This window comes from Medicago truncatula, chromosome 3, assembly GCF_003473485.1.
Source record: "Medicago truncatula cultivar Jemalong A17 chromosome 3, MtrunA17r5.0-ANR, whole genome shotgun sequence".
In the NCBI taxonomy this organism is placed as follows: domain Eukaryota; kingdom Viridiplantae; phylum Streptophyta; class Magnoliopsida; order Fabales; family Fabaceae; genus Medicago; species Medicago truncatula.
The window spans coordinates 24,012,266-24,077,663 of NC_053044.1; the positions used below are offsets into that span (position 1 = coordinate 24,012,266).

The window sequence follows — 65,398 nt, forward strand, 5'->3', positions numbered from 1 at the left end:
GAATGTAATATCTTGCCTTGAAACAAACACACCATTAATTTTTCATAAAATAAATTGAGGCTTTTCAAAGACTACTATCATAATCTACAATTTACAATTTAAAAAAAAAAAATGTCATTTTTATTATAAAAAATTTAGGTGAGTTAGACTATGGAGGACACATCAAGATCAAGATATGTTTCATGACTCAATGAGCACTTACAAAGTTACTCCCTATTAAAGATATCGTCACACTAATAGTGGGGTTTGAATCCACGCCCTTGAGGTTGAGTCAACTCGTTATTAGCCGAGCCAACCTTGATTAGGAATGTTATTATTAGTATTAATAGCAAAAATAGTGATTCAAAACATGATATCATATAATGATATCATTTAAATAACTTTTTTTTTTTTCATCTGACTCAATAAATGAGACATTTAATAGAAACATTTTAATTTAAATGGCCATATTAATGACTCTTAATTTATTTTATCATGATTATACTTAATAACATAAAAAAAATCACAAAAAAGGAAAATATTAAATTATTCAAATTGAAGTATTCGAAATTTAATGATATTTTATTTTTGAAAATTTACCAATAGTTTTTTTAAGTACATGAAATATTCCTTTTTAAAAATTGGATGTGAAACAATGATAAAAAACTTAAAATATTTTTGTTTTTAGTTTATTTAAAAAAATAAAATATTCAATAGTTTTTTCTAAGTAACCTCGATTATTTAAATTTTGACAGTACATCATTTTTTATTTGCAATATAATTAAAAAAAAAAATTATTTCGTTTAATTTAAGGCTACAATTAAGGATCTTATTTAAAGAACTTTTTTTTTGTCTGATCTATTAAACGACAAAGTCTAATATTTATAGAATTAACCTCAATTCAAATGACACATAAAATTAATTATTTTAAATTATATAAATATAAAATTTCAAAATTTAATGACAAATATTTTTTTTAAAATTTGTCGAAAACTTTTTTGTAAATTAAATATTCTCTTAAAAGAATTAAATATAAAACATTAATAGTAATGGTTAAAAGATTCAAATAATTCAGTTTTTTTATACGGATAGAAACATGAACTATTAGAATTTTAAATGTCATCGATTTATTTGTTATAATATACTTCATTATTTGTTTGATTCCATATTTTTTTGGTTTCATTGTTTCCTTTAATTAGGGGTTAAAATTAACACTATCATTTTTTTCTTTTTCCGTCTGATCCATCAATCAAGACATTTTCATTCTAAATAATTACATGAATCATTTTAATTTATATGACATTAATTACTCTTAAATTGCTTTATCATTATTATCCTTAATAAAAAAAAACTAATATTTGAGAGTTATATTAATTATTAATTATACAAATACTTGAAACTTTCGTGTTAGTATAATTCATTTTGCCTTGTTAAAAATACCAAATACATGAAATTTAGAAAGACAAAAAAAAAAAAAGACATGACATTGAGACAAAAGATTAATTTTTTTTTTTTTTATTGAAATGGTGCATGAAATTGCTTGCAAATGGAAGCTATTTTTGGAATTGATTGAAGCTTTTGATACATTCATTCTATTGAAGAAACTATGATAAGTGAAAAACAGTCATAGTAAAACAGGACGATGTTAATATGTCTTCTTATTAGAAAAGGTTTGTCCAACTTAGATGATGTGAACCAATTGTATGCAACCTTTACGGTGATGTTTAACATGTCCGAAGATGTGTTTAAAAGCATCAATTAAGATTCATCAAATAAGATTTCATGTGTAATATACCCATTGTGCAAGACAAATATTCATAAAATAAATATAGATAAAGGCTAAATCAATTTATTGAGATTAGCTTTTCGACATATCTATTCATTAAAAATTAACCTAAGGTATTTAAACTCTAACATATTGATCCTATATCAAATACAAAACATTGCCTTGACTAAAAATTATATTGTTGATGTTGAACATCGTGAAGTCGTAGAACGTAGACACATGCTCTCCAATGAAACCCTGAGAAAGTAGCATTAACAATAAACAATTAGATACAAATAAAAAAGAAAATCAACCTCATAATCTACAACCAAGTGATTAATCTTATATGCTTTTAAAACACATAAAATACTTGTTTTTACAAAAAAAAATTATGGGGGGAAGAGACACATGAAAATAATGAAAACAAAGTGTTAAAATCATTGCATAAAATACTTGTTAACATCATATCTTCATTCAAATCCTAAAGGCATTGGTCATATTACTGGACATTATGATGAACTGTTTTGTTTGTTTTTAGAAGTCATTTGTTCAATTTTTATATTAAATTTAAGTTTTGGATACTGTTTGCTTTTCTGCAATATTTTTTTATTCAATCTCTAATATTTCAATTTCCTTCACCTTCGGTATTCAGCGGGATTTAACCTTAGAAAAACTCTGATGTCTTATATACTGAGTTTACAAAATACGTGTTTATTGTACGTTTTTAAATGTTTTGGAGAGTATATTTTGGTAAATCAATTACCCAAATATATCTAGCTCGTTCAACAAATGCACAAAATTACCAGCAACTCGCATGATTCCTGATGGACAAAACAAACTTTTGTTTTTACCAGTATCATTTCCCTTAATCTCATTTTTTTTTTATATTCTTTCCTTTTCTAATTTACTTCTCACTTCTCATCAAAGAAAAAAAATATTAACTTCCCTCCATTAAATTATCACCAACCCTTTTTTGTGACCATATTATGCCTCTGTTTGACCTTATTTAGCTATGTCACATAATTACGGATGTCGACAGTCACACACTTGAGAGGGGGGGGGGGGGGGGGAGGGGGGGGGGGGGAGGGGGGGGGGGGGCGAGAGAGAGAGAGAGAGAGAGATTTCATTCATTTTTAGATGTAAGGCGAGAGACAATAACCATGTGTAAAGACATGATTCGAAGGATAAATATCTACATAGACATTTATATGACTTCTATTTATGGTTATTGCAAAATAAAATGTTAATCAAAATTGCATACCATATGATTTAAATGTTATATTAAGATCATTTGGCACCATATTCATCCTAGAAACAACTAATGACGTTAACACCTAGCATTTTATTCATCATATCATTCATTACAACCTCCTTAAGAAAGGAGAAAATACTACTAAATTTAATAGGCCGACAAACAATGCATGCTAAACTGCTTGAATGAACACTTTTGCTTATAATTAGAGATAGATGGTAGTTGTTTAAAAATTGTTTTGATATAAATCAGAAAACTAAATTGTAGTAGCGAGTAATGATCTTTTGGAAGTAATAGTGATAAAAAAATTAAAACAAAATTGAAATTAACTAATATACCAATCATAACATAACATCGAGTACTACATTTGAAAATGGCCATATGAAAGAACCCATACTTATTATTAATTTTTTTGTGATAAAAATTATGTAAAGGTGTCCCATGCATATAATGAGACACTTATGAAAAAAAAAACTCTCAAACCTTAATCGTAAATAAAAGTATATTATAGAAAATTGATATTTTGGTCCAAAATTAGAATGAAACACATCTTTTCACTTTTACCTACTTTTTCTAATAAATTTACCTAAAATGATGCATTTTTGTAGGGTTTGAATGAAATAAATAAATTTAAACAAAACTTGTTTTTAAAGTTCATGACAACATATATATTTTTTATTTACTTGGAGTTGCAAGGATCTTTGCTAGAGTCTCTATGTGTTTGTGTTTATGCAATCGTTGGTTTTATTAATATATCATTTTTTTTTCTCTGTTTCGGTGATATCTCATGATCAGATAGAGGCATATCAATATTGCTTAGGTAGGTTTGACAAAGAAAGATGTCATGTGTACTATAATAATTGTGTTTCAATTTTTTTTTAAACAATGGAATATGCTTTTAGTGTGATGAAAATATTATTTGTCAGTAATTTTTCAGCTCAACTGACAATGTCGATATATAAGATGTATGTCACTAAAAGGAAAATGGAAAAAATACATATCAATTAAAATGAAAAATATAACGACCAGATTTTTTTTGTTACAATATTAACTACCTTTTTAAATGCATACATAATTATAACAACACAAAAATTAATAGAAACTAATGTGCCTATAATGATTTTTTTAAGAGGATGTGTAAAATGTTTTTTCAAGGGAGGCGTAAAATATTTTGTTAGCAACATTTTAATGTTTCCGAATATGAATATTTTATATGCTGTGTTGATATTATTTATACCTTGAACTAAAATTATTTGATTATTTTTTAGTTTCTTATCTTTTTTTAATAAAACTTTATGTTAATTGAGCTTCGGGCGAGAGGATGCCTCAAGGCTTAATGAGCAATGTACTTACAAATCATCTACTAAATAGGTCCTTATGTGCATCAGGAGTTGAATCCGTGGGTGAAAAAATGACCATAACCATAAAATGAGCAATTAAAATGAAAAATATAACGACCAGATTTTTTTTGTTACAATATTAACTACCTTTTTAAATGCATACATAATTATAACAACACAAAAATTAATAGAAACTAATGTGCCTATAATGATTTTTTTAAGAGGATGTGTAAAATGTTTTTTCAAGGGAGGCGTAAAATATTTTGTTAGCAACATTTTAATGTTTCCGAATATGAATATTTTATATGCTGTGTTGATATTATTTATACCTTGAACTAAAATTATTTGATTATTTTTTAGTTTCTTATCTTTTTTTAATAAAACTTTATGTTAATTGAGCTTCGGGCGAGAGGATGCCTCAAGGCTTAATGAGCAATGTACTTACAAATCATCTACTAAATAGGTCCTTATGTGCATCAGGAGTTGAATCCGTGGGTGAAAAAATGACCATTTCCATTTAGTACCAAATTTAAAAGGTATCAATAAGAATTAATTGCATTTATTTTTGGTCATATTGTATCGCCGTTGTTAGGAATTTCGCTAAGGACAATTTTAGAAATGGAAACTGTGTGACATTTGTTTTGGGGAAATCAGATATCCTCCGTGCGCGTAACCGTGGAGACTAATCTTTCGAATCTTGTGGGACCTAAATGTGTGACAAAAGTTAACATTGTTGCTTGTCCAAGGACCTGATTAAGCTAGAAGAGACTCGTGTGATCTCATCTACACGCTCTTGGATGATTGTGTGACATTTTCGTTTACTTTTTTTTTTGATTGAAATCATTTATGTTTACTTTAACAATATTAAAATGAATCAATTACATTATATTTCATTTAAGTTCCATTAAAGCAATTAAGATCAAACCAATATATATATTTTTTTTGGTAGAGATCAAACCAATATTAAAATGGATCATTATATCGTGTTTTGTTTTGTAATATTTGGCCAAGTGGTTCTATGAGGAAAATTGATGCTTACTCCAAGGAATATATGCTAATATATATATGTCAGACATACTTTGGCAATTGACGGTTAATAGTTTGTAATTTTTTTTTTTTGTATAAAAAAGAAGTTTCTATTTTTTTGTATAATTATTGCTTGGAGTATAATTATTCCCAATTAAATTATAAAAATGTAAAATGAATAAATGTTTTTAGGAGAAATAAATTAATATTATATTATTGACGAAATCAATCTCATTTTGATAGCATCCACCGAATCACATTCGTTGTATATTGGCAAATAAAATCACTCTATGAATGATATGTCTAAGAAATGAATTGATTATATACAAAATGATTACAAACGTATATACACATCAAAACATGAATAAATTAAACAAAAGATCATAGATATGAAAATAATTGATCTTAGTGTTACAATGGCAACCAAAAGGAAATGACACAATAAATCAAAATCTTTTATGAAATAAGTACAAATGGGAAGCAGACACAAACAAAACAAAATCTTACAAAAATATTCAAACAGGACTAACCAACAATCTAAAGGCAAAATTTCAATAGAATATGAAACCGAACATAACATATATTATAGATGAAAAAAAACCAAACAAATGGACATTCTCCACAAAAAAAAAAAATTACATTATCTAATTTTCTCTTGGGTAGATCTATGATGTCCATGTCATAAACAGTTAGAACTTGAAATTATCATAGGGTGAATATATGAATTTGGACAAAATACATGGATATCCACAACATTTAGTGGATTGATATCATAAATTGAATCAATTTTTGAAATTAGAGTGATGAAAAAAAATATGCTAAGAAGAAAAGTGTTTCAATAAAATATAAGAGAGATTTCAGAGAAGAATTTTAAAATTGAATTCTGAATGACGTGAAAATGTTGAGACTCACAAACAATATTTATAGAAAAAAAGAAGCAAGTAAATTGCATCAATTTTTCCCTTAATTTAGTAATGAAATTAAATAGCAAAAACAATTTGAATAAAAAAACATGAAATGCATTGAACTAGCATTGAAACCCGTGCCAAGCACGGGCTAGACTTTCGTCAAATTTAATATATTGGGTGAAGATATGGTATCATGCACATCTGTGTGGTCGCTTTGTGTTCAATGAGTCAATCAACACCAGTGTTGGCTCTCCCGTACGGTCCAACGACAATATCATAGGCCGATTCAACTTTGTGGGGGAAACGATTGTTGTTCTTGGTGGTAGATTACAGATGCAGAAAGTCTCATACTTGAGATAAAGAGGTCAATGTGTCAAGTGTTATTTAAAGTTCCACATTGGATTCAATAGTAAATGTTGAACAATATATAAGTGATATGACTCATATATTAATGACTTAAGGTTTAAGATGGAGATGTGGTTTCAAACTCACTTGTGTGGTTTCTTTTAATCTAACGTGATGATCAAACTCAATATAGGATCCTCCGAAACTCACAACATTATGATGTACTGTTTTTTTAGTTTTTGGAAGTTATTTGTTTAACTTTGGCTTAATTACAGTTTTGGTCATCATATTTTCACTCACTCATATAATTTGTCCCTCCATTTCAAAATCACTACGTTTTGGTCCCTATTTTAGATTTTATAAACTTAAAGATGGTGATATATCATGTTTAAATTAAAACTTAATGAAAGTTTTCAAATAATTATGTTGGTATTGATCATTTTACATCATTGAATTGTATGTCATGTTATTTAAAATATGTCCATCATTGTTTTTCAGTCTTAAAATAAGATAAAGATCAAAACTGAGTGATCTTAAAATGAACGGACCAATTTCACGATTTACTAAAAATAAGGGACTAAAACTGCAAGCTTACCATCATCTCAGCAATCATCTATATTCTCAATGCTATCTGGTCTTGCAAGAACTCTTTTAGATTCAAAGGTGAAAAACCAAATATGAAATCAACAATAACGCAGATTATAGCAAATGTATCTATAGCTGGCAACCTTACCAAGTTAGCTATTGGTTCTATAATTAGAGATTTCACTGTGTTAAAGGCTTTCAAAGTGAATACACATTATCCTAATGCACCTAAGATCACTGAAGTCATATGGAGCCCCCCAATATTGCACTGGATCAAGTGCAGCACTGATGGAGCAGCTCTTGGTACCACCGGTCAAGCAGCTTGTGCAGGTATTTTCAGAAACCGAAATGGAGAAAGCCTTGGCTGTTTTGCAGTTAATTTAGGGATTGAAAATGCTTTTTATGCTGAGCTCATGGGAGTGATTTTTGTTGTTGAATGTGCTATTAAGAAAAGATGGAGTCATCTCTGAATTGAAAGCGATTCAAAATTGGCTAACTTGGCAGTCAAGTCACCTAATATAGTTCCTTGGTAGATAAAGAATAGATGGCTAAACTGTTTGCATTTGATGACTGGTTTGACCTGTATGATCACACACATGTATAGCGAAGGAAATCATTGTACTGATAAGCTAGCCAGCATAGGGTTAATCGTTGATGGTTTCACTTGGTGGTCTTCACCCCCTGTTAATATTAGAGCAGACCTTGTCAATAATAGACTTGGTCTCCCCTATTATAGGTTCTCTAAGTTTACTTTGAGGACTTGGTTTGGTCCCCTCACCTTTTTGTACCTGACTTTTGATTTCAATATATTTTGAATGAGGCCGTGATAGGCTCATCAGTTAAAAAAAATAATAATCTTTTGGTTAATGGTGGGAAATGCTAATAGAAAATTGAAGATGTGTTATGTTGGGTTGATAAATACATGTTTATTACATATTTAAAATTACGTGGCGTTTTTTAATTGAATCTAATTTTTTTGGTAAAATGATTATCCAAAAATCTTCAACTCCTTCAACAAACTCACAAATTTATCAACAACTCACAATCTTTCTTATACTTTCACAAACAAAACACACAATACTTGTTTTTTTTCCTTTAGCTTCTCTCATATTCAAATTTCTTTTTCGTATCTTTGTTTTTCCTTCTATTTTTTTCCCCCCTTCCCATGTACGAAAGGAACATAAACCACTTGTAATGAAACCATCACCAACAAACTTTTTTAAACATATTGTATCTTCCTTTAATCTTATTTGACTATATCACGTAATTATGAACAGGAGAGTTGCAAATTTGAATAAGAGGTGTTAATGTGTCAAGTATGAGTTAAAAATTTATATTGGATGGAATGATAAATTTTTAACAACATATAAGTGAGATGGAAGGATATCAATTTCACTTGTGTAATTTCTCTTGGTCTAATGTGGCGATAAAACTCAAGATAGGATCCCTTGGAAGTCCCAAAGTTATGATGAATTATTTGTTAGCTTGTGGGTCTCATTTATTTAATTTTTGTATGTTAAATTTTAGTTATTGGAGATCGTTCATTTTTTTTAATCTTATTTTCATTTTCACTTTTGGTCTTTGGTAGAACTTCACAACGGAAAAATGCATTTGTGTTTTGCTAAGTTGACAAAATACATGCTTATTTAAAATTTTAAATTTGAGTCTAATTTTTGGTATATTAATTACTCCAAATTCTTCAAGAAATCCATAAAATTACCAGCAACGAACAATATTTCATATACTCTCACGGTCAAAGAACACACTCCTTATTTTTTTTTCCTAACCATTTCTCTCAAGTTAAAATTTCTTTTTCTGGTTTAGTTTCTTTATTCACATGAATGAGAGGAATATAAACATCTCTTCATAAAATCACCGCAAGTCTTTTTTTTTTTTTTACAATGTTGTGACTAAGTATAACTTTATTTGGTTATGTTACCAGATTGCAGATGTAGAGAGTCTCATATTTAAGAGATAAGTTAATTTGTCATATATGAGTGAGTATCTGGTAAGAATAATATAAGTGAGAAGACTCATACATAATGCTTTAAGGTTTTAACTGAATGTGGTGTTCGTCTCACTTTTATGGTTTCTATTAATGTAATGTGATTTTTCAACTCAGTTTGTGTTCCCCTGAAAGTCACAACATTATGATAAACTATTTTATTTGTTTTAGATGCCCGTTGTTTAAAAATTTTATCTATTTTTTTACTCAATCTTTATTATTTTATAGATTATAAAATTATAGACGCGTAATACTGAGTTGACAAATTAAATGTTGAATGCTAGCAACGTTCACTTTTGCACACTCTCTTTAGCACTCACTATTTTATTGGATGAAATCAATGTATGTCCCACCACTTTATGCGAGTTCTATTTCCAAAGTGTAGATCCGCAATGATTTAAACCAATAAGAAAGTGAGTATTAGAGAGAGTGTTCAAAAGAGAGTGGTGCTAGCACTACTCTATTAGACATTTTAAGCGTAGATGTGGTGTTAGTCTCACTTGTGTGATTGCTATTATCATAACGTGATATTTCGACCAATTCTAGGCTTCCTTTGTAGACTCAACATTTTGATGAACTATTTTGTCGGTTTTTGGATGTTATTTGCAATTTTTTGAAGATTTAATTAGCTAAAAGGTCTATATAAATATCAAGAATTTCTTTGTACCAAAAAAAAAAATTGAAGAATTTCATTTTTAATTCCTACAAAAATAAATCGCACATGTTGGCCTTTGTAAAATTATTCTGTCAGCATTTTTAGTCACTATAAAATTTTCCGTCAACAATTTGGGCCATAAAATGTTCAAAGGAAAATGTTACAATGATTAAAAATGTGACTTATTTCTATGGACTAAAAACAAAAAAAATTATCTTATTTATATGGAATATTTATTTAATTAACCTTTTTTCTGTAAAACTTTGTTGTCGGATGTCATTATCTTTCATTGTATTTTTGTATTCAACCTCCATTATTTTAAATTCCTTCACTTCTAGTCTTTGGGGGATGTGACAATGGAAAATCCAGATGAGTTATGATGAGTTTACAAAATACATGTTTATTAGACATTTTAAAATGATGTGATATTTTTTTAATGAAGTCATACTCTTTGGTAATACTAACCCAAAAATATTCAACTTCTTCAACAAAATCATATAATTACCGGTAACTCAAACTATTATATACTATCACCGATAAAACACAATACATATTTTTCTCTTATTATTTCTCTCATTCATCAAATCCATAAAATTAACATCAACTTCTAAAAAATGTGTTTGATCAAACAATTGCAATTAGCAAGAACAATTAAATCAATAGCTTCTTTCAATAAAAAAATCAAGATAAGAGATGATTCGGGTATAAGGAATATGTCATTTTTTTTTCTCCCCGATGACAATGATTAGCAAGAGCAATTAAATCAATAACTTCTTTTAGTAGACAATTATTAGCAAGAACAATTAAATCAAAAACTTCTTTTAGTAAAAAGATCAAGGTGAAAGATGATCCGGGTATAAGGAATTTGTAATTTCTTGTACCTGATGCCAATTTAGGTAGGCTAGTAAGATTTAAAAAAAAAAAATATATATTTGTCATGATTAATTTAAAATAAAAACCCATTTTATAATTTTTTTTTTCTATTTTTAAACTCTAAGAGTTTAGTCTAGCAGTAAAAGGACAAACTTTGGATTTATAGATTATAGATTTTGAGCCTTGTTAGTATCCCTGAAGATAAGTAGATATAAATATATTTGTGAGTTCTCTTCCATATCTAAGATATTCCCCACCTTGTACAGAACCGATATTCCCTCACCATACAATTTTTTACCGAAAAAATTCATTGTGATTTTTGTATTTTAATAACGGCATTAAATGTCAAATCTCGAGAATCATTATGATCAAATGATCATTAAATAGTTACCCTGCGTACATCTTTCTGTATAGAATTAGGCATATATGTATTAAATAGCTTTTTTGTACCTAAAAAAAATAAAAATCAAGACAAACTTTATATAAAATTAGTAAAATTCATTGGATCATTGCTCAAATTTACTTATGGCCATCATTCAATTCTCTTTCAAAATATTTATACCTATTTCGATAATCATATGATTTTCCCATGTTTTTGAATAATCATTTTTCTCTTAGAATATGTCAAAAGTGAATAAAAATTTGAGGCTTTTCAACGACTACTATAGAAATTTTAAATTTAAACAAAACCTTTTTTAAAATCAAACGTAATGCACATGTTTGAACTTTATTTTGCATAATGGACATGATATATATTACGAATATAGTGTACACGAAACCGAAAAATTGCACTACTATTAAATCAAGACTGCATTTTTGTCCATCATTTAAAGTTTATTTATCATTGTACCCATGATTCGTCATTTTTATTGAAATTTCGTGTGGAACACATTCGTAAAGTTTAACATCTCTCTTTGCGTAAACCACTCGTATCAGATCACATTTTGAATTAATTTTTTAAAATCAAACTAAACCGCATACATGTAAATTAGTCTTTATTTATTTATTTTTTTACAAAAATTAATCTTTATTTACTTTTCATTAGTATAATATATTGAATTTATCTATCATTCCTTAGATTTTAATTTTGTTAATACTACTTATACTTATTAGTTTTTTTTTTAGCATTTCATATGTTTCAAACCTAATTAGAAGAACATCCTATAAATATGATTTATTTCTTCATCGAACTCACACAGTTTCCTTAAAAAGGAAACACATTTTCTTGTTTTAATTTTTTTTAATAACAATACAATTATTATTATTTATTTAGTTGGGATGAAGAGGAAGATGAATATGATGAAAAACTAATTGTTTATATATAGCGAAAAAATCTTACATTAATTATGTCATATGACATTTAAGGACGAATGAAGTAATCTATAGTTATTAATTGATATTCAAGTTAAAGGTTAAAATGTAGAGTTTCTACAAAAAGTTACTCATGGACTTGATATATTTATCTTCTTAAAAATATTTGTATATATCCATCAACACCATGCCTAATCAAAATGATGGTTTGTCACTTTTTAACATCACGGACAAACCAAAACCTAACAATGCGCGAACTAACAAATTTACATAATAATATTAGAAATAAAAAAAAGTTGTATTAAGAGCAATGGAAATTAATTAGAGGATTATGTAAAAAAATGGCAAATCATAATGACAGTATAATTGCAAATTAATTACTATAATAATTTGATAATTGAAGTGTGCTTTGTAAAATAAATGAAATTTTAATGATTAGAAAAGCCATTAGCCATTAATATAATTGTAGGAAAACTCTTAATCGTGTATAATAATTGATAGATAAATTGAAATATTGATAGAAAAATGGTGTTTTTTTACATTGAAAACGGTTGTTTGAATTTGAATATTAATTTTGTTATTTTTCATCACTTTCTATTTTAATTTTATGTATGATTTCAAATAATTAAATTGATCATTTTTTTCCTTTTAAAAAAAATGATCATTTTTGTTAAATGTATGGAGTAGAATAAGAATTATTTAAATGACGGGATTGAATTTGAAACTTTAGAAAGTATGTTCACCATTTCATACCCACAAATTAAGCAACTTTGAAAAAACATTAAACATATATGAGTAGAAGAAGAATGATTCACGACATGAATGATTTATAAAATATAATAGAAAATATATCATGTATTTTTTTAATCATTTCCACTTCAAAGTCATCCATTCAACCAATTTTGTGAAAATATGAATCTTTTTTTTTTCTTGTCTATCGACTGATTATAAAGTTAAAAAAAGAAAAGAAAAATAGAATATAATTGACAAAAGAAAATATAAAAGATCAAAATATTAAAAGTAAAACAGCAACATAAGAAATGTTAACCAAAGAATAATAAATAGATAGAAAAAGTTGAAATTGAGAGATTAAAATAAAAGAAAAGGGGGGATGAAATTGGTTAGATTTAAACTTGGTAATAGAAATCCTTCATACATATTCTAATTGATACGTGATGCATTTCTTCTTTTCTCTTAATTGACTTCCATATTAAAACTAAAGATCTAGTAAAAAACAAAGAACATATAATCACGAAAAGAAAATTTAAAAGAGAATATGAATAAGAAAACAACAACATAAGAAATCACAATAAAAAATAACCTAAGAATAAGAAATGTTAAACAAACAACAAAACATTAAAAAAAATAAGAAATAAAAAAATAAAAGAAATGAGGACGGGGTTGAAATCAATGAGTTTTTGTGGGAGGAAGAGATAGATGAAAATAATGAAAAACAAATTGTCTATATATAGAAAAAAAAATCATATCATGATTCATTTTGATTGGCTCATGAAAAACAAATGAGTCATGATCCTCTTTTTATTGGTTGATATAAAATAAATGTGTCATAATCCATTTTGATTGGATGATATGAAAACATTAAATGGGATGGAGAATATAAGCTTGCCACGTGTACTTTAAAAAAAAAAAAATAGTGCAAATATATATAATAAAGATCAGAACAACATTAAATGTTCCTAAAAATTCTAGGATGACACGTGTACTTTTAAAAAAAAAAATAGCGCAAATATATATAATAAAGATAAAGATTACCTCTCTATATATTTACCATCTAGCCACTTCATGCTCCTTTTCTATTCTCACACTGAAACCACCCATGAGAATGTCCATGAACATCAAGATCCTTTGTTTTTGTTTATTTTTCTTGCAAATATGATTATTTATGTGATTTTCTCTTTTGATTCACTATCTTAATTTTGAAGAACAATTATGATTCATAACACAGTCATCACACCATTTTATCAAGATTTGCCTGAGATAATTTTCATGTCTAAGCGCTCTTTTCTAAGGGCCATTTTCAATCTTCATTGTTTTTTATTTTGGTTTACAAGTTTATTTTCTTCATGAAACAGAAAGTTTTAAATTTTTACAAGGAACACAATTCTTATTTACAATGGGGATGTTGAACAAAGAATTGAAACATAGAAACAAAAGCATTGCTCAATCTAATTTATTTCTTTTACAGTAAAATGAATTAAAGAACCCATTTGCATCAAATATACAAATAAATAAAGAAAAATCAAGAGGCATAATGTAATGAAACCCATGTAGGAAACGTCAGCACATGATCACATAAAATATAAATGTGTGACAAAAGGAGGAGGGAAGGAATATGTGACGATGGGTATGGAGGTTTGGGAGAGAGGGGAAGTTTTTTTTTAATAAGCTAGAAGAGAAGTTGAAAAAAGATGTGTGATCTAGTGTGTACAATGTATAATTAGATCCATACACTCAATTAATCAAGTGGCTCCTAATTGTAATTCAAAGTGGTCCACCGGAGAGGGACTTGGTAGTGCCCTGACCTTAGAATCCACCTAAAAATTATTTTTTGGAATGTGTGTATTTTATTTAATCTCTCACTTTTTAATAAATTGAATGCATAAAAGTCTAGAGAATATTTCTTCTTTTGGGTTCTTAACATGTGCTCTAAGGGCACATAAGTTAACACTACCCTAATATATTTTGTTGTTTTAAATAAAATTTATTTTGTATTTAAAATTGATTTTCTTTTTAAAAAATCAAAATGATAAAAATAATCAAAGGACTATCCTCCCGGCATAAGGTGTAACAAAGAAGAAAGCCAAAATTTACAACAGTATTTCAACGACATATAGCACTAATTAGCCAATACCCGCACATAAGAATGAGTTTTGGCACCAATTCTAAAAGCTATAATGAAAGACTAACGGATGAGTTTTAAACCACCAAAAAGAAAGTAACTTACTTTTCCAGGAGCTGCACGGGGTAGTTCTCTTTACCACAGAAAATCCTGTCATTTCTTTCCTTCCAAATCAAACAAAACCAAATGCATTAGAGAGCACCTAGATTTAGCGCCACCAGAAATAGTAACAAACTGATAAAAATGATCAACAATATTATAATGATTGCAAAGTAAAACAAAGCCAGTTTCGCACCATATGCCATAGCTGACCAAATAAGGGGCAAGACAGAAAAAGATGGTTCTCTCCTGATAACCGCAACCAGCCACGCACAACTGAGCTTCAGATGAGATAATGTCTCTACGATACAAATTTGATTTAGTAGGCAAACGAAATCGAAACAACCTCCAAGTAAACACAATAATCTTCAATGGAATTTCCTTCCTCCATAAAAGAGCCTCGGGGACATGTACACTAGGAAGCGGCCTCGTAGTGAGAAGTCGGTACGCCCCACTAATCGTGTACCCAACAACCGGGTCTAGAATCCACCTCCACACATCGATGTTGTCAACCTCCAACATAACAGACAACAACAAATTCCTACACTCTACTAACATCTCCTCCCAAGCCCGCAAACTCCACCGCCACTTCCAAGCCTCACCCCCAGCCTCCCACCCCTTAGTAAACATTTCTGCCACCGTACACAATTTATCCTCGCATAAATCGTATAACCGACGAAAACGAACGCTAAGGGGTACATCACCGACCCACTTATCCACCAAAAAAAAAGCGTGTTAGCACCATTACCTACATTGAGTTGTATGTTATTGGGAAACAACCTATGTAGCGCACCATCACCATCCCTGATGCCAACAATATCTTTCCACCACACCGAACCCTCATGCCCCCCAGCCAACAAACGCCCTCTCTCTAAGCCGAACGAGCGGCCAAGAGTCTAAAACAAAGCCCTCTGTGTCCACCAACATCCTCCAACACCATTTCTCCAACAAAGCCACATTAATCTTTTTAATACTCCTTACCCTAAACCACCAACCTCCTTATCCACACAAATGGACTCTCAATTAATCCAAGATATTTTTCTATTTTCCTCACTCCCACCCAAAAAAACGAAGTAAAAGAGAATCAATAGAAGCAATAATACCTGAGGGAGCTTTGAAGAAGGAAAAAGCATAGACAGGAAGCGAGGTCAGTGCAGACTTAAGGAGAACAAGACGACCACCAAAAGAAAGATGTATGCTTTTCCAACTAGACATGAGGGACTTGATTTGATCGACAACAGGATCCCAAAAGTTGATTTTATTTAAAACTAAGATTTAGTTTTTTATTTTGTAATTGATTTTAACATATAAATTTATACTGGATTCACTTATTTTTATATGAATGTATTTAAACACAAATCATGTTATCTTCAAATCATGTATTAATGTTAATGAAGGGAAGTTTCTGTAATTGATTTTTGTAATTGGAAGGTGGCGATGGAAGTTTCTTCCATTTTATTTTATTTAGGAAAAATTATGTAGATGATTTGCGTGCTCTGATCTGTAACATTATGGTCGAAGGTTTCGTCGTTTTTGGTTTATATTTTCTTGGAGTTGATTTTTGGAATTACGATTTATTTTATTATGGTGTTGAGACCTTAACTTATTTTATTTGGAGTTGATGAACTATTTTACTTATGATTTTTGTTTATGAAATAGTGAAAAGTTGAGCATGTGTAACACCTTTTTAATTAATTATATTTGTTATTTTATAATTAAAATTTGAGATCTTGTAGTGTTATAGGCCCCGTTTATAGCGGGACAAACAAACCCTCTATGCCAAGGAAGAGATTCCTAAGTGGCCTTCTATTTTGAAGAGTTAAGATTTCACAAGATCTTTCCATTCATGCAAGAGAATTTCCATTTGATTTTCAATATTAAAAAAAAAAAATCAATTATCAAAACAAAAAATAAAATAAAAATTGACTAAATAAGGAAGGGCTGCGCGAACGCAAGCCCCGCTGCAACAAATTATGATGTAGGCTCCACCACTTGGGTAGACCTTAGGCTAGCACCTTTCCTAAGTGCAATGGAGGTCACTTGCCTAGGCCATGAACATTCTTGATCACCCATTGACCCCATCCAGGTAAGTATGTTATTTAGTGCCACAGACTTTTCTTTTATATCTCATACTTCAAATTATTCATTCAAAACTTAACGATGTGGGACTAATGCAAATCTATACTAAAATTGTTTTGTAAACGTTCTTGCTAACAGCATTATAATGGCCTCAACATCACATTATGAATCTTTATTTTGGTAAACAATGCTCCACTTTACAATCAATTCTTCACTGGTTTGACTAATTTATCAAACACATGAAACATATGATCCTTTATTTATTTTCAACCAATAGTTAATGTTACTGATTATAGGGTGTCATGGCTCCAAATCATATTCATAAGAGATATAGAGAGTAACTGCAATACTCATAAAGCTTCATATTAAGAAACAAATTGAATTTGATTGAAAAAGATGATGAAAATGAATAAATGATCATATATTCATTTACAATCATCTGATTCTATATTTCTGTTGATTAACATATATCTTCTGCTACACTTTTCTCTTGGTAATTCTTATCCTTCTTCTAATTTGTTTTTGTTTGATAACAAGTAACCAACAAACTCAATAAAATGAAAAATGTAAAGGGACTAAGTGATTTGGCAATTGATACATGAAGTAGCTCTTTCATATTAACAGGAGATGTGTATTGTGACGGTCCATTATAAAGTCTATCGACAATTATGCGAGTTACTGCCTCAGTAGGATGGACTGAATCCCAAAAGATATGGTCTTGTCTATTGGTACAAATGTTTGCACTTGGTAGACATGGAACTTCAGCATTCAGTTCACCAATTCCACAACATGCAGCTTTCACATCTACAAATCCTGAAAAAATGGATATAAGAAGATAAGAATTTTTTTAAACATATGATATAAAGAGATACATGAGAATGTGATAATACCATGAGAAGTTGGATTCTGAATGAGGTCTTGGATGGCAGCATAAGTGTCGAAGTATGAGTAACTTAAGTTCTTGCTCTCTAATTGCCATTTCTTTAACATGGAGTGAAGGTTTTCATTATAATTAACAGACAATAAGTTGGCTTCTGAAAAGCATTCTGTTTTGTTCTTAAGCCTCAATGTAGGACAACATCCGATTGCAGCCACGCCAGCAATCTCGAATCTCCTTGCACCTTTTTTGTATAATCTCTGCCAAAAAGTTACCATAGCGAATTGAAAATGGATGCAAATAAAATCAAAATTTGATCCTTCTTAGCATAGTTCTAAATATGCGGACACAATATAAAGATTTTAGAGATTTCGGCTACAACATTGCAGCTCAATTACGGTAGCATTTACTTTCATTTTGCCGCAATATCAAAGTTTGCAGTGTTGATGCAATCACGACCGCAACCACAATTTAGAACCGTGCTCTTATACATATAGAACTATAGTAAATGTTATACTACCATTGTGCTTACCTGTAGTTGCACTTTTAGTGAAGAAGCCATGGATTTGACAAACTGTTGTGGGGTGTTTTTCTTTTGAAGATCCTTTGAATTGAAGTAATCAAAGATATCATTGTTGCCAATCACAACAAAGAAGATGGATTCTGAGAGGTGTTTCTGAAGTGTTGATACTTCTATTTGTTTTGTCGATTCTTCATACATTTGTGAATAGTAGTCCACTTGCTCTGTTAAATGTATTGATCGCATCTACAAAAAAATGTCACCAGTTGGGAGAAATTTTTCCATTCTTTAATCACTTTGAGTTTAAGGGATAACTACTATTACTGCATTTGGCTCTTTTTGCTTTGTATGATTGTATCTTTTATCTTTTTTTTGTCATGAACTTTCATTTTTGCCTCAAAAGTGGAGCTCGTGTATTTAGCCCTACTTCATTGTCCATAAGTAGAGCTGTCAATTTTGGTCAATTAAATGACCTAGTTCGATGGGGCGGTGTGTTTCACAGCCCATATATAATTGGGTCATTTTAACCCGCTGGGTTAATCTGAACGCAACTATTGTGCATTTTTTTGGAAAATTGAAATAATATCTTTGTTAAAAGCTCGGACATGACTCAGTCTAGGCCAATCTAGGTTGTTTTTTCAGTTTGGTCCACTTGACTGCGGCGGGTCAGCCTAAGGCCTCACTTTTTGGTGGGAACCACTTGTGTGACATTGTGGTGGGAATGTCAGATGACATTGCCCAACCAGAATGTGACACATAGTTTTTTTTTGGTTTCTTCTTTCTCTTTCACAAGACTTTTTTATTTTATTTTAAGATGAAAAAGCCACATGTTACATTGTAGTTGGGCAATGTCATGTGACATTCCCACCACAATGTCACTCACATGAGTGGTTCCCCTTTTTGGCCATGTTGAAATAGACCACAAAATTGCATTTTGGACCCCATGTTTATTTTACAAACACAAAAGCAAAGTTGGTGAAAGAAAAGAAAAGAAAGAATTAGAACTGCACTTACATAATTTGGATCTATGCCTTTAAATATTCCAGCACCACCAGAGGCAAAGTTAACACCACTCAAGAAGGATACATTCTTGTTTTTTACCTTAGAAGATGCTAGAGAGAGGTATGGTGGTGAAGTTGCAAGGCCTACTTTTTCAGCTGTAACAATCATTCATTTAATGCAAATATTACGAAAATATCACTTATATTATCATTATTAATATTTACTTCTGGTCCATGATGTACTGCACAATCTTTTCTAAAGTGTCACTCAATCTTTCCTTTCTCACATAACATAAAGCTAAAGCATATGTTTTACCAAAATGAACTTTTCTAAAGTGAGTGCACGCATGAGAACATATATGTCAGATTCCAATAGTGATGTCCACTTTCATGGTTTGTGGGAATCATCCAATAAACATGAGTTTTCTTCCATTGAGAAAAACATGGCAGAAAACAAGGTATATATATGCCAAAAGTGTTGCTAAATAAATTGTCCAAGGAAGATATTTAATAAAACAGTAAATTTTATCCAATTCTAACGAGTGGTTCAATTTCCCTAGCTTCCTAACTTAGCATTCAGTAGCAGCAAACAAAAATGTGAGAACATATGGAAACAACAACTTATGACATGTCCGTAAGTAATTTCGACTTGTATCGATAAGCTATCCAAGATAGTTTATGAAAACAGTTCGTTAAAGAACTAATTTACACACAAACACTTGTATGATAAGTGTTTATGCTTTAAGCAATTAATTAAGTTGTGTGTTGAATAAGAAAAGTGCTAACAATGATATTAAAGAAAGAGTTACCAATCAAATCAGCAGCATTCTTGCCATTGCAAAATCTCCCAGCAGGTTTCTTAGTTGGAAAATCAATACCATAGTAAGGAAAAATAGCTTTTGCAAAGGTATCATTCAAGTAATTATTGTTTCCAACATCAACAAGTGAGTCACCAAACACATAAACAGCAGGAACCTTTTGAGCTTCTAAGAATCCTAAACTTAAGATGAAGAAAGAGATAAAGAGAAATGAAGTTCTCAATCTCATCATACCTAAGTTGTCTGTTTTGTAATGAGTATACTATGATTTGATTTGTGTTTTTTTTTTTGTCTTTGTAGTGTGTAGTAGTGGTTGAAAAGAGTCGGTTAGAGATTTAATTGAATTTATGTGAAAGATAGGTGGGGAAAAGAATTTTGCTTGCTAAGTAGTTAAAGATAGTGGAGCCAAGGGTACTCTCTAGATATTATTATCAACCCACATGATTTATTGTGATGCTATATGTGTATACTGTCACTGTCAATAGAGAAAGCGGTTGAGAGATATGTGTGTGAGCCATGAAACACACTTGATTCAACAATGATTTAATGATTCGTAGACACCAATAATAATTTAAGTAATTAAAAAAGATGGTATGTAATCGTAAATTTGAGTGTCGAACATGCCTTCAAAATAAAGTATTGGTGCTACATAGGCTGTGAGTCAGTAAGTTAAGTTCAGATCTTGTTGATCAATGTAGTCAAGTTAACAGGAAGTAGACACATAATTATGTTGAGGCTAAAATATGTTTCTAGTCCCTACAAATATAGCGAGTTTGGGTTTTGATCTCACGTAAAATTGTAAGTATGAGTGTCAAACATTCGAACATGCTTTCAATTTAAAATATCGGTGCTACATAGGTTGCGAGTCGGTAAGCTAAGTTATGATCATGTTGATTGATGTAGTAAAGTTAAGGGGAAGTAGACACATAATTATGATGAAGTGCATTGTACATTTTTGGTTTAATTGAATGAATAGGAGAGGCAACGGTGGTGTAAAGCAATTTGAACACAAAAGCTTTGTAATTATTATGTGGCAAACGGTGTATAGATGTAAGCTTTGTAATTATTATGCACTTACCAACCCATTTGGCAAGTGCATTTAAAAGGGAAAAGATATTTCTTGTTGATTATTTATTTCTTTTGCCACGTGTCTGTTGTTCATTCACGTAAAGCAGAGGATATATTTGTGTATGTTGCACGGATAGGGAAATTAAATTGATTGAATTTGTATTGTTAAATTGAGTGGAGTATAAAAAAGTTGAGTTGATTTTATGTTGAAAAGCATAATTTGAAATGGGTATGTTCCGGAATATATAAAATCCATCTGACAAGGAGTTTCACTTGGAGCAACTTGATGTATGTTTGATTCACGGTTAATTTGACAAAATAACAGCAACACAGTAACATTAATTTTTAAGAAATTACGGTGGCACTGTGTTTTTATCGAAGATACGAAATGTAGTTTTTACTAAAATCACAATAGTACACCATAATTATGACAAACTCACCGTCGATTCAAACATTACAAGAAGTTAAGATTAATCTGCTGCAGAAAATTTTAATTTCAATTGGTCCTTTAGAAATTTCTTAAAGCTATCTTCATTGTTTCCTTTATATGGCAAAACCTTCAATGTGGAACACAGAACAAAGGTTTTAAATGGATAAAGTTGCTTAAGAATCTCAGGGTCCCTATCATAATCCTGCAAAGAGGAAAGATAAATTAAGCGGTTATGAATAGGGAAGATACATACTTATATATGGAAAATTTCGTTTATCAACAACACAAATGTGGAAGCAAGTCTAATTACCTTTTCAGTTATTACAACAGATGGTTTGGAACCAAACTTTCTCTCAAGTTCTTTAAGTTTGGCTCTGATCATACTAATGTCCTGGATTAATTGAATATACTATATTATCAGTTTAGTCAATGTAAAACTAAACCACATATTCAAAATTAATAAAAACACAAGGCACAAATATGCAGCACTCAATATGATCTTGGAATCGGTCAACAAATTATTTAGTTCAGGAAAGATAAATGTACCTTGGAATGGAATATGTGATGATCACTGAAATCTATTCGATCAACATAAAGCACTCCCATCTGCACTTTCGAGATGATACATATTAGAATCAAATAATTTCACTTCTATCAGTATCCTTCCAATTCAAAGAATTTTATGATTTAAAACAAAATGGTAGATAGTCTTTAACATGTGAAAATTAGATAGTCATTTAATATGTTTGTATTTAGAATGATATCCAATGATTATAAAAATATATAATCTATTTAGTTCATGGGAGGTGATTAGGAAGGAATACCTCTTGAATCCGCTTCACAAAAGGATCTGCAGAACCAATAGCAGAAACACATAAAATAGCAGCTTCGTGAAGAGCCGTCAATGGTATTTTAGAATTGATGTTTCCCAACTCAAATAAGTAAGTTGGATCCATTTTTGTGAAGAAAATAGGAACAGACTTTTTAATTTTCTGGACCATTGACTCAATATCCTCGACAACATGATCAGAAACCTGAGAATCTCCAAAATCACAATTTTCAAAATGATGTTATGTTTTATAAATTTGCATACAGGCATGCCACCTATATATAAGTAAATACTGACTGATGAAGAAAACTTGCCACAAAAAAAAAATTACAAATTGTTTTCTTTAAAGCGGAACAATGAATACCATATTAACATACCAAGTCGGCATGATGGATTACAACTACATCTGCTCGTCTGAGTGCAGTCAAAGGCTCTCTTAAAGGTCCAAGTGGCAGTAGTTTACCGTTACCCCAAAGAGTTAATCCGTTGACCATCACAATATCCAAATCTCGCCATAAACTCCAATGCTACCTTGCATATGAATGGTTTGATTTAGAGTACATGCCATGTCAAAGAATATTTAAAAAAAAAAAAACTAGATTCCATGCACTTAAGTCACCAGTAGTAGCTCTAACAAAATGATAATGAACATAACTAATTGACCAATGATCATATCAAAATCGTAGGCACTAGCTGTTTTCCAAGATCGTAACTGTTGGATATGGTTCATGGTTTACTAATGAAGACATAAAGTGGGCAGGCCACTAGAGTGAGGCGATATTGTTGGGCTGCAATTGGAGGGGTGTGGGGAGTGAATCCCCCCGTGCTACAATTCAGGGGTGACGTTGTAAATTGGATCGTACTATTTAAATACAAGTTGTACTCTATAAATTCAAAAATCTCAGTGATAAAAGAAAGATACTGCAGGTGTTCTGCAGTCGGAAATGTAGGCACAATTATCCGAACTCCATGATCAAATATCATGTGTTCTTTGTTTGCTTATTTTATTTTCGTATCTGTTTTCTCTTAAACTGAGGTTGCTGTTCTAACAGTAACTAAAAAGTAAATCGTGAAACAGTACATTAATACAGGGAAAAACAAATAAGGATAGTGTGGGGGAGAGTTTGTTACCTGCATTGCATCATCAAGAACTACAACCCCAATTTTTTCTGAGTCAAGATAATTCTGGGCCTTCTGATCATGGTTTTGCTTCTCATACAATGAACTGTTGCGAATATCAATGTAGCCATATTTTTGGATCAAACTACTTGCAACAGCAGCTCGATTTGCGCCAACACCAAACTTAGTTGGTGTTCCAAGTAAATGCCTCTGAAGCATGTTAACTTCATCACCACCACCATAACCCTGCCAAAGGAGGATAGAAATGAATCAGGCTAAGCAACTTGCTGAGTAAAACGTTGAAAACATAAATTGAGTACTTCAGTTAGAATTTGACATGGAGGGTCAATATCTTCAATAACTTGGGGGCTGGGGCATTCAAAATCAAGAAAATGAACCATAACCAAAGGTTATATGCTACAGGTACCATCGACTAATTAGCCTTGATAGCATTCACTATTTAGACAATAATCATACCAAGTGATCATTTATACATTTGTAAGAACAACTAACAATATATTCAAATCAATGAACTGTTTATCACTTAGCAAGCAATTCATTTCAGATTTTCCACCCTTAAGTATTAGCATTTTTGTATAACCCTATCCCCGAAAACTGCAATAAAACAAAAAAGAGTACAAGCATATCTTAACAGTAAGTTTGGTACCTTTTGATTGAGCAAGAGACTCTCTCCATTTCTTAAAAGAAAGGGACATCTCCATTATTATGATTTTAGTGTATAAAGAAACAATTATATAAAAGTCCAATTATACAAAATACAGAAAAATGTTTATATACCCAAATTTTTAGTAATGGAGCTCACATTTTCTTTTGAAAAATGGAGAGGATCTGTACTCTTTTGGAAACATGTCTTTATATATTTTATACATCCCGAAACCATAGTAATGGATCTCTCCATTTCTTTTGAAAAATGGAAAGAACCTATACTCCTTCTGACCAACACTCACAAATAAAGGAACTTCACAGCATTTACCGCAACATCTGAATAACATTTTGACTTTGAGTATTAGTTTTCACCCTATGTTAACATATTTCAATTATGTCAAGAGCTTCTGATGTTATCATTTTACATTATTAAGTTTGTTAATAATTTTCTGATCATGTGGGAGGGGTAGCGGAGTGTAACCTACGATGTTTTTTCTCACTTTGACAATGTAACCACCGTCTGGTATTTAGCTGGCTTTGAAGTTCAACGAAAGACACATTGCCATTTGCAAAATGAATCTAGTTCTAGTTTATTACACTAAACATAGTTTCTTCAATCAAGCACTCATTTTCCACCAGAACACATTCACCTCATTCACTCGTTGAATTCTCTGCTACCAAGTATTAGATTTCTCAGTTTCTCTCTTAAAATTGAAATTTCCGTCTCAGGAAAACAAATATGCTTCTAGGTTCTCTTTCGATAAACATCTAACATTTCCAGTTTTTAGCATAAGCCCTTATCATATATAAATACTTATCATAAGCTATTTACATGCCAAGAGATAAATCAAAGTCAAACTGTTTTCGTATAAGCTATAAGTTGTTTTAATATTTAATATAAGTCATCCTAGAAAACATATGATATAAGCTATAAATGGTTATGATATTAGATAAGCTTTTAAATAAACCAATCCAAACATAACAAGTAAATTAAATATTTCACATGTACATTTTCCATCTTACATTATTTCATTTGGACACGTCAATTAATGAATATGAAAACATATAAATTGTTATATTTATTAGTTGACGCGACAACACATCTTACACGGCAGAATATACTAATTAAACACTAAAACAAAAATTATAAACAAAATGTAACAAAAATTACCCTAGAAAGAAGAAGAGGTGAAATTCCGGAACAAGAAAAGTATCGAGCGATGAACTCAACCATGGGTGTTTTACCATTACCACCCCATGTCAAATTTCCAACACTGATAACAGGAACTGGTAAACGGTGGATTTGAAAATGGAAGAAGATGTTGTGTTTGTAAAGATAGTAACGAAGTGAGAGAGCAAGTTTGTAGAAAGATGAAGAAATTGAAAGAAAAGGGAGAAGAGAGATGTGAAGTGGTGAGAGTTTAGTGGGATTGTTGGTGTATGCTATTTCGTTTACTAGTTTTCTTAATCTCTCCATTGATTATACCATTTTTTTTGGTTTGTAACAGAGAACTCCTTGTTGTATGTTTGTTTCGTTAAAAAACATTAATGAGTTGGAAAGAAAAAAAAAAAGTTAAAATATGGTTTTAGTCCCTGCAAATATACGTCATTTTGATTTTAGTCCTGTAAAAAAAATTGTTTTTGGTCCCTACAAAATTTAAAAAAAAAATATTGAAAATTGAAAAAAAAAAAAAAAATTGTTGTAGAAGATGGTGGATTCTAGGGTGAGGGTTCAATTAAGTCCCTCACCGGTGTACCATTAAATTTCACCATCAAATTAAATTTCCCTACATAACCTTTGGTAGGCATTACCGCAACATATCTAACCACTCCTCTTTAATTCACTTTCTTTCTACTCGCAACTTCGGCATCTTCCGACGAACAATCTCTCCGTCTCCATCTATCTTGAAAATTTTTTATCTAGGTCATATGCAGACATTTTTTTTCTTCAAAAATTAAATCTTGATTTTAGAAAGAAGTGAGAAATGGAGTGTAATACAGGAGGGGAAAAAAGATTAAAATTAAATACTAATATGAAATCTAACACTTTACACACTTGTATTTGTCTCTGAAACATTAACTCAGTTACATATTATATGGCCATCTTGATTATCATTATGTTGTAGTTATACGTGTACATAATTTCAATTCAATTGTGATATTCGTAACAATGAATTTGGATTAATCACAAAAAAACAAGACACTTGGTTGGGAGTGAGATTAGAGATCTTGTGAAATTTCACCATTGAAGTAGTGTATAAGAGGAAGCAGTTACACAAATGGGAGATTCAGGGGAAGATTTGTGTGTGGAAATCTATAAATATTCTTTTCTTTATTTTTGACACATCTAGATCGTGTATTAAATTTAATGGTTTAATTTAATGGTACACCGGTGAGGGACTTACTTGAACCCTCACCCTAGAATCCACCGTAGAAGATAAGTCAAAGGAAAAGAAAGATATTTTTTTTACAGAAATAATAACTGAACACAAAACATTAGACACATATACGACACCATAAGTATTTACTGTTGCTTAATAAAGTACTATTTTTCTCTTTTTTTTTTCTTCTTCTTTTCTTCTCTCTGCCGGTAACCACGTCTCCTTCCTTCCTCTACCAAGTATACAAAGGTTTTCTTTCTCCAAAGCTCTAACAGCAACACCACCACAACCGTCGCCGACGACGATGGCTCAATTGAGATGTTCCGGCGATGACGTACCTCACTGTGGTGATTGGATTCCGGTCTCTCACTTCGTTCGTCTCAGATCCGCTCCGTCAGTTATATCTCCGGCGTCTTCACCGGCGTGGTTGTCGTTATCTGATCGGATCGTCGCCAATGTGAGGGAAAAGACGATGTCACCGGCGACGTGAGGGAGAGCTGACCTGAATAGATTGATGGTGTGAGGACGGCGGTGGTTTTGACAGACAAGGACGGTGTTGGTGGTGGCTGTGGTGGTGGTGAAAATGTTGTTGCTGGGAGAGAAGAAGTTAACAGGAAGAGGAGAAATGGAAAGGCATGGAAAACGAGAATAGGGGAGTGGAGTTACCAAACTATCCCTCTAGTTCACACCAAAATTATTGTTTTGTCCATGGTGTTGTATTTGTGTCCAAAATTGTGTGTCTACTTATCATTTCTCTTTTTTTTAACCTTGAGCTTCTAGATAAAAGAGCGTTGTTAATATGAAGTTTGATCGTGATATAAGTATAGTCTGATTAAGAATTATTTCATTCAAAAATTGAACTGGTGTTCTTTTGAAAGATTCATCATTCCATGAATTTCATTGATCACTTAAGTTCAATTGTTTTGTTGAAAGTTTGATTTTTGATTGTATACAAAGAAGTAAATTTCTAGAATGACATAACTAAGATTACTCACATCTTTGCCACTATATTTGATGGTATAAATAGACTTGACTTAATATTTTATATTACTTCATACTTTTTAATTATTTAAACAACTTAACTATATTTTCTGAATATTTATACCAATCATCCAAAATTTTAAATAGGGTCCCGCTAATCTTATAGTATACTTTAAATTTATAGGGTCCATTATTTTCTTTATCATTTTAATTCAAAAAGTATTGTTAAAGGAAAAAAGAGGCACCCAAAAAAAAAAGAAAAAACAATTAGCAAGGTCTATTTTGACAAGCGTCCCTCACACATTCAAATGTCACCCTGATATTTATGCTCTAAGTATATGCAGAGAGGTACCGCCCCACATGGAATAATCATGATATAGTCTTCAAGAAACTTGATTGAGTTTTGTGTAATGTGTAAAATATCATGATGGATTCGTTAAAGCTCTTATGTGGGTGCAATCTGATCATCATCCTATCATGACATTATTCAAATGGGGGCCTATAGTGGTTGTAATCGAACGTTCAGGTTTGAAGTTGCTTGGATAATATCTCATGCTGATTTTGATAGATTAATTGCAAATAATTGGATTGGTATTTCTAATTTGATGATCATGTTTTCTAATCTTACCAATCAATTAAAAGATTGGTATAATACTTTTGGTAATATCTTCAAGACGAAAAAAGTTATTAGGATTGAATGACATTTAAGTTTGTCCACATTATGTTTATAACCGTTAGTTTTGAATTTAGAAATAAGAAAATACTACCAAAGGAATTATCGGGTTGAGTCACGACCAGGTCGTTCTCTTTAAGACGTTTCGCAGCACTACCCTAGTTGTGCAAGGTAGACTAACAACCACGCCGTCTCCAGGATAAAACAGCTCAGATCATTGTTACGATTATACACTGCACAGTATACAATCGCTCGAGATATACACCTCTAAATATAGTCTAATCGTTCGATTAAAACTATTGAATACGGTACGTAGCCACTCCATTCGAAACCGAAAAGGACAGAAAGGAGTAGAAGCAGAAGAATGACTCGTTAACACAAGTCGAAGGGAGAAGAGAGGAATCGCACAGGAATCATCAACTGCGAAATTTGGTGTGAAGAATGAGGGGGGCGAGCTCTCCTTTTATAGGAAGAGTTCGTAACAAAAAACGAGAGACTTGGGGATTAAGGGCTTAATCCTCAAGTAAACACGTTTTGTTTCGTAATTGGATATATCCGGAAACTTCTGGATACTTGTTTTGGATCGGGTCGGATCGTAACAATTTTATTTGTTACGCGTAGCGCTTTCGGATAATGATTAGATTAATTAAATAATTAATTTAACATTTTCAAGTGACAAAAAAATATATATTATTTTCCACCCACGACTGGACGGCGGCGTCGTCATCGCGGGTGTGATATATATGTTTTTGTAAGCGTTCACCCGTGCAAAAGAGTGGGTACCCCAAGGGACACATCTTGGAAGTCACTCTACCTTTATATAAACACTTTTTAGTTGATGTGGTTTACCAATGTGGGACATTTTTAAGTCACACACTCACACTAGTTCTTACATTGTGTTTTTCTTATCCAATTTTAATTTAACTAGTGTTCCATTCCAACAATAACAATTTCTTGGATGGAAAAAGATCTTCAAGATCAATGGACCATTTACTTTATATTAAGAAGAGTGCTTATATTAGAAGTTGTGTAGCCAATGAATTGTTGATCGTGACCGAAATACCAATTAGTATCATTCCAAGATCATAATCAAGAAAAGGAAGAACAAAATCTTGTCTCAGAGATAATACTGGTAATTGGATTGATGAACAAGAGGCTTTGAAAAACTTGGTGAGGTGGTTTTCTTTAGATAATTTTTTAGAAGATAATATGATTTGTGAGTTGGTGGTGTCTTCGAATATTTACCCTAACAATATTAAGAATATGATTGGTTGATCGTAAGCATTAGTTTTATGGAGTGTAAAAAGCCCTTTTTTGGTATGGGGGTACTCATAAATCGTCCAAAGAAGATTCTTTGTTTCACTATGTTAATCAGGTTTGGGTAAATCCCTCCCTTATACATGTTATTAATAATACTCTTTTTGTGATGATTCTAAGATTTATAAGTAAGAGTTTGTTTTTCAAGGCATATATCTTTGTCTAATATTGTTTGTAATTTTCTTTTCTTTCTAAAGAGGGATTATGAACATGAATAAGCCTTATTCAAATTATATTATCTCCCCATATCAATCGAGTTTTATCCTAGGGTGTAACATTCATCATAACATTATTGCGGCTGAGGCGATGGTTCAATCTATGTCCAAAAAATAGCATAACAACTACATCACATCCCTTACCTGCAAATCATGTGGATTTGAGATAAATTATATTCTTTCGCTCGTACCAGAGGATAAGACAAGGGAAACTCATGTTTGCTTATTTATTTTTAATTACTCATTTGTATGGAAATACTTTCTCATAATACAACATATATCAAATTGAAGAAATAATTAAAAACTATGTGTGCCGGCAGTTATGGACCCCCAATCTTAGCTTCTTTTTTCTTATGATCTTCTTTTTGCAGAGACCTCGATTTAGCAGTCTCATTGTATTATAGATTGTAATGATTTTTTCGTCAAACGTCTGGTCAAAAGAGGAGAAAATCCAAATATAGAAAACCCAAATATTTTTCTCAAGAATGTTGATAATCAATCGACTTTGAAAGGATATCATTCAGCACACTGATTTCTAGTTATTTGGAAAGACATAAAGGAAAAGCATGGTTGTTTCAGTATGTGTTTAATTTGGTAACCCGTTTTCAGCTTCAAAACGTGGTTTTTTTTTTTTGCCAGACTGCGTTTCTGCATTTTCCATGTTGTTTGGATGAATGAAAAAGTCGGTTTATAAAACGTGATTTTGGTTCAAAAAGCCAGTTTTCCTGAAGCTAAGATTTGTAGCTTCTGCGGCTAAGAAAACGTGGTTTCAACCTTTAATTTTTCAAGTGACCAATTTACCCATACCTTCTTCTTCAATTTTCTTCATATCTCCTAATTTTGTACAGATTTGCAGATGAAACAAAGAAAAGAGGAGAAAACATAATATAAATTAAAACAAAGAAAATGAATTGAAAGACTGAGAATCAAAACACTGCGCATATCTGTTCTTAATCGGTGCCTCAATGGAGTAATCTTCTCGTGGGAGTGGTGTTTCTCTTGCTTAGAGACTGTACGTGGATACAGATAAGGATGATGGGTTAAAGGATAAGGTCTTGTGTATTTTTTAAGCCATGATTTATTTATTACGGTGCACTGTTTGTTTATAATGGTTTTTTTTTTTTTTTACATCTTTTGAAGCTTATATTGTATTAAAAAAATTATCCAATTGAACAAAAAAAACTACTCTTATAAATTGATATTATTTTTAAGTGAATTTTTTAAGCAATAAAATCCATTTAACAAGTTGGAAATAATCATCTAATGAGAATGAGAAATTTACTTTTAAATACAATTAAAAGGATAGTTTAGTCATTACACATTCAAAATCAATTTTGATTCAAACTATCCAAACAACATCAACTCATAAGAATCACTTTTGAATAAGTATATCCAAACAAAAATCAATTCAAATCCAACTCACTTTTAACCAAACACAATTCTCTCAAACTCATTCTATCAAAATCAATTCTCTCCACCGATATACCAAACACACACTCAATCATATTATTGGTATTATTATTAAAAATACGCACGGTTTGCTAAATAAAGCTTCACACTCACACCAATAATGATGATTTAAGTATTTCATTTTTCCCAAAGTGGTCCTTTAAGTTTCAAAAGTCCTAAACAAGTCCTTTTAGTTTTTGAATCGTTTCAAACAAGTCATAATGTAGATAGCATAATTGGTAATTGCTTCCTTGAACTCATCTTTGGTACCAAATCTGGCTCCTAACACCCACTTAAAATTAGTCATCTTTTTAGGCATGACAAATGGTGGATAATGCTCTTTGTTGCTATCATCTGAATCATCACCATCATCCTCTAAAATGACTTGTTTGAAACGATTCAAAAACTAAAAGAATTTGTTTGAGACTTTTGAAACTTAAAAGATTTGTTTGGGACTTTTGAAACTTAAAGGACCACTTTGGGAAAAACGAAAAATTTAAAGGACCTTTAGATGCATTTGACCTAAAATAAAAATATAAACTTAAAAAAATGTTTTGATTTTTTTTTACAAACCCTTAAAAACTATATAAATAGTAAATCATAATAAAAAATAAAAAATGAACTTAAAATAAAAAACTTATATAAAGAAAATCTTAAAATTTTATATTTTATTCTACCAAAAAAAAAAAAATTTAACTTATTTGTATTTTAATTTAATTGAACTCTTTTTTAATCTTTTAACTTTGGGCCTTTGGCCAGGGCCTGCGGTTGTTTCATGGGTTTCGGTTCACTAGTATATACATGTGGAATTCGTGAAACGCGCATTATATTCGTAGTATTTCGTTCAAAACGGTGTCTAAGAATTTAGGGTTTTGAATTTCGATGATGGGTATCGCGAGGAAGAGAAAGGTGAGTTTATTCGATGTCGTCGACGACTCTACTGCTAAGACGGTGAAAACCAACGGCGGTTTAATCGGCAACAACCGCTGGAACGGAAAACCTTACTCTCCAAGTTACTTCGAGATTTTGGAGAAGAGGAAAACCCTTCCGGTTTGGCACCAGAAAGATGATTTTTTGCAGTTTTTTAAGGATAATCAGATTTTAATCCTCGTTGGTGAAACCGGTAGTGGCAAAACAACCCAGCTTAGTTTTTGTAATCTGATTCTTTTAACGATGCGCCGAAGGTGCCATGGCACCGAGGCCCCCGATTTTTTCATGCATGTACGTAGTATACCATGCCTGCATGTATGCTTGCGTGATGTATGCATGCGTGATGTATGCATGCGTGCATTACTTAGAAAAGAGTTATGACACCAGCTTCATACTTTGCATATGGCAGATGAACTTATAGTAAATAACTTATAAGCCAGCTGATACCTTATAGTGGAATTTCAAGTGTTTGGTAAAATGGACGAAATTAGTTTATTGATATGGATACAATGAAAAAGATATGTTTAATTAATATTTAGTATTTTTTTCAAGTAAAACAACAAGGGTAAAATTGAGAGAAGAGATGACAAGCTATAAGTTAATTGAATTAGCTTGTAAAAATAACCTATATTCTCAGGAGAAAAAAATGTTACCAAATGAGTCTTTTTTCCTCATATGTGCATATAAGTTATAAGCTCGAAATTTTACATTGCCAAACAGAGCCTATATACTTGTGAATCAGTGTTTTAGTGTTTATATGTTCAATAGTCTCTAAAAAGTATACAAGGTATGCTCAATTTAGTTCTTAATATATGAAATCATACAACACTAGTTACAAATTATATAAAAACTAATGAGTGCCTTGATTAAGATGCGCGACCATTACCATGTCATGTAGACATTTCATAATACATGATGATATATTCGGTTGAAATTGGCACTAAAACTAGAGTAGTTAATTGTAGGATGGGAACTTGGATTTAATACTAGATGTGTTATGGGATAAGATTGGTTATCTAAGTGTGTAGGTTGCTAATTTAATTGTTTTTGTTGTGTAATTTTGGGTGACAGATCCCTCAGTTTGTTCTAGAAGCTGTTGATTTAGAGACTCCAGATAAACACAAGAAGATGATGATTGCATGCACTCAGCCACGTAGAGTGGCTGCAATGTCTGTTTCCCGCCGCGTGGCTGAAGAGATGGATGTGAGTATTGGGGAAGAGGTTGGTTATAGCATCAGATTTGAAGATTGTAGCAGTGCAAAGACAGTTTTGAAGTAAGTTTTATTTTTCATTGAAACAACTTTATTTAATTGATCTGCATAGCTTGTTGTTATACTCCATCTGTCACTATTATAAGCAAAAAGCACAAACTAATTTCACGATGATTAAAAAATTAGTTAAGAGGTATTAATTGTCTAGATTTGATATAGAAAAAAAGTTAAATTTACCAAAGTATCTTTGTTGATATTGGAAAAGCTCACTCAACTTCTTGCATGAAATGTTTCTGAATTATATGAACGAGTATATTAGGAACACTAGCATTAAATAGTTCAAAATAATTAACTTTCTCTTATAATAGTGACCAAGATTCCTCTCAAATAATAGTGAACAAGATTTGAGGGTTCTTTTTTGCTTATAATAGTGACTGGAGGGAGTACCATTTATATAACCTTGTTTTCCTGATATTTTTTATTCTCAAATATAATGTTTTTATGTTCCCCTAACATAGATTTCTAACAGATGGTATGCTTTTGAGAGAAGCAATGACGGATCCACTTTTGGAACGATACAAAGTGATTATTCTTGATGAGGCACATGAAAGGACTTTGGCTACAGATGTGCTATTTGGCCTTCTTAAGGAAGTTCTTAAAAACAGACCCGACTTGAAGTTGGTTGTTATGAGTGCAACACTTGAAGCTGAAAAGTTTAAGAGCTATTTTTTGGGAGCCCCTCTTATGAAAGTTCGAGGAAGGCTACATCCAGTGAAAATTTTTTATACTAAAGAACCAGAAACAGATTACTTGGAGGCTGCTATCTGGACAGCGGTGCAGATTCACACGCTTGAACCTGCTGGAGACGTACTTGTTTTTCTTACTGGAGAGGAAGAGATAGAAGATGCATGTCGCAAAATATCCAATGAAGTTGCAATTCGGGGGGACACGGTGGGCCCTGTGAAAGTTGTACCGTTGTATTCTACTCTTCCCCCGGCTATGCAACACAGGATTTTTGAGCCAGCTCCACCTCCAGTTAGAGAGGGAGGCCTTCCTGGAAGGAAGATTTTGGTATCAACAAACATAGCAGAAACTTCATTGACCATCAATGGTATAGTCTATGTTGTTGACCCTGGATTGGCTAAGCAGAAGGTTTATAACCCTCGAGCTCGTGTTGAGTCTTTATTGGTGTCTCCAATATCAAAGGCTAGTGCGGTTCAGAGATCTGGGCGTGCTGGAAGAACACAACCAGGGAAATGCTTTAGACTTTATACGGAAAGAAGTTTCAATAATGATCTTCAGCCGCAGACCTATCCTGAAATTTTGAGATCTAATCTCGCCAACACAGTTCTTACTTTGAAGAAATTGGGTATAGACGATTTAGTACATTTTGACTTTATGGACCCTCCTGCACCAGAAACCTTAATGCGCGCTTTGGAAGTGTTGAATTACTTGGGTGCAATGGATGATGAAGGTAACTTAACAAAGTTGGGTAAGATTATGAGTGAGTTTCCGTTGGACCCTCAGATGTCAAAGATGCTTGTTGTTAGCCCTGAGTTCAACTGTTCAAATGAGATTCTGTCAATTTCTGCGATGCTGTCAGTACCCAATTGCTTTATCCGGCCTAAGGAGGCACAAATAGCTGCGGATGAAGCGAAAGCTAGGTTTATACACGTTGATGGAGATCATCTCACACTCTTGAATGTATATCATGCCTACAAGCAAAACAACGAGGATGCTTCTTGGTGCTACGACAACTTTATTAATTATAGGGTGTTGAAATCAGCTGATAATGTTCGACAACAGCTAGTGCGTATCATGGCTCGGTTTAATCTGAAGTTATGCAGCACTGACTTCAATAGTCGCCACTACTACGTCAACATAAGAAAGACAATGCTAGCAGGATATTTCATGCAGGTGGCTCATTTTGATCAGCAGAGAGGACGCTACTTGACAGTTAAAGACAAGCAGGAAGTATACTTGCATCCATCAAATTGCCTGGACCACAAGCCTGAATGGGTTATCTATAATGAATATGTTCTTACGAGTCGTCATTTCATACGTACTGTGATGGATATACGTGGTGAATGGTTAGTTGATATAGCACCACATTACCATGATCTATAGCACCACTTCAGGGTTTTATTTCTTAATTGCATAGTATGAATTTGAGATCCTCTGTGCTGCCTTAATTTCTGGACGCGTGTGCCTTAATTTCTGGACGCGTTTTTTTTTTTCAAATTGCCTACAAAACCTGATATGACTTTTATCACACAATTATTTCTCTTTCATGTACTGTATCTCAATTTATAGAACAGCATTTAATTTAATAATTTCAATCATATTAATAGCATCAATTTTATAGGTTGATTTTTCTTTCACAATTGCTTGATACTCGGATATCCAGTATGACGAAAATTGAATGCATTTTGCTATTTATTGAAATTTACAATCGTTTCTTAAACCTTCTGCAGAATCTTCATGATAAGTAGCATCATCGACGTGCTCCTCATACCAGTGTCTGATCCTCTTCACATCTTTACCATTAACAAGCCGTAGTCATTTTCTTTTTCAAAGCGCCATAGTCCTTAAGTGACATTGTCGTTTCCTAAGAGTTTGCTATGGTGATTTCTGTCTCTATGATTTTGTTTTGGAGAAGTATGAAATCAAATGATTTTTGTCTTTAGTTACTATGTTTTCTGCAAAAAGAAAATTTATTCTGCAGATGCAATCGTTTTTTCACCGTAAGTTTGATTTTTCCTTTTACAAGAAAAGAATTTGAAAGGTATGCCTGCATCACATACTCTTCTGTTTTCTTTCTGCTTTTTTTTTTTCTACATTTTTCTCTGTTTCTATCCTCCATCATTTTCCAAATGTTGGTTTTATCTTTCATTCTTTTCTGTATCAGAATCAAAGCTTGAACATACCCGTGGATCAATCTAACTCTTGAAAGCCGACTTTGTTGCATTCACGGTAAAAAAAATAAACCATCAAGGTTAAATTCATACTTTGTCTATATAAGATTATGTGTTTGGTGAGATATATTTTGATGTTTATTCTATATGTCTGATTCACAAACTAGATTCTGCGTTGCTCATGTATCAACCTCAATTGATGTTAGTCTTAATCAATGTAAAACACAACATAATATTAAATGGAGATGATTCTAACTCTATCATAATAATCTATCTTTACTAGAAGAAGTTGTTACGATCCAATGTACTGCAGAAGTAATGTCATGAGTCATTTGGATGAAAGACATCTAGAAAAAATAATAAATTGTTTAGATTTTTCATTCAATTACACTTCTCTTGTTAAGATGTATACCATTATTTTTTTATTCGAAATAAATAGCTCTTAGGCATAGGCTTGGCATAGAATCCAAAAATATAGGAACAAATTCACTACTACAATTGGCAATGAACTTTAATGAATGGAGGGAGAAATATCACAATAGAATCTAAAATATGTACTTCTTCTTCTACTTTTAGTCTTGGAGTTGGAGAGTCTCCCCTTCTCCCGAACAAAAGAAAATTACACATTCCATTTTACGGTATTACTATTTGAGTACCTAACCTAACATTGGTGCTTTGCTCCAAGAAACACTTATTCTATAGAGTCGTTGCTGCTATTTCATTTCCGGCTATGAAGTCAAATATTTCAAAATTACCAACATTTCACGGATACTCGCGGATACGTATTCACAGGATATTAGAATAAATTATTTTTCTTTAAAATATATATTTTATCGGATACTTATAAGATACTCGACGGATACACATAGATACTTATAAAATATTTCACAAAGAGGTATACAGAAACTTTACATTTAGATAAGAGTAAATAGTCAATTACCCTCCGAAATTGTAAGTTTCGTCAATTACCCTCTTGAAATTAACAAAACTCCAATTATCCCCTGAAATTGCACAACGTTGATCAATTTACCCCCTCCGTTAAATTTTTTTGTTAGTTAACATGACGTTTTGCAAATACCCCCTTGAAGTTTTGTACTTATGTGCAAAATGCCCCCTGAACTTAAAAATTTATATATTTTTTTCTTATGCTTTAAAGTGACTGCATTATCACTGAATTGTGGAGCATATTAGCTAAGTTTTGATGGTATACAACCATATATGTTCCTTTAAACAATCAAACATTAACCATGTATTAGAGTCTAACGATTAGAAAGTCAGCATAGTAAAGTACAACCACACTTGTCAGATGGAAAACTAATACATGTCAAACATAATGAAGCACATAAATAATACATGATTGGCATAACCAAGAATTACCAAGATGTCAAAGTATATGGCCTTGCTATTGCTAATTTTAACCACACCAAAAATTTCACTTCCTTTATATTGTGAGCGGTGCACACCATCAACACACTTCTCTCACTTTCAAGAAAAAATACATAAACTTGTTACTTCTCTCACTTTATAAAGAATCTTGAATGAGTTATGGTCTTCTTCCCCCGTTAGGATTCAAAGGAATGGTAATAATATTATATTATGTATATTTCATTATGTTTTTTTTTTAAGAGAGTAAAAAAACATGATAGCCATCATCCTTTTGATCTCTAACGGGGTTAAGAACAACTTGAAAAAGGGAAAACAACATCTGATGTTGGAACAAAGAAACACTTTTATGTTTGTTTTGTAAATATTCTTGAGTTTTGAACATTATTGTAGGGTTTACCAAATACTGTCAATTTGTTCTACAATACTGTCAATATATGGTTGTATATCGACAAAACTTAGCTAATATGTTCCACAATTCAGTGATAATGCAGTCACTTTTAAGGATAAGAAAAAAATATATAAATTTTCAAGTTCAGGGGGTATTTGCAAAACGTCATGTTAACTAACAGAAAAATTTGACGGAGGGGGTAAATTGATCAACGTTGTGCAATTTCAGGGGGTAATTGACGAAACTTACAATTTCAGGGGGGTAATTGACTATTTACTCTTTGTTTTTTTTTATTTTGATCTCATATATTATATTTTGTAAATTGTGACTTTTATGATTATATATAGTACACATCCCTTATCTTAATTAGATCGGTGCTAACCATGACCTTATTATAACCTTTGCTTCGAGATTCAGCATGAAACCAAGTCCGCTCAAAAACCATGTGGTTCACTTTATCACGTTCTGTTGACATTGGGGAGGCCCCGGGTCTATATCATGCAATTCGGTGGATACATGAACTCCTATTTGCATTATTTTTTTTCTTCAAATGTCTACTATGTGCAACTTTTACTTGATTTTCATGTAGATTTATATTTGGTCTGTACTTTTTCTCTGCAGAATGTACAGTGTTTGAAAGGAGGATGCAAAACGAGGGTTAATGTTACAAAGAGGATTTATATTTGATCATTGAACAACATGTCTTAGAATGGGGATCTCTAAGACTCTAACCTTGCTCTTGATGTCAATTTGATAGAACAACTTGATGGAACTAAATTAAATTTAGAAAATTAGAGTTTTGGAAAAATTGAAAGGATTGAAGGAGTGAGAATAATGAGAAATCAAAATCTTTATGGCAAGTTTATAACTAACTTTTAATTATCATTATCTAATAATATCTTCATGAAGTGCGTAATTTATTAACAAAGTTAAGTAACTCGATTGAACTGCTCTCTTTTCTTCAATTTCTTAACTCAATCTTACGTGCTCCCCCCTCCCATAATTTTCTTCATTTTCTTAACTCAATGCTCCACCCCGTCTTATAATAAGTGAGTCTTTTGTTCATTTAACATATATTAATAAACATATACATAAGTGAAAAAGAAAAAAAATAATTAATATTGCATTGAAAAATGAAATGGATCAATTATATTTTGCAAATAACTCAGTTTTATTTTGAGACGGAGGAAGTATTATTTTTGGGTTTGTTAACGAGTGTCTCTGAGACTCTTTTAAACATTCTAAACTAAGTAATTATTCTTTAAAAATATTAAAGGTTTTAATTTCCAATGCACTTTATTACACAAACTTTCATAAAAAGTTACCATTTAAAGTCCTTAATTATTTTTTCATTTGATTAATTTGTACTCCATCCGTTTTTAATCATAAGCAAATTTGACTTTTTAGGTTCATTCAATTAATGATGTATTTTACATCATTAATAGAATGAATCTAAAATGTGAAATTTGCTTATTATTTAAAACGGAGGGAGTATGCTTTTCTTCATCTATGTATGTTTAAACTTTATTTTAATAAAAAAAATAGGCGGTCACCGTTCAATTAAAAGGATGTAAAAAAAAAAAAAAACTCAATTAAAAGTAGATGATTAAAAACTAAATTAAAAGTAAAGAATTAAATTGTAATTAAAAATAGAAAAATAAATATACAATGCTGAGACAGAAAGCGGGAAAACATAAATTCATCTTCTCTCTCGTCGACACACAATATAAACACCATTCTCTCTTTCCCCTCTCTCCTCACTTTTGTTTCCATTTCTGGAATAACTTCACCGCTCTGCTCTCACCATTGTCATTTCTTCATCTTCATCATGTTCGTTCTCTAACTTCGTTTGCAAATTATTCTTAGATTTGGGTTTGGAATCTTGTCAATTTTCACTACCTTTCTTTGTAAACTTTTTGTATCGATTATTTATCAAAAACAATTCCAAGGGGAGAATACTGATTTCTCGATAACAAGTTTAAAACCTTAGTAGTATCGACATGTTTACTTTTGTTGCACTTACGCTTCTGATGTGGAAGCCATGTTTCGGCGTTCGACGCCAACTTACATTGAATTATGTTAACCATCGACGTTAACGTGTTTTGTGTCTGTATATGCACTTCATGCTTATGTCTGACACCGACACACATGATTACATTCAATTTTTTAAAATTATATCGGTGTCGATATGTTAGTGGAAACGTTGTGTTTGTGTTGTCTGTTATAACTTTTAAAAATACATTCTTTTTAGATTATCTTTTATCTTCTCTTGATCACGATTGTTTATCATGTAGATCTTCCATCTCCTTATTAACAATTGTTTTCATTTGATATCTCTTTGGTTCCTAATGTTTCAGATTTTTGGGAGTGGCTTCCGGATACTGCAGAGGGGTACTCTGTGAGAGGTGCCTATGATTTGGATTTGTTGACTACTGGGGATGATCCTCTAATGGGTTTACCTTTTGATTTGGTGTGGCATCCTCAGGTTCCTTTTAAGGTTTCAGTTTTTGCGTGGCAGCTTATTCGCGATCGATTGCCAACGAAAGCTAATCTGGCGACTCGTGGTGTTGTTCCCACGGATGATATATTTTGTGTTTTTGGTTGCGTTCACGTGGAGACAGCTGATCATTTATTTCTTTCTTGTACTACTTTTGCATCTTTGTGGCAGCAGGTGCGAGATTGGATTGGTGTTTTAGGAGTGGACCATAACATCATTACAGATCATCTGGTGCAGTTTACTCATTTGGCAGGTGTTGGTAAAGCAAAAAGATCGTTCTTGCAGCTTATCTGGCTTTTGAGTGCTTGGGTTTTGTGGAGTGAACGTAACACCCGTATATTCAATAATTTTATTAATCTAGTACCTCAATTGTTAGATAAGGTTAAATTGTTATCTTTGGGGTGGCTGAAAGCTAATAAGGTTGTGTTTGTGTATGATACGCAGAGATGGTGGGTAGACCCTTTGGCTTGTTTGGGCTTGGCTACCTAGTGTAATCTCTGTTTGTTGTATTATTAAACTCTTGTATGTGGTATCCTAGGCACATCTTGTGCTTGGGATCTGCTGGTTGGTGTATTATATAATTTCATTTTGATTTCTTAAAAAAAAATAAAAATTAACAATTGTTTTCACTTTTTAACAATTTGAAAAAACATATATTTTACAAAATGAAAACAAATTTTCTTTTTTTGAAAATAAATAGAATTGAGTCTCTCAATATATTTGTAGAATAGTTTGACCTTTATATTTGATTATCGTTTCACGTTATAGAAGGTTAAATTAATATGAGCAATATTTGGCCAAAATTTCTTTTCGTTTTTTTTTTCTCTCTCTGCCAATTTGAACTCTTAGTTTTTATTAATTTTAATGAAAAACACAACTTATAATTTAACTTTTATTTAAACATGTTAATATTTTAATTTTGATTAGAAATATACTTATAATGTTAATTACTTAAAGTGAAAAAAAAAAAAAAAAAAACCTTCGTATTTTTCTATTCTTGTACATCTTGTATTCAAATGACTTTTTTTATATATTTTGTTTGGCTTCTTGAAAAAGTATGAAAAATATGTGGTCCTTAATATCTACTTTATGTGGGATGAAACTAACTTAACTCTTGTTATAGTTGCAACAATAATTTGGTCTAATTAAATTATGTAGTAGGTTAACTACACACTAAAAAAACTACACAAATTTTCGTCCTAAAAAAGAAACAACTATACAAAATTTCAAAACTATATCATTTTAAAGAATGTATCATAACATCATCAAATTGGATGATCAAAATCATAGATTAGTGAAATTTTTTAAAATGAACGATCAAATTTGTGAAATTTTTTAAGCCTTATGAAGTCTCGTTCTAACATACCACACATTGAGCATCACTCTCACTTAACTAAGTTATATTCTATTCTATTCAATATTCCTATATATGTTAAATATCATACATTAATATAATCAATTTTTTTTTGGTACAACTTTAATAATCAATTTACATAATATGAAACTGGAGCTTAGTTGTTACTACATTGTGTTAACGTAGATGAAACATAAGCAACAGTTGAGTAGGAAAAAATTGTGTGAATTTAAAAATGAGAGGTATCAATTTTTTATAATAATATTATAATGTTAATTATTAGAGAGATAACAATTTTTTGTCCTTGACTATTAACAAAAATGACTTTTATTTTATGCTTATGTATCAAAAAGAAGAAATAAAAAGCAAAATAATAGATGAAGATCATTGAGATATCAAATAAATAATTAATGTTGTTGATGTTTCTCGTTTAATTTTAAATTAAAGGGGTAACTAATGTAGTTTATATTTTTGATGTTTCTCGTTTAATTTTAAAGGGGTAACTAATGTAGTTTATATTTCATCCATAAATAATAGAATATTACATAACTTTATGTGACTATTTGAACAAAACGGTTATTAGATAGATAATGATACAAAATACATAATTTAATAGAAATTAAAATTTACAATCACATTGTATTTTTATCATATATAATATTCATTTATGACTCCTCAAAGAGTGTAATATTTAATCAATGATGAATGAGTGGGATATGTAATGTATTTGCAACATGTATTTGTGGTTTATGTATCTAGTCTAGTAGGTGGTGTGTTTGTTAATTAAATGCATGACTTCAAAAGTCATGCTTAATTTATGAGAATAAGAGAAAATCAATTGTGTGTGATTTACTGAATATTCAAAATTGATTTTTTAATTTAATTAAAATTAATAATATTTTTATTGTGTTTTTATCTTTCTTTAATTAGTAAAGCATGCATCTACCGAGGTTTAGTAGATTTTTAAAATGCTTTATTAATTAATTCAAGCAATTTTTGAAACAATTCATGATGCCATTTCATAACAGAATGTAAGTTGTTTACTTTTTATGCCATTTCATATTAAAAAACAGTTGTTTATTGGGATTGAGAAAAATAGTTGGTGATATTATCTTGCATTGCTTGTTGTGAAATTTTTTAGATTTATTTTGCTTACTATGTAGTGAGGTTTCTTTATATATTTTGATGGATTGTGCATGTAGCCATACTAGTGTACATATAGATTTATGAATTTACGTTTTAATTTCTTTATTTTTTTTAAATTGCAACTTAAATTTTATTTTCTGTACCAAAAAAAATTTAATTTATTTTCGCTCAAGCCTCCCAATTTTTTCTGTTCAAGCGGTTTGTCCGAAGACAAAACAATTCTAATAATTTGATTAAGAGGAGCATCATTAATACTAAGGATGCCAATAGGTTTCCATTGGCATTGCGCAGGGTACTATAGTGTCCATCCTTATACCCGTGTTTATAAAATATGTTCGTATTCGAGCTCGTACCTTCGTGGGCAACAAAGTTTGGTTTTTTCCCCTATATCATACCCTTTAGGCACCTAAGCACTCATACATGCATCCATTATCTACACTTTAACAACAAAAAGACAATAAAAAAAAATCACATAATTAAAATATAATCTAAAATCTTTTAAATCAACTTATAAAATAGTACGCCATGGTAGTATTTAACTAAATATAAAACATCAAACGTGTAATAAACAAATGAATATTATAATAAATATCAAAGACTTACGATCTGTTAAAAAAATCAAAGACTTATGATTAATTAATTAATTTTAGTATATAAAGTTATAGCTATAGTTTACATAAGACCCACGATTTTGATAATATCAGCCATGTTTGTTTGTTAGATCTCGTAGATTGATCGAATGGGGGTTGAAAGAGTCTTGGTTGGACATGTGGATCACCATCGTTCATAGCTTCGATCAGAATCAGATGGGTGATTAAACAATGGACAATGGTTACAGTTGAAAATAGATAAAAAGAGTCGTATGGTGCGGTTGGAAAAGGATTCATAAGTATATGTATGATTGGGAAAGGAAAAAGTGGAGAAGAAAAGTTTCTAGATTCACAAGTTTTCAAGTATGTTAGAAAGACTATGTTGTGTTTTTTCTGCTTTTCTGCTCTAAGTTATTCTCTTCTTTTCTTTTGGATAGTTTTGATGTTTTTTTCTTTGAAATTTTGGGAATACTAAGTTTGGAGTGCCTATGTATTGGTGTATTAGAGTGTGTAGAGCCGCCAAAATGGGTTATCCGGTCCTAACGAGTTTCAGACCTTATATGGTCAAAGTAAAAATCCTTGTAAATTTATGTAAATTGAATGGAGGAGAGGGTGGCTCTCTCTCTCTCTCTCTCTCTCTCTCTTCATTTTTTATGAGTCACATTTAATAAATCTTAGTATAATGAATAAATTTTGTTAAAAATGTAATGATCTAGAGTTATTGGTGGGACCTATTCAATAATTTATTTTGAGGTGTTGGGTTGGAGAAAATTGATGCTTATTAAGTATTACCGTAAAATTGGTGATGTGGACTTAGGGGATTAATTATTGCTAAATTTAAGTAAAAATTTTGTATCGATAACATGGTAACAAAAATAAATTGATCTTATAAACATAAATATTTTTTAAAAGAATAAATATAAATCTATTTTTTGATGAAAAAAATTATGTTTTTGATACACGATGACAATTTTTTTTCTTTCAAATAGTTTTTTTTTTAGGGATTTCAAATAAATATACGTTTCTCTTTATCTTTGATCCAAAAAATATGACCTTATCAATAAATAAAGGGTTAAATATGTTTTTGGTCCCTACATTTTTCCTCATTTTAATTAATAGTCCTTACATTTCAATAAATGTTTTTAAAATCCCTACATTTTTCATCCGTCAGCACAAATAGTCCCTGCCGTCAAATTATGCCCAACCATCAAACAGAGTGCTTACGTGGCATTTTTTTTTTGTTGATACGGGTTTTTAATGGATTGGACCGAATTGAATGGTTAATTTGACCCGACCCATGGATATAACCCATTTCATTGGTGATTCAAATCCCTAAATTCCCAAAAAAATTCTTCTTCCTCCTTTTATATGCACTTTTATGAATTTTATGAATTTATAGTATCCAAAATAACCCACTTTTATATGCACTTTTAACCCAATTTTATATGCACTTTTATGAACACCAAAAAAACAGAACTATACACAGTCTCTCCTTATAAACCGAACATGTTATAAACAGAACTATACACCAATAAAAACATGCCACTTAGCATAATTATAAGCTCACATTATATAACTACAAAATGAACATGTTATAATAATTTTGAGATGTTAAAAAACAACGGTGACACTTGAATAACATAAAATGCAATTGGCATTCCAATTGTATATCACATTGAACTTGCAATTGGTACTCCAATTGTCTACACTGGAAATGTTGACCAACAAAAAAAGCCTGTCATCAGTAGTAGTTAAGCTTCATCACAAAGTTCACAAAATAGATGAAGCATTACACGCAAAAGCTTGATTACAAATTCTTAATTCACAGGCAAACATGTATCAAGCATAAAAAAAGGTCCTAATAATCTAAGTTAATATTCCATGATTTAATTTCATGCATCTTCTTCTGGCTTTGGTGTTTTCTCTCCCACTTCATTATGCCATTTCGCGAGCCCGACTACCAATTGCTTCATTGTCTCTTCAAACACATTTGGTGGTAAGGCTTTCAATGTTTGGAATATGGTTTCAGCTTCATTATGACCAGACTGCATAACATTTCATTCATAAATAAATAAATATTCTCTTAAACATGTTACCACAAGTAAATACTCTCTTAGTAAAGTTAAAAGACTTACCACATTATTAGTCCCCACAGATTTAGCAGAGTTATCAGCAACAACTTTTCTTTTCTTGGTAGCAGCTTGTTGTTTCCTTTTCACAACACCACTAGACTGACCATCAACTACTTTCTTACAAGGTCTCCCCTAATAATAGAATTCAACATGTTAAAGCATAATAAAAGAGAAAAATATAATAGACTGCAAAAAAAAGCATACTCTTTTCTTAGGTGCAGCAACAGGGGCCTGGCTTATCTGTGTAGATGCAACAACAATTGGCTGGCTTGACTGAGCAGGTGCTGCAACAGTTGGCTGGCTTGGCTGGGTAGGCAGAGGTTGAACCTCATCAATGCTTACTGCAGCATCATCAACAGTAGGAAGAACTGCCTTACAGGTTCTCTTGTTATGTCCAACTTTCAAGCATCTCTTACACCTAGTTGTGGTATGTGCTCTTGACCACTTACCATTTTCCATCCTTTCTTCATCAGGTTCTCTTCTCCTTAACTTCTTGGGTCTCCCAGGGCCACGTTTGAATTGAGGGGGTAAAACTTCTGGGTAGTTTGTCTTAGGCCACTTATTCTGACCATTAATTGGTGAAATAATTTGATCATAGCAGTCTTGGTAACAAACCTTGGTGTAACACCTATTCACATATGTAATAGGATCATCACCCTTCATATTAATGGCTGCAACTGCATGCCTGCAGGGGATTCCCACCAAGTCCCAAGAGTTACATGAACAGCTTCTTTTTCCTAAGTCTACCACAAACTTATCAAGAAAAAGTGAATGTGTAACTTCAAATTTCAACCCCCCTACCCAAGTAGCAAACCAGTTTCCACTTTTTTCAATCTCCCAGTCAAGTCTCTTCTTAGGTTTAGGCATTATAGTCCCTCTATATTTTTCAGATTTCTCCTTAAGCTTTGCAAATCTACCCATTAAGTATGTCCTAATCCACTCAAACATAGTTATAATTGGCTTTTCCCTTTGCAATAAAATTGTTGCATTAAAACTCTCACTAAGGTTATTTATCAGCACATCACACTTTGTATGATATGAAAAGGCATGTTTGCACCAACCTTTCTTAGGGATATTCATCAGCCATTCATAAGCAGGTTCACTAATATTCTTGATCTGTTGCATCTTCTCCTCCCATGCCTCCACATATGTAGCCTTAGCTGCAGCCATCATGAGGTCTCTTATAAGTGTCCCACCACCAAACTTCTTTTTAAAATTTGCATAGAGATGTCTAAGACAGAATCTGTGTTCTAGACCACCAAGCCTTCGAAACCATCTGTGGCCTACAAGCAATTTTCAAAGCCTTCTTGCAACCATCGAGGCATAAGTAAAACCTTCCAAACCTAGGCTCCAACGTAGGGGCAGGCCTTTCAATGTGCAACTTACAATTATTTCCACGACATGCTCTTTTTAATTCCTCACTATAGGACCACAACAATGCATACTGCTTGACACTATCACCATCCACAAGCTTTCTAGCTATTTGTCTAGCTTTAAAAGCTGTTGAAAATGTTATGCCAGTTGAATACTTGGTTCTAACTTCAGTAACAACATCATTAATCTGCATCCCTTTAGAGCATTTCATCCTATCAAAGATAACCTTAGCTACCCACTCAGACTTAGCATTCTTGTTATCAAAGACTCTCCCACATGTGTGTTTTGGTACAAGTGTCTTAACCCTAAAAGTGTGACTCCTAACAACTCTACTAACCAACGCAGTGTAACCACATGTGTCAAAAGACTTACAAACCACCCTAACCCTATCTGCATCATTTTTCCTAAACTTTACCTGCTTTCCATTCAACACATTGTGTTCAAGAATTGCATCTTTGAACTGTTTCAGTGAAGAGAATTCCATGCCCACAGTGAACTTAAATGTTTTAGTAAGATCTTCACTTCTAAACTTGGGATATCTTGGCTTAAGTTCAGCACATCCATCACCACCAGAATCACTCGCACTATCAAGATCTTCTGACACATAATCATCTTCAGCCTCATTAAGTTCATCAGCACCATCACCATCATGTGGAGCATTACTATCATCAACATCATTAGGTTGTCTAACTTGAGAAGTTCCTTCACCAGCAAACTCAACCAGCTCTTCTTCAAATCCATCATCTAACCCCAAGTCCCTCTCTTCTTCACTGTCTTCAATGCTTACATCCAAATCTGAATGCTCACTTTCACAATAATCATCATCAGAACCAGACTCATCAGTAGGAATAGCCACACCCTTGCCTTTGTCTTTTCTCACACTGTCATTGTCCAAACACACAGGATAACTTGCATTTGCATTAGCTTCATTTACATACTCCACATATATTTCAACTGGAGCATTGTGATCAGTAGCATACTTTGATATTTTGGAAGCATCTTCATCATCACCAACCTTGAACAAACCAGAATCTAGTGATATAGTTGTAGGTTTCCACCACATTTTAAATTCTCCAGCAGTTGTGTCCAACTCTTTCACAGTTCCTTGAATCTCAAAAAAAGACCACCTATCTTTGTCTAGACCATCCATTGCATGAGTAGCGCCACCCACATACTTCATCCCATTGTCACTTACAAAAAAACCCTTAACATGAAATATACTTGTAAAAGCCATACCTACCAAAACAAAGGGCAAAATGGTAAGTTCCAACACACAATCTGATTTTAAGGCAAAAACGAAAATACAGTTGATTCCAAACATAAAGATTTCAAACCCAACATTACTGCTCTACCCCACATGTATTCAATACAACAAAAGAGCATCAAAAAACCCCCTTTCCCATGTTCAAATCGAAAAAAAACAGTAAACAAAGCCAACTTGAAAGCAAAGGACAAAAACAAACTCAATAGTTTATTACCAACAGTAAACAACAATAACAAAACCATTTTGGACCACAAGAATCATCAAAGAAACAAACAAACATTAAACAATACAAATCCTAAAAGTTAACATACCTGAACCACAAAACAGAACGCGAAAATCACAGATACAACTTGAAAATCAGCCAACACACTAAACACAACGAACTTGAATTGGAACTGGGATTCGGTAGCGCCGCTAGGTGTTCTTCAAAGGAGGACTTTCTGAAAATCTAGGGTTTCTATTTTTTGGCTTTGTTATTTGTAGGGTCTCTTTACTTTCTGTTTATATTATTTTAATTGTATTTTAGTGTTAATTATTTGATTAAAATATAAATTAACACTAATCTATATTTTAATTAACAATCATTTGATGAGTGGGACCCATTGCCACATATACTTCCACGTCAGCGTCCAGTTAATTATTTGACGGCAGGGACTATTTGTGCTAACGGATAAAAAATGTAGGGATTTTAAAAACATTTATTGAAATGTAAGGACTATTAATTAAAATGAGAAAAAATGTAGGGACCAAAAACATATTTAACCCATAAATAAAAAATCGGGATTCCAAAATTTTTATTTGTCTGATCTAAATAAAAAAAAAGATTTGGTTATATATTTGAGTCAAAATTATTTTCATAAGAACCTTAACATGTAACAACTAATAACAAATTTGGAATCACATATTATCAAAATTAACATGTAACAACCTTATCAAATATTTCCTCTCAAAAAAAAAAAAAAACTTATCAAATATTTCAATTCCAAATAAGAAAGATTTCCTCATAGTTTGGTAGAGCGTAGCACACACTCTCTTTATTAATTTAAACTCTGCTAAATTTATTTATACAACTCACTTGCTTGTGTAGCAAGCTTATACTTTCAAAACAAACTTAACTAACTTTTTAATTATCATTGTCTAATAATATCTAAATCAAATGTGTAATTGCTTAACAAAATTAAGTAACACAATTGAACTGCTCTCTTTTCTACTCCTAATTTCCATTTCTTAAATATGTAACGAATTCATTTATTTAGAGAAAAAAAATAAGTTGTTAGTTAGATTTAATTAAAAAAAGAGTTATTAGTTAGAAAAAAGAAAAAGAAAATGTCAGAAGTGGGATTTGAACCCATGCCCTCTCTCGAAGACCAGAACTTGAGTCTGGCGCCTTAGACCACTCGGCCATCCTGACATTCTAATGTTGATGAAATCGAATTAAGTAACACAATTGAATTGCTCTCTTTTTAATGGTTTAGTTTATTTGTAACTTATTGCAATTGAATTTCAATATTATTAAAGGTGATCGGGACATTTTAAGTTGTATATACCATAATTTTTTTTTTTTTTTGTGGTGGCCGAGGTTCGAATCTCACTTGCATATATTATGCATTGTCTATATCATAACTTTTGTTTGTGTTAGTTTTACAGCTATAGTCTTTGAATCTAACAAAAAATTTATTCAATAACCTAACATATAATTTAGTGATATAGAGAAACATTAATACGATATATTTTTTTCCGCATGAAAATTGTATATTTCTTTTCTAGTGAAGATTGGTTGTGATTTGTTCATAGTGTAAAACATTTTATATTGACTTTATATAAAAAACTGTTAAATATATTTTTGGTTCAGTCTCATGAACCTAAGGTGATACCTATACTCAGACATGTTCTTGAGTTGCATAAGACATCTATTCATTTATTCCATATAAATTACAAACATGTAAACTTATGACTTAATATAATATTATCCAAGATCATTCTTCCTTTGACAAAATCACATTGATTCTCACAAACAATGTTACTCAAAACACATTGTATTCAATTTGTTAGAACTTTAGAGATAATCTTATAAATCACATAGTAACCTTAGGAATCAAAAAGTCACATCTTGATAAGTATATACATAAATCTAGATTTAAAGAACTCACCAACTGCAACAATGACAATATCCCCTACAATATTCCAAGTACTTTTGAAAAAATAAAAAATGCATCCATTAATATCCAGAGCTTTGGTAGAATTCATATCAATGAAAGCATATGTGACTTCAGTAGATGTGATCTCTGAACAACGTAAATCTGGTTGGTGTTGAGCTAGAATCGGATCTCTCAAGACCACATTCCTATCTATGATGGGTAAAGAATGAGTTGCACTTCCCATCAACTTCATTTTAAAATCTCTAATCTCATCATTAATGTGGTGATGACTTTGAATTTTGTTTCCTTAATAAGGGGATGTATTGGATTAGGATTCTATGAGATTTTAAAAGATTTTTTAATTATGAAAAAGTTTTGTGGTATTCAATCAAGATTTTTTGTAACTTAAAAGTCTCGTGGTATTTAATCAAGACTCTTTGTCATTTTAAAAAAGTCTTGAGGTATTCAATCAAGAATTTTCATCACTTAAAAAAAGTCTTGTGGTATTCAAAATCATTCAAATTCGGAAGGATTGTTTAATAAATTGGATTTTGATGGATTTTGTGAGATTTATTAGTGTAATTTTAACAAGAAAAAGTATTTCATGAAAAGATAAGATTATCTCTCCATTCTCTCTCTTTCTCATCTCTCATCCCTCCTCTCTCCCTCTCTCTATCTCAAAAAAATAAATTTTTTTAATGAGAATATTATTATAGAGAGTATGTCATAATCAATGTTCCGCTTCCGCAAATCGAGTGTTAACTCTCTGAGATTATCGAGTTTACGTTTTTAGGTACAAAAATCGTGTTAACTCTGAGGTAAACTCAGTTTCTGGTAAAATCGGAAGGTTTAACGAGTTTGACTGAGTTAACACTCGGTAAACTCGTGTAAACTCGACCGATTTGTAGTGGCTGACACAATATTTTTTTTTGAAACATTTGTAAGTACTGGCATAATTTTAAATATGTACAATTGAATTTTGTGGGAATAACATTTTTAACAAATAAAAAATGTGTATTGAGAATAATGTGTTAGAGTGTTTTTTAACCCCTTAAAATCTTATAAAATCCATAAAATTCTTAAAATTTGAAAATCAATAGTAAAAGAATTTTTTATTTGTTTTATTTTTCTTTATTCAAACGCTAGAATTTATTTGTTCATTATTTTTATCATTCACGCTTGTAAGTTTGTTCTTTTTTCCCTAAAATTCATTGAATTCTTTGAAATTTTAAAATCACATAAAATCCTTTGAAATCCTTAAAAGTCAGTGTGATAAATCCTTTAAAATCTTGAGTGTATAAAGTCTTTTACATAAAAAAATCTTTTAAAATCTTACAGAATCAATACAATCTTACACAATCTTTTAAAATCTTAAAGACTTTTTTTATTAAAATAGTCTTTTAAAATCCTAATCCAATACACCTCTAAGATAATATATTTGATGTAGTTTTAACATCCTCTCTCTTTTGAATTCCCAAGTTGTATCCAATTTGCTCTAGTTTTCAGAAACCATATATTCTCTTCAATTGCACTCCACATCTCAAGTGAGGAAGAATCTGAAATAAGATGATTTTGGACGATAGTCAATGCATTTCTAGCATCTTCCACTAATTTATATTCATTAATAAATCTTGCTTATAAAAAACTTTCACTTATATATCCTTTAATTTTTCAATTATTTTATATTTTATCTGAATTTTGTAAAGAAATTAACATTAAAAATCTATTTTAACTGTAGAAAAATTTGTAGTTCACATAAATTTTTTAAGGATTTATATGTGAATTTAAAGTGGCGGAAAGATTCCCTTGATAATACAAAAATGCATTATCAATTTCGTCCAAAAAAGAAGAAATCATATAGTGATATTGATTTAGTTTCGGGCTTTGTTAATTACAAATTTGTAAAGAACTCAAACTTGGTTTCATAACCACTATTTAATGGTTTAAACAATGCCACATCACTTGGTTTCATAACCACCATTAAATGGTTTTCACAATGTCACATCACACTCATGTAACTCAAACATATTTTATTCCAATAATAGAACATTTAAACAACTTTTATGAAACTCACATTTTATTTTTGCAACTTTATTTTTATAAAATAAATTCAATTTTTAATTTGATGAGAACTTATTTCAACCATTTCTTTGTTGCCATACTACCACATTAATTATTTTCTCTTTTTAATATATCGTGGTCAGTTTTAGAGTTTTTCTATTTACACCCCATGTTTTTCTGGTTACACCCAAACTTTTAAAAAAAAAATTATAATATCAAAATTGCCCTTTTATATAAATTTTCTTAAAACCCTAATTTTATTCATTGTCAGTGAGTTTCACCCTCTTTCACCCCACAAAGCGATCGATCAAACAATTTGATGTTCAATATCAATCTCCATGAAAATTAAAGAGTGAATCAAAATATTTTTCATCCATACTCAATTGGATATAAGTAAGTGAATTTCTTCTTCTATTTGCTAGTTTCAATTTTTTTCCTTTAACTGCACTGGTGCACTGTACGATTACGGTTTTAATTTACATTGGCAAGGTTAACTTAAATTCAGTTTAAGTTTACATGAACCTACTTAAACTGAGTTTACATGAACATACTTAAACTAAGTTTACATGAACCTACTTAAACTGAGTTTACATGAACCTACTTAAACTGAGTTAACATGAACCTACTTAAACTGAGTTTACATGAACATACTTAAACTGATTTTACATGAACCTACTTAAACTGAGTTTACATAAACCTACTTAAACTGAGTTTACAAAATCGCAGAACTGTGAATCGCAGAACAAGGAAAACACAAAATCAGAACTGAGAACCCATAACAAGAAAAACACAATCGATTGAAGAACAACACTTGCTAACCTGATTTGCTTCGAATTTTCTTTGAAATCATGAATGGACGTGAGAAAGTATGGTTTTGAAAATCTTCGCAGAACACAATCGATCGATTGGAGAATTATGGTTTTGGAAGAAGGGTTTTGGGGTGTAACCAAAAAAGAAGGAATAGGCTTTTTGAAAATCAAATTTTATGAAAGGGTAATCTTGTCATTTTGGGGTGCAACCATGATTAACTAGGGTGCAAGTAGAAAAACTCTCTGTTTTAATGCTTCTATGAAGTACATATAAGTAAACATAATTAATTATAAACTAATAATAAATATCGATATTAATTTAGTAAAAAGGTGATTTTAGTTTTTTTTAATAGGTTTTTATTTTTCTTATATTACAACATGCCTTATTGCAAATGTTATATATGTGTGTGGTAAAACCTTCAAATCTATGAAAAGATTACAAAAATTACATTACACTTCACAAAGGCAAATATGAATACCACAAGCGCAAACATTATTTCAAAAGCATATAGGGTTAAACACTTGAAGAAGGAAGAATACAACAAAAGATAAATATTTTATCAAGGATATTTTGTATGTGATTGGCCAATAATATTGGCTCAATTGGCACACTAAGATATTTTGTATGACTTGCACCTTATGTTTTTTTATGTTGACATTTTGACCTGTTAAACCAAACTATTTTTTACTTTATACGTGCGGTACTAGCGTTTTTTAACAAGTTTTTTTATTTTCTTCCCAATACAGCATGCCTTACTGCAAATGTTATATGTGTCGTAAAACCTTCAAGTATATGAAAAGACTTGAAAATCATGACATTACACTTCATAAAACAAGAATAAATGACACAAGTGCAAACAAGCTTTTATTTCAATCGAAGAAGGAAAAATGTAACAAAAATAAATATTTTATCAAAAATATTTTATATGTGATTGGTCAATAATATTGGCCCAATTAGCACCCGTACGTTACTTTGTATGACATGACATGCACTTTATTTTTTGTTATGCATACTACATTTTGACCTTAAAAATCAAACTATTTTTTTTTTAGTTTATAAGTGTGAAACTAGTTATTTTTAAAAGATTTTTACTTTTCTTCCATTAAAGCATGATGATAAGTGCTCAAAATGATATAATTCATGCGTTAGTTTAGACATATTTGATGAGTTGTTTTACAAATTATTCATGGAAAAGCTTCAATTATGTGCATAAATGCTATTTATGTTTTGCATACCTCACTTTACCCTTTTTGTGCAGGAAAATACAAGCAAGGACCAAAAATATTAGTTTTGACCAGAGACAACACACCATATGCGTGTTCCAAGCGAGTTTCAAGCCAAAAGCCTAAAAGCCAGAATTCAAGCAACTCGCCATAGCGAGTTTTTGGCCATTGGCGAGTTTTCTCCAGAGGCTACACACCATAAGCGTGTTCATGGCGAGTTCAAGAGATCCAACAGGATAAGGGGAACGTGGAGCATAACCATTGGGGCAGAAGCTGATTTCGTGCATCTCGCTTATGGCGAGTTATTTTGGCCATGAGCGAGTTGTCCAAACACAGCCCATATAAATAGTTTTTCCTTCTCTCTCTTGCAATACAATTACATTTTTATTCATATTTTCTGCATTCTAGAGAGGGGTTAGGGCATTTCTAGAGAGAGAAATACAAGGCAAGGTAGTTAGGAGTAGATTCAAGCCAAGATTTGTTGAGACATCATGGATCTTGTCATGGAATCTTCATCTTTTCTTCATCCTTTGCAAAGCTATCATAGACATATGTAGCTACATCCATTCTTGTGGTTTTGAGGTATTCAAACAAGCTATTATGTAATCTTTTGATCATTTAATATATGGTTCTAGCTATTTATTCAATATTATTGTTATTCTTGCTTTTATTGTTTTATTGAGATTCAAAATGATATGGACACATACTTTTGAATCTAGAAATAGAATAACAATCTATCTTAAGTTATCACTCTAGACATGGATATTAATATTTGATAATCACTTTTAATCTAGGACTTAATGCTTTTGGGTAAATTAATCGGTTGGGAAATCATCGATTAAATTATCCAATCGACTTCGTGATCGTTTGAATGTTTGGGAAATCGACGTTTAAACGATCCCTTAGAAATAACGATATCATTTGGACACGAATGATATTGTCGAGTGATTGTGATAATATAGTTTAAAAAGCTAGAATCCGTTAATCGATCGAGAGATTGCAGTTGTTACGCTTGGTTGATGTCTCTGACCACAAGCGGAATAGCCCTATCTCTTCTCGTTTTACTTTTATGTCTATTAGGAAAATAGTTTTACACAAACAAACAATTTATACCCAAACACTTAACGTGACAAATATTGTAAAAATGCTTATGAAATACTGGTGTCGTTCAAAAAGATAAAAATTTATATTATATTTCTTTGAGAGATATTATATTTGTCATAGTGTAGGTATCATTGAAAAAGATAAGAATAGTTTTTTACAATATAAAAATTCAAAATATTAATATTTTTTTATTTATACCATATATAAAGAAAATAACCTCTTTAGGCTTTTTTTTATGTCTCTTTCCTAAATTACCCTCAACTTTAAATGCAAATAACAAATAGATAAGAGTAGATTCAAATATTTAAAAAAAAAGTATAACAAAATCAAACTTTATTTTCCATAATATATCAAATTTTGTCCTTATCCTTTATTCTTTAAAAGATAATTGATGGGAGTGAATTTAAAATAAAAAAAATGTAACAAACATAATATATTTTGTTCAGTTTTTTTCTTTATGCTTTAAAAACTGTAACAAACTAGATCAAGTATATCTATATCATATATTTATACTATATATAAAGAAAATATAACATTTTGGGTTGACTTTTTCATTATCCCAAATATACTCTAAAATAACTTTTTTATACTAATGATTATTGTCGGTGTTATTAAAAAACAAGAATTTCTATTATTCTTTTTTATATTGTTGGTGTCGTTGAAATAGATAAACAATGTTAGTTTGGTTTGTTATAATTTGAAAGCAACAATCATTTATATTTATGCATTTAATCAAAATCAAAATTTTCATATAAAAACACCGTTCATAATTTTCAAACTTTAACACAATAAAAAGAGCAGAAAGAAGAACACATCTTTTCGCTAGTAATATTATAATGATAATTTCTAGAAAGGTAGAAAATTTCTTATATAAGTGTCTTTTGTTTTATGTTTGTGTAAAAAAAAAGGAAAATAAGAAAATCTAAAATAATAGATGAAGACCATTTAGATAGCAAAGAAATAATTAATGTCATTGATGTTTCTCGTTTAATTTCAAAGTAATAATTAATTTAATTTCTAATGTATTCATAAATAATGGAATATTACATAATTTGATGTGATGTTTAAAACAATATATGTTAATAAATACATAAATTTAATAGGAATTAAAATTTACAATCACATTATATTTTACCATATATTATATATTCAATCTCATACGACATATATGTCTCAATGACATTTTTAAATACATGGAGGTATAAAATATTTGCAAGGTATATAGGTGGGTTGTACATATAGTTGATAATAGTGTTTGTAATTTAAATGCATGACTTCAAAAAGTCATGTTTAATTCACTAGAATGAGAGAAAATCAATTGTTTGTGATTTATTAAACATTCAAAAAAAAATTATAGTTTAATTAAAATTAACAATTTATTAATTATGTTTTTATGTTTATTTAATTAGTAAAGAATGCATCCACCAAGGTTTGGTAGGTTTTTAAGATGCTTATCTTTGTTTGTTGATTCAAACAATTTTTAAATCAATTTAAGACAACATTAAATGCTATAATGTTGATTTTTTAGTATAATTTAAGTTGTTTACTTTTTATATAATTTTATATTAAAAAAAAGGGTTAATAGTGTTTTTCATCCCTGTAATATAGGCCATTTCCGGTTTTCGCCCTTATAAAATTTTCGGTTTGATTTCTGTCCTTGTAAAATTTTTTTTTTTCCGGAATACTCCCTTCCTCCCTCCAACTCAGCAAATCAGCCTATGTGGCGGTGACATGGAATTTTTTTTTATTTTTTCAATTGCCACGTGTATAATTTGTTTTTTTTAAAAAAAAAAATTGTGAAATTTTAATTTTAAAAAACTCAAATTTTTTTTTTAATTATCTACATCAGATTTTATTTTTTAAAATATTTGAAAATTAATTTTCAAAAATAAAAAAAAATATTCAGATATTTTTTCCAAAAAATTTAAAAATCGAAAAAAAAAAAATTCAAATATTAAAAAAATCAGAAAAAACGATAAGATTTTTTTTGAATTTTTCGGTTTTATTTTAAATTCAAATATTAAAAAAATCAGAAAAAATATTCGGTTTTTTTTCGAAATTAATTTTTTTTAAAGATTCTGGAGTTTAATTTTCAAAATTAAAAAAAAGTTAAATTAGAATAAACAAATTCGAAATTTTTAAAAAAAAGTTATTTTTTTTTATGGAAAATATTTTATTTTTAATAATCTGGATACAGATTTTTTTAAAAATTCAGATTTTATTTTCGAAAATTTTATTCTAGATTTTTATAAAATCATTTTTGAAATTAAAATTTAAAAAAAATCATTTTCTAAAATTTTAAAAAATCATATTTTTAATATTTGAATTTTTTTTTATAAAATCATTTTTGAAATTAATATTTGGGGAAAAATCTGAATAATTTTTTTTATTTTTGAAAATTAATTTTCAATTATTTTAAAAAATAAAACAATTAAAACAAAAATTGAGTTTTTTAAAATTAAAATTTCACAATTTAAAAAAAAAAAAACGAATTATACACGTGGCAAGTGAAAAAAAAATAAAAAAATAAAATAAAATCCATGTCAACGCCACATAGGTTGATTTGCTGAGTTGGAGGGAGGAGGGGGGTATTCCGGAATTTTTTTTTTTTACAAGGACAGAAATCAAACCGAAAATTTTATAAGGGCGAAAACCAGAAATGGCCTATATTACAAGGGTGAAAAACGCTATTAACCCTAAAAAAAATTAGTTATTTGCTGGGATCGGTATTTTGTCAGTTTTGAGAAAACTAGTTGATGATATTATCTTATATTGTTTGTTTTGATTTTTCTTAGGCTTAATTACACTTTTGGTCCTCGTGTTTTGGCCTACTCACGAAACTGGTCCTGCCTTTTTAAAATAGAACAAAACGGTCCTTCAATTATCATTTTTGTTGCATTTTTCGTCCTACCCCCCATTTTATTCTCCTTAAACGCAGAGAAATGACAGTTTTAGACCTACCCCCTATGTTCAACCATGAAATAAACAACGAATAAAGCACGTGGGTACAAAGAATCCACTTTATTCAACACACTAACAAAAAAAACCCTAATTTCTAAGATATGTTTTAAATTAGGGTTTTTTTTTGTTAGTATGCTGAATATAATAGATTTATTGTGCCCACATGTTTTATTCCTTGTTGATTTCATGGTTGAGCATAGGGGTATATCTAAAACCGCCTAAAACTGCCATTTCTCTGCGTTTATGGAGTTTGAAAATAGGAGGTAGGACGAAAAATGCAACAAAAATGATAATTGAAGGACCGTTTTGTTCTGTTTTAAAAAGGCAGGACCAGTTTCGTGAGTAGGCCAAAACACGAGCACCAAAAGTGTAATTAAGCCTTTTTCTTATACTTATTTTGTTTGTTATGCACTGATGTGTCTTTCTTTATTTTGATGGTTTGAACAGGTAATCATATTAATGTTATTATATTGTAACCAAAAAAATACTAATGTTATTATATATTACTCCCTCCGTTCCTTTTTAAGTGTCATTTTAGGGTGAAATTTTGGTTCTTATTTAACTGTCTTTTTGGTATTTTAAGGGTACGATTTGTCAATTATACCATTTGTCAATTACTTATTTTTTTCAATAAAACTAATTAATGCTATCTATTTGAAAAACTAAAGTATTTTTTTTAAACAAAGTTTGTTTCTTATTATCTTTAAATTTAAACAAAATTGTGTTACAAACAATGGTTTCAAGAAAAGTTAAAATTCTATAAATAAGATGAGTAACAATTGTTAAAAATTTCAAGTGCAAAGTAAAAGAACAGATTTGAGAGGAGAAAAATAAAAAACACCATGAATGTTCAAAAGGAAAAAAAAGTGAAAGACTCATTGGAATTGCCGATGAAAGGTGAAGAGGGAACAATAGTTAAGCACTTCCGCTGCACGGTGCTAGACTTAGGCCCCGTTTGGATAAACAACTTATATAGATGCTTATAACATTAGAGCTTACATCATAAGCTCTTATACTTGATAAACTATTTATGTTTGGATATGTATACTAAAAAGTACTTACATAAATTGAAGTGTTTGGATGTGACATTATGTAAGCAATTATCGAAATTTTAAATATTTTTAATTTAACAAAAAAATCAAAGAACTGAACCACGATTATCAAGATTTTTTTTATGAAATTAATCAAGGCGTAAAAAAACAATATTATAATATATTAATTATATATATATATATATATATATATATATATATATATATAATCAATATTTGTCCTTAAAAAAAAAATCAATATTCATATAAGATAAAATTAACATTAGAGGTGTAAATAAACTTATCATATATATAGATATTAGTGTACAGTTTGTTACAAAAAAAAAAAATACAAGTTAAGTTTGTTTTTTCTATTCAGTTTCATTTTGTTACGTAACAAAAAAAATAATAAAAATATTCCTTAAAAAAAAATCTTAGTTAGGTGTGTTACTTTAGTAAGATAAGTATATAACCATTTTGTTAGTCATGCACCGCAAAAGATAACTAACATTATAATTAAAATATTCCTTTAAAAAAAGTTATAATTAAAATATATGTTTTGAAAAAGTTGATCCAGAGAGAATCGAAGGAGGTTACATAAATTCATAAGCTCCTTGTTAAGCCGGAGGGTAAGCTGAAAATTTAGGCTTATTAAAATATGATATAAGCAGCTTATGAAACTATGATAAGTTGTTTTTATTTATTTACCCAAACACCTTTAAAAAGGCTTATGCGAGTAGATAAGCTCACATAAGCTCAAAATAAGCCAATCCAAACGGGGCCTTAGTTTTTTTTATGTTGGCAAATTTCAAAGTACTTCATACAAAAGTAGTATAAACTCCATTGATGGAGAGAAAAAGCTTGAAGAAGGAGAAAAGTTTATTCTCACTATAATGTCTCATACAAAACTGATCTTTGATCTTACAAGTAGTATAAGAAGAATATATATAGCATTTGTATCTCTATAACTGTCAACAGCAGCGAAGCTAGCAAAAAATTTAAGCAGGAGCCAAATATAGAGGAACGATAAAATATTTTTAAAACGAATATTTAAATTTAAGGATAAAAATGTTTTTAGTTTCATAGATTATAATTTTTAGGTTTAGTTCTTAAAAAAAAATTATTCAATTTTTGTCTCGATTTTTTAAAATTTTACAAAAAAAAAAATGTTTTTAGTCTTGTATTTAATCTCTAACAAAAAAATTAAGGACTAAAATCAAACAAAATCTTAGAAACATAACTCAAAAATCGCAAGTGTTGTAAAAACTAAAAACAAATTTAATCCGAAAATTAATCAATACTTGAAAAAAAATGAAAATAATTTTTACTTATATCAAATGTAAATTAAAGCAACAACAAAGGATAAGAATTAACAATAGCTATTTAAAAAAGTTGGGTAAAATGCATTTCAAGAAGCCAATTTTATCCATAATAGACCATTTACTAAATAGATTAATAATGTCTTTTCCAATGTAAACAAATAGGTTATTTGCAAGAAATTCAATGTCCATTTAAATTGTTTATGCTAGCTTTCGACAACTGAATTTGTTTGGGGTAGCTCAATGTTTATTATTTGGGGTAGCCGAAAATAAATTTATACCAACCAATTAAATATTAATATATTTTTTGGGGTAGCCAAGGCTACCCCTTGCCAATAAAGGGCTACGCCCCTGACTGTCAACTAACTCTAGTTACTTCTCTAACTAACTATGATTAGAAAACAGTTACAATTAAGGGGTTAACTTGCAATGCAAGTTACCTAACTAACTCTTGTCTATACTAACTTTATCATCCTCCCTCAAGCTGGAATGAATGTCAATCATGTCATATTTAGTCAATATATCTGCCACTTGCTCTTTGGAAGAAACTGGTAGTAGGTGATGTATGCTTGTTTGGATCTTGTCTCTTACCACATGAGAGTCTATTTAAATATGATTTGTCTTTTCATAGAATACAGGGTTAACAGCTATATATATGTAATATTGATTGATTATCACAATAAATCATTGACTTTCACAAGTTGCTTGTGTTAAAACCCTATACTCAGCTTCAGATGATGATATGAAGACAACAATTTGTTTCTTGCTTTTCCAACTGATAAGAGATGTTCCTAAGAAGAAACAAAAGCATGTAGTAGATCTTCTTCTATCAGGAGAGGGTCCACAATCTGAATCAGAGAAACCTTTCAGAGTTAAAGAGGAACATGCACCGAAGAAATTATCAAAATCGGAAAATCAAAAATATTGTATTGCCGATGCCGGTGATTGCCACAAAAAGAAAATGTAAAGCAAAGAGAAGTTTATACAAAATTTCGTCCAACACAATTTATCACTTCCATATCCAAGTGACTTATAACAAGAGGTGACTCAGGTAATGGTTGGCTAGCAAAGGTGGAGAACTTCAAAGTTTCAGTTATAACGCTACTAAATTCTTTCAAAAATCTAGTTTTCATTCCACAACCACCTATCTACATGTTGCATATAGTTAGGTGAATGAAAAATTATGAATGTAACGTGCATAAGGTTATTTTATTCACGATTCCTACAATTATGAACCATGATTGTGTTGTAGCAATCTACCACATGCATAATTGTCTTGCTTTTCTAAAGTTGGACAAAAGGTTTGGACTCATGGGCGATTTTACCCTCAATTAGCCCGGGCACGCGCCCAGGCTCAACCCATACTTTCTTTGTATCGCTACGAGAAATTTACAAGAAATTTGTCTTTTAGTGACGGCTAAAGTCCGTCACTATATGTAGGGCAAATTTCCGTAGTTAAATTTGTCTGTCATTGTCAAATGACTGTCATTGCATGTTTTCCACCTTTACCTATGGAAAAAACCGTAGGTAATTCTAAGGAGACCATTTTAAAAAATTTATGGACCTCTTCCTACGGTTGCGGCTGTCACTAAAACTTACCGTTGTTTTATTTTGCCCAGACTCCAAAAAAATTATGGCTCCGCGTATTGATTATGACTAGAAAATTGCTCTTCTCCCTTTTGTTTTTGCTCATTCACGTGTCTACGTGAGTTAACTCACGCTGAAAAATATCCAGCGTAAGTTAACTCACGTTGGCCATAATTGTTGGGTTTTAGCAATTTTGAAAGAGAGAAGGGCAATTTCCTTACGACTACTATTGCTTCAATGACATTGTACTCTATAAACGCCTACTCTATGCAAGATGCTAAAATAACATTGTCTCGTTCTATTTAGGTTACTCGAAGGATGTGAAAGTCATTCCTGATATTTTTTCTTTAGAGAGGGATGATTATGTTCATCGGCTTATCTTTTGAATTCCTTGGAAGGGGATTTGTGGCATGCAAGAAGGTTTATCGAATTTCTAGATGACGATGATGATGCAAATGGTATACCTAGTAGAGGTACTAAAAGATTTGAAATATATTGAAGTATATCATGCTCTGCTGTCTTCTTCCTATACAAACAAGTGCTTTTTGGGGAAAAACTTGCAGCATAAGAACGAAAATCATTTGATTCTAATAGTTTTAATATATTGTGGATATCACCTTATGTATCTTGTTTCATTTGATTAATTTGTATGCTTTTCTTCATCTTTGCAAGTTTAAAATTTTTAATTTATTTATCTAATGAATAATATCATATGAATTCCGATAAGTCTTTATGTGCTGAGGACGGTTCACCATGCATATTAAAAATAGGTTGTCAATGGTCAATTTAATTTTTTGAGTTTAAACTAGTTGTGCTACCCAACCCATTTTAAAAGACTCCCAACAATTAAGTCATTCTCTTTGTTTTAGGTCACGTAATCTAATTTCACGTCGTCAAATTAGATGATCAACGTTATGAGTTGGTCAACATTTCTTAATTGAGATCATCCATGTGCAATTAAAAATATATAACTAAAATTGCAATTTTATTAAAATAGAGGATTGAATCTACAATTAAACATCTAAAATAAAAAATTGAATAGTTTTTTTCAGCTAAAAACAACAAGCTTCGGAGAAAAGGTGGAACAAAAATCAACTAATAAATATCCTATAATCTCTCGCAGAACACTGGTATCACCACCGTTCTCTGTTTTTTTTCTTCCTCTCTTCTCTCTCACGTCACTTCTATTTCTACAATCGTGCTTTTGTAGGTCCAAAAGAGCAACAGTTGTGTCTATTGCCGAAGTTAAGGAATTCATTCTATTATCAAGTTTGTTTTCCATTTCTTTGCAAATTGTTAACTTAATCCAGTTCTTGATATTGATTTTTTTGCATCGATTAAAAGAAAAATTGTGAGAACTTGCAATGAGTTCAAAACCTCAATAGAGTTTGTTGAGTTTGTTATAATTTGAAATTCACAAATATCTAATCTTTATATTTTTAACTGTAATACAAATTTCACAGAAAACACATTTCATAATTTATAAATGTTATCGCAATAAAAATAGCGGAAAACGGACACATGAGTTCACATGTTTCTTCTAGTAATATTATAAAGATAATTGTTAGAAATGTACAATTTTTTGTACTTGTATATTTACAAAAGTGTCTTTTATGAAGATCATTTAGATACCAAAGAAATAATTAATGTTGTTGATGTTTCTCGTTTAATTTTAAAGTGATGATTTTTTTTTTTTGTGGTATCCGGGGTTCGAGTCTCGGACCTTGCATATATTATGCATTTGTCCTAGGATGTTCGCGGTGCAGTTTGGTTCGGTTTCGAGAGTAAAAGTCATCCGAACCGCAAGATAAAAAAATACATGCGCTTTGGTTTGGTTCGGTTGACTTTTAAAATAAAATCCAAACCAACCAAATCAAACCAATGCGGTTTGGGTTGGATCGGTTGGTGCGGTTTTTTCGAGAATTACAATTTTTTATTTTCAACATTAAAATGAGTTAAAAAAGTAAAACACAACATATTTACAACAATATATGTTTTTAATTTCATTTCACATTATATTATAATTTCATTTTCACCAAACAACATAAACCAAATTAAAAACGTGGACACAAAGTAATTATATTATGTAAGAAATATAAAAGATTAAGATTTTATCATTCTCTAAAAGTTCAAACAATACATAATTACATTTTTTAAATAAAAAATAAAGAAGAAACTTTACAAGAGAAAAAATATGTCATTTTATAAAAGTTTTTGTTGAGCTTATATGAGTATTAGTCTAGGTGATATAGATGTAATTAAAGTTTTTCTTATGTTGCGGTTAATTGGTTCGTAAAATGAAAACTGCAAAACAAACCAAACCATGTGGTTGAGTAGAAAAGTGAATACATCCAAACCAAATGTTGTTTTTGTTTAGATTGTTTTGGTTTGCGATTTTTCTATTGGATTGGTTTAATTTTAAACACCTCTAATTGTAATTACCAACTGAGTTAAACTCACGAGAAATTTCAAAGTGATCATTAATGTAATATAGAATGTGCTCATAAACTAATAGAATACCCACGTTCCAAATTGTAAACAAAACAAAAAA

The 65,398-nt window shown here is 30.7% G+C and overlaps 5 protein-coding genes and 2 non-coding genes across 7 annotated transcripts; 2 read left to right on the forward strand and 5 right to left on the reverse strand.

Moving 5' to 3' along the window:
* Positions 1–16,937: 16,937 nt before the first annotated feature.
* LOC112420594 (U1 spliceosomal RNA) lies at positions 16,938–17,097 on the reverse strand. The gene has a single exon (XR_003010767.1). It is a non-coding gene; the product is annotated as a U1 spliceosomal RNA (small nuclear RNA).
* Positions 17,098–17,420: 323 nt separating this feature from the next.
* LOC11421727 (GDSL esterase/lipase At5g55050) lies at positions 17,421–20,670 on the reverse strand. The gene is made up of 5 exons (XM_013604357.3): positions 20,290–20,670; positions 19,494–19,636; positions 18,492–18,725; positions 17,973–18,219; positions 17,421–17,895 (listed from the first exon to the last, which is right to left on the reverse strand). The coding sequence occupies exons 1-5, from the start codon at positions 20,528–20,530 to the stop codon at positions 17,594–17,596; spliced, it is 1,167 nt and encodes a 388-aa protein (XP_013459811.1). The 5' UTR covers positions 20,531–20,670; the 3' UTR covers positions 17,421–17,593.
* A 1,038-nt stretch (positions 20,671–21,708) lies between these two features.
* LOC11424620 (probable tetraacyldisaccharide 4'-kinase, mitochondrial) lies at positions 21,709–25,934 on the reverse strand. The gene is made up of 7 exons (XM_003600088.4): positions 25,582–25,934; positions 23,757–23,990; positions 23,003–23,152; positions 22,621–22,830; positions 22,343–22,402; positions 22,107–22,187; positions 21,709–21,998 (listed from the first exon to the last, which is right to left on the reverse strand). The coding sequence occupies exons 1-7, from the start codon at positions 25,885–25,887 to the stop codon at positions 21,837–21,839; spliced, it is 1,203 nt and encodes a 400-aa protein (XP_003600136.1). The 5' UTR covers positions 25,888–25,934; the 3' UTR covers positions 21,709–21,836.
* Positions 25,935–32,311: 6,377 nt separating this feature from the next.
* Positions 32,312–35,831, forward strand: LOC11424621 (probable pre-mRNA-splicing factor ATP-dependent RNA helicase DEAH2). Its single transcript, XM_024778112.2, has 3 exons — positions 32,312–32,565; positions 33,424–33,630; positions 34,086–35,831. The coding sequence occupies exons 1-3, from the start codon at positions 32,312–32,314 to the stop codon at positions 35,692–35,694; spliced, it is 2,070 nt and encodes a 689-aa protein (XP_024633880.1). The 3' UTR covers positions 35,695–35,831.
* A 2,868-nt stretch (positions 35,832–38,699) lies between these two features.
* LOC112420160 (uncharacterized) lies at positions 38,700–41,242 on the forward strand. The gene is made up of 2 exons (XM_024778825.1): positions 38,700–38,745; positions 40,614–41,242. The coding sequence occupies exons 1-2, from the start codon at positions 38,700–38,702 to the stop codon at positions 41,240–41,242; spliced, it is 675 nt and encodes a 224-aa protein (XP_024634593.1).
* A 4,229-nt stretch (positions 41,243–45,471) lies between these two features.
* On the reverse strand, positions 45,472–48,583 carry LOC120579564 (uncharacterized). Its single transcript, XM_039831993.1, has 4 exons — positions 47,362–48,583; positions 46,180–47,258; positions 45,979–46,107; positions 45,472–45,888 (listed from the first exon to the last, which is right to left on the reverse strand). The coding sequence occupies exons 1-4, from the start codon at positions 48,581–48,583 to the stop codon at positions 45,736–45,738; spliced, it is 2,583 nt and encodes an 860-aa protein (XP_039687927.1). The 3' UTR covers positions 45,472–45,735.
* Positions 48,584–49,940: 1,357 nt separating this feature from the next.
* TRNAL-CAA (transfer RNA leucine (anticodon CAA)) lies at positions 49,941–50,024 on the reverse strand. The gene has a single exon. It is a non-coding gene; the product is annotated as a tRNA-Leu (tRNA).
* Positions 50,025–65,398: the final 15,374 nt, after the last annotated feature.

What these genes read in the sequence shown, in the direction of transcription:
- LOC11421727 (XM_013604357.3), bottom strand. Translation starts at nt 20,530, where the DNA reads ATGATGAGATTGAGAACTTCATTTCTCTTTATCTCTTTCTTCATCTTA. An exon ending in GAATGCTGCTGATTTGATTG is followed by an intron (nt 19,637 to 20,289) that starts GTAACTCTTTCT and finishes TGATTGTTACAG; the next exon opens with CTGAAAAAGTAGGCCTTGCA. An exon ending in CACTAAAAGTGCAACTACAG is followed by an intron (nt 18,220 to 18,491) that starts GTAAGCACAATG and finishes ACTTTTTGGCAG; the next exon opens with AGATTATACAAAAAAGGTGC.
- LOC11424620 (XM_003600088.4), bottom strand. Translation starts at nt 25,887, where the DNA reads ATGGAGAGATTAAGAAAACTAGTAAACGAAATAGCATACACCAACAAT. An exon ending in CACCTCTTCTTCTTTCTAGG is followed by an intron (nt 23,991 to 25,581) that starts GTAATTTTTGTT and finishes CTCCTTTGGCAG; the next exon opens with GGTTATGGTGGTGGTGATGA. An exon ending in TAATCCATCATGCCGACTTG is followed by an intron (nt 22,831 to 23,002) that starts GTATGTTAATAT and finishes GGAGATTCTCAG; the next exon opens with GTTTCTGATCATGTTGTCGA.
- LOC11424621 (XM_024778112.2), top strand. Translation starts at nt 32,312, where the DNA reads ATGGGTATCGCGAGGAAGAGAAAGGTGAGTTTATTCGATGTCGTCGAC. An exon ending in ACCGGTAGTGGCAAAACAAC is followed by an intron (nt 32,566 to 33,423) that starts CCAGCTTAGTTT and finishes TAATTTTGGGTG; the next exon opens with ACAGATCCCTCAGTTTGTTC. An exon ending in AGTGCAAAGACAGTTTTGAA is followed by an intron (nt 33,631 to 34,085) that starts GTAAGTTTTATT and finishes CCCCTAACATAG; the next exon opens with ATTTCTAACAGATGGTATGC.
- LOC120579564 (XM_039831993.1), bottom strand. Translation starts at nt 48,583, where the DNA reads ATGGCTTTTACAAGTATATTTCATGTTAAGGGTTTTTTTGTAAGTGAC. An exon ending in AGCATGTCGTGGAAATAATT is followed by an intron (nt 47,259 to 47,361) that starts GTAAGTTGCACA and finishes AATTGCTTGTAG; the next exon opens with GCCACAGATGGTTTCGAAGG. An exon ending in CTGTGGGGACTAATAATGTG is followed by an intron (nt 45,889 to 45,978) that starts GTAAGTCTTTTA and finishes AATGTTATGCAG; the next exon opens with TCTGGTCATAATGAAGCTGA.
- LOC112420160 (XM_024778825.1), top strand. Translation starts at nt 38,700, where the DNA reads ATGTGGTTCACTTTATCACGTTCTGTTGACATTGGGGAGGCCCCGG. An exon ending in TGACATTGGGGAGGCCCCGG is followed by an intron (nt 38,746 to 40,613) that starts GTCTATATCATG and finishes CTAATGTTTCAG; the next exon opens with ATTTTTGGGAGTGGCTTCCG.